Below are 72,089 nucleotides of genomic sequence, written 5' to 3'. Positions count from 1 at the left end.
CGCAGCAATAGCAAAGGCCTACTATAGCAGTTAAGGTTGAAATGAGGATGAACATTGCAATTAAAAACAAAACCAAAGCTAGGAAATACTTTGCAGTCCATAATGCCCAACCAGGCAGAAGAATTATGCAGGGCAAAAAAAAGGGGAAATTTACTCTTTGATTTCCCACTTAACACCCATTCAGAGATCCATCACTAGGTTCCAGAATGAAGGAAACAATCCTGCCTCATATCACTCAACCTCAGTGCTCTGTGTTGGCACTGTTGTTTCCCCCTCAACTATATTTAGCCAATGGGAAAGTGATGCAGGAGTCCCATCTGGTACATCAGAGGATGCCTCTCTGTTGGGATCACATCTGTTTTATGTTCACACTGAATCTTGGAAAGGAGACGTGGAGCCAGGGTATTTGCTTGGCTATTACAAATTTGTTACTTATTTCTAGCAATGCACCCTTGAAAACAAATATTCAGTGCAAAATAGCTGGGCTTTATCAACACTGAAAAGGAAATAAATATGCCTTTTTTTGAGAGAGAGACTATATGAATGTGTCTGTCATATGTGATGTAGTAGTTATCAAAAAGGTCTCCTCTTCAAGAGGAGACGCTGTGTAAGGTATTAGTGTCAGTCATTCTCTTCTAGATCTGCCTCTCCAGAGAAGGCTTTCACTGACCCTGCCAAACAACTTTCCAGTTTTCCGTCTGATACTAGAAACACTGGTTCTTGTGTTGGTCATACATGATCCTTTTATTTTTTTAAAGGCTTGACCTGTTAACAACTACAGCAATCTTTTTATTTTCAGGCTTCCTGCAATCTGCTGCAGAAGAGATTCCTCTTCATCATGGTTTCTTGCAGAGGCTTCGCTTTTGTTTGCTCTTGTTTTTTGGGAATGGAGAGATGGAGTCACTTCTTGTTTTTTCATTGCTAAAAATAGATTTTCAGGATAAAAGTAAATGGCAGTAGTTGTTCTTTATGCATGCAAAGGTGACAAGAGGAAACTTTTTCCCTAGAATGGAAATTGCGTTCAAACCATTGTCAACAACTACTTATGTTTTCTGAGGTCTATCCATTCATGGTACAAAAGACTTTTGAAACTAATCTCAAGTATGATGCTAGATCAGTCCTGTTCCCACCTTCATGTGTTCATTTCTGGCTTGACATTGCTGAATGCTTTATGTTTAAGGAAGGTACACAAACAACCTTGCTCCAGGATGACACACAACTCTTCTGGAGCTTAGAAACCAGTCCCTGCACTCCCCTGTATATGGAGTGGCACAGAGTCCCTGCATGAATGGACAGCTGGGACTTGCACCAGAGCAAGCAGCAGAAATAAGCCCCCAAGACTGGGAGGAACACATGTTCTTTACCTTGGTATAGCACTTGATTTTCTTTCTGGTTCTCTGCATCTGCCAGGTGGAGTTTAGAGCTGCAGAGAGAGATGGATGCACGTGTGTATGGATGCACAGGGAGTACAAGTGTTAGCAGCATTGCAGGCCACAGAGTCAGAGGGGCAAAGATGGTAGTAAAGCAGGACTTCTAAAGTCATTCCACTACTTCATCCCCAAGCAGATTTGTGGATGTCTGCCCTTTCCAGAGTGGGAGGAATGGAAAAAACAGTGACATTTCAAGGTCAAGATAGCCACAATCATTTTGCCATGCCATTCAGTGATGGCTCTGGCACCTTAGCTAAGACCACTAGAGTATGAGTCTTGTTCTTTTACTAGCAGTCAGTCCCTCATCCACCCCAGAAGATCTGAACACCAGCAGAATCGGTCATCCTTTCCCAGAACATGGAGTCAGCCTTGATTAGATGGACAAATGCCATCTGACCAAGAGCTGTTCACTGTCTCCACCTCCACAGGAGCCAATCTGCTGATCTCCCAACCAGATTCCAGTCATTGGCATAACTTTCATCCTTTCTCTTTCTATGTTAAAATTTTTTCTCTCTCATGTCCAGGAATAAACTGCCATTTTTTTAGTCCTTGAGTTTCATGCTAGTTTAATGACACCATGGGTGTCATAGAACAGTTGTCCACTTGCTGGAAGCATTGGTCACATAGGATCAGGTTTACCAGCCTAAGGAATGTATGCCTCCTTGAAGGTAAAGTAAGAGTAGAGGAGAAGATCTACTTCATGGAGATAGCTACGCTCTTGAATGAATTCTTGTTAATGTTGAATGGTTCATATAATGCTCCAGCATTTCTCTGAGCTTTGACCCTCTAGGGTCAGCAGTCAGGCACTGAGCGAGCTTGATTTTCTGGGGGATGGCTTGTGCAGTCTTTTCCAGGTTATGCAAAGGAGAAGGCAAACACTTTCTGAATAATTCCACTCTTCATGTTTAGACAATGACTTTTCAGGTTTTAAAAATACTTATGTATTTCTCTCTGTCTGTCTGTCTATCTATCTATCTATTTATCTATCTGTATTTGCTGGGAAACGTATAACCAAACATTTTGATGAGTGTTTTGCTGATTTTATCAGCTTTCCCTTCTTCTTTTCCAGTACAACATTAAAAAAGCATTTTTTAGAAAGTCCTCAGAAAAACTTCTTCCAGAAGACATTCAAAGACAGAAAAAGAAACTTTCTTTTCTCTTCAACCCCCTATCATTATTTATCTGAAAGTTGCTACCCTCCTCCCCACCACCCTTCCAGATGTCTCCACCAAATCAAAACTTTTACTCTTGAGTGGCTTCCCTGGGAAACGGAGTTCAATGTGATCATGTTGTTTATGTGTCAGCCCGTACAACTTCCAGCTAACAGCTTTGTAACCTGACAGGCAGGAGAGAATGCCTAAAAATACTGTGACTATCATATTTCATCAAAATAAGCAAGTGGAGAAAGGAGAGAGACTTTCTTACCCAGGGATCACACCTTTTATTGAACACTAGAGAATCCACGCAAGTGAGAGCCTTTGGAATGAGCTTTCATTTCTTCCTCTGCTTATGGAACCACTTTGTCTGTGGGTTGTCACTGCTCTCCCTAATTACAACCCTCTCCCCTGGGCTGTATCACTTTTTCAGCAAGTGTGAAATATTGCCTTGGAACCTATCGTGTCACGATTCACCTTGGGTCTGGCCTGGGGGATTGTGCAATTTCTGCGGTCTGCTCCAGTGCAAACAGGAAAAAGAATCTGAGCCTCAGTTTTTACAATGTGCAGCTTGCGTGCAGGAAACGGACTGACTCGGCAGCATCTCTGGGACATTTATTGCTCTGCACTCTCGCCAGCAAGGCCCGGGCCATTAGCTCTGCTGGCAGAGGGCTCAGAGCCGTCAGCATTCACAGGGCCTCCAGTGGCCCATCATCCTGCTGGAGGTCAGCTGGAAAAGGCCTGGAGAAGTTCTCAGGCACTGCTTGGGGAAGAGGGGAAGGTTTCTTTCTCTTCCAGAGAGGTGATGTGAACAAGTGCAATGCTCCCACTTCCCCAACCCCAAAAAGAATCGGTTCCAAGTTACGAGCCCAATCCATTCACTTGTTTTCAATAGCAATCCACAGTCAAGTGGTAATGGCACAGCCAGCTGCAGTATGGTTGAGACCATATATGAATCCATCTCTACCCAAGGGACCTGCTTTCTTCGCCCACCTGCTGCATTTTCCACCCAGCTCAGCTGCTCTATGCTACTTTGGTCTTGACACCTTCTGCGGATGAAGTTTCTCTCTCTAGAGACAGAGCCTTGGGGCACTGGCTTGAAATCTTCAGCCTTTTTGTTAATTCATCCTGCTTATACTCAAATGAGATGAAGCCCCATCCTGAGTGCAGTTGTGTTTCTACAGTCATTAGAATCATTGCACAAATCAATCCCACAGCTCACCAGTGAGCAGTTCATGGCAGGTAAAATATATAAGCTCTAAAAAAGTCTTTCTCCCACACTTTTCTTGCTGTCCCAATCCATCAAGGAATAATTTCTTTTTCTGAACAAGTTTTAATCTCCATTGACATGTTTTCGTCTCAGTTAACTTTACTCAAAGGAGGAAATAGCTTAGTCCTTGCTATATACTGAAGGCAAGGAATTTGCATTCTCTCCTCTAATCTTTCACACCATGAAGACAGATGTGAAGATGTGGCACAGATATTTTGAGATTCCCCCTTCTAGCTTTCCAGACTCCATGCCCTCTCACTAGGTTGCTGAACTGGGTCACTCCTTCTGGGTAAGTCACTTTCTCCCTCTCTAGACCTTGGTTTCTCTACCTTTTATAAACTGCATTGAGGTTCCTGGGTGAGAAGGAAGACCCAGAGAAGACAATGTTAGTAGCACCACAAAGGCTACTACCAGGTATACACTTAAATTCAGGAGATTCTTAACCTTGCCTTGGTTAAAGCAACCTTTGTGGTTTGCAGTTTACACCTATGTGTTCTTTTGACCCTTGGGCAATGCTGGGAGATCCACGTGTATTGGGACAGAAAACTGCCTTCTGCGTGTCTCAAGCATGTAATTCAGTCCTGGGGAGCAGAGTGGGCCACCACACATAGGATAATATTTGTGGAAAGTGAGTGGTCCTATGCACAGCAGCAGATGTGCTCCTGCCTGAGGGCAGGACCTGATGTCCAGGCATGACCGCCCCAGGGCTTTAGGCCACGCAGCAAAACTACATGTCAGCCAGAGAGGCAGTGAGCCCCCAGAGCGGGTTAGGAAGTGAGGAAGTTTGAGACATGCAGACACTTTCTTCAAATGGGCACTGGGGGACCTGCAGGAAAACATGCAATTGATGGAGGTTTCGAGCTATGGGGAGATCCTTGAAACTCAGGATTATGCAGGAATGAGAGCAATTTCTAGAAAAGAAACAAGTTCTGCTGAAGGCCAGTAAAGGGGCAAGGTTTAGTCCTTGGCTGCCTTGGCTGTGCAGTGCTTCATATCATTGAGCAAATGTCTTATCTAAATCTCAGTGTTGACTCAAGGAATGAACTCAACAGATCTTCCTTGCTTCCCCCCTCTCACCCCCGATTTATGTATTGGATGACCAGAAGCAGCTGAACAGTAGCTGTGCATTTACTAGCTCAAGGTATGAAATGCTGCAGTGAAAGCTTACCTGAGGTTTTCCACTGGGATACAAGAATATCAAACCTTTCTGTGGAAAAATGTTATTTTAGAGGTAGGGAGAAAATCAGACTGGGTTTCAGTTGCTTCAACTCCAGCCCAAATGTGTCCTTCTTTACGTGATCTCAAAGTGCTTTATTTCTAAATCTGTGCAACAAAATAGGAATTTCTTTATGGTATGTTTCTTTATGGTACTTTGCAGAAGATCAGGTGCCCATGTTCGCTCTTAGGAGTGCAGATTTCCTAGAAAACTACATATCCCACAAGGCAAGCAAATGTTGGAGCTTCTTTGGGCACATGATGCCACTCCTATTTGGGTAGTTTAATGGGAGCTGTAGTCAATCTGGTCACTAGCCCACAGAAGAAAACACAGGGTGGGACAACAACTCCCAGAAGGCAACGCACTGCTGAAGCATGAAACTAAGTTCTGAAATTACTTCAGAGGAAGGGATCCTCTGCAGGTTGTCTCAGGGATGAAGTGCGTTCATTATTTACATTTTAAATGTCAAAATAAGATGTTTTGACATTTACTACTAATAAAAAAACTTTTGACATTTTCTGCAGATTAGAAATTATGGATTTTTTTTCTCTTTTTCTTTGACCTCATGTTTTGGAACCTAAAGCAAATTTTAAAATGTCAGATTTTCCCATGGGATGAAGATTCAGAATTTTTTCTGAGCTATAGTTGTGATGCTTTGAATTACCTCTGATAGCCAAAGGACCTACAGTCCAAACAGTGAAACACTCTGCAGGCTCAGGCAGAGAAGGAGAATTTCCTCCCTTTGTCTGTATTTTGAAACAGTGGGTTTTTTTAATTCCATTCCTCCATTATCTGATACAGTTTTGGAAAGTAGGCAATTCCATCTAATAGCTTTCTTCTTTACTACAGAGCAATCCCCTTGTTACTTAACCCTACCTAAATCACGAGTGTAAATTCCTTAAGGAAGAAAAAAGAGCTTAGTGCCCCAGTTGGGACCAGTTGATGATATTTCTCCTTCTACAGTTCAGGCTGAGGTTGTGTCCACCCCGTGGCCATCCCCTGGTTAGCCAACAAAGATCTGAATTCTGAAGATTGACAACATTTTTCCTGGATATCTCACATCCCACCCCAATAAAAACCGGGGCTTGACCCCCAGCATCTGCCCTGTCAGCAGAAAGTGCATTACACCTGGGAAAAACTGAAAAGCAATGAAAATCTGCTGACTGTTGCACAGTAACCAAGACATGAGAGACACACATCTTTATCCAAAGAGTCTGCTAATATAGTCAGGTGTCAAGTCCCTGTTAAACAAGATTTGGATTTGCACTTCTCAAGAAGAGGAGGGTAGATGGGGGGAGCAGAGCATGCTGCTGCAACAGCTTAATAAAGAGGCTATGAATAAAAAGTGAGAAGTATGTTCCCTTGTGCTAGCAAGCCAAGGCACTAAGCTGATTGCCTTTGGACTTGGCAGTGTAAGGAAGCCATGTCTGAGCTTTGTGATCAAGACCTGTGAGGGACCGTTCAAGTTCATTCATGTGCCTTTGCAAATAGGCTGTTCCTCCAAGGTGACACATGAAGGGTTAGTGCACTTGATTATGTGTTAGCATTGAAACATGAAATAAGACAGGCCTCTCACACCCACAACAAACAGTTCTTGATCATGAGGACTGGTCTGTCTGATGATGCTGACCAGTGGCAGCTGCTCTAGGATAAGTGCAAGAAACCCCATGAGCAAAAGCCATAGGTTATGGGGAGACTTTTGATAGTCAGAATGGTTTGTATCCTACAGCTGTAGGATGTATTTCATTTTTGGTTTAGGATTCACTGTTGGAATCCCAGATGCTCAAGCTCTTACTGAACATGACAAAACTTTGGTTGACAATCATACCCCTGTGCCAGTGAGCTACACAGAGTCATGTTCTGCAGAATATATATCTTAAATATATACCCTAAATAAATCTGGCAAGGTATATATATCCTAAAGAAAAAGTGAGTAAAGGTAATGCAGGTCTGATGGCATGCCAAAGAGTGAGCAGGGAATCATCAGAAAGGGTGAGTAGAGGCACAAGAGTTGCCACCATCTTCCCTTAGAGAAGAATAGTGGCTGCAAACAAGAATCTGATGTGATCTTGCCAACTACTTGATAATTTACTAGTGTTGGCTCCAGAGCACATTCCTCGCAGGGTGTAAGCAGGAAAGGATGTTGTTGGACTTCAGTAGGCTGTCAGAAACTCACGGAACAGCTTTGCCTACACAGAGGCATGCAGCATCATTCATTTGAATTAACCAGTGGGGTGAATTTAAAGCTGATGTTTAAACTACATTGAACCCCTGGTTAGACGATCTCATTTGGATTTAATGTGGCTTCAGTCCGATTTACCTTAATTCACTTTCGGATTAAAGTTGATGACTTAAATCTTAAAAAAAGTGTCTGTAAGATGGTATTTTAATGACCTTAGGGACAAATGGACTTGTCCAAGTTATTTTGAGTTAAATAATCTGCTTGAAAAAAGCCAATTCAGATTGCTCTTTTTTTCTTTAATGTCTCTTTGCAAATAAATCTGTGCAGATAATGGTTTTCTCATCCTGTGAAGCTTTCTGAGACTTCAGATTTTTTTCATGTCCCACCACAGGACAAACGCAAACTCTTTTGTAGTGGTTTTGATTCGTTTAGTTGGGATTTTGGGGGGTTTTGCTCCCTCTTCCCTTCCTCACCCTGAACAAACAAACAAAAACTATCTCTCTCTGGAAAAGAGTCAGCTGACTAAAATAGCGAAGAGATCAGCTGGGGAGGGAGCCATTACCCCTGTGAAGTCAACACAGGCTTAAGACGTTCTTTCAACTTTTTATGATTATGAATGAGGTGGTAAGACCCCAAAACATCATCCTCCTAGTCTGAGACGTGGTCATACTTATTCCAAGACACATATCCTCTATATTAGCAGCTGTTCTGAGCTGAAAGTATCTACATTTGATCAGAAATTCCATCATCAAGCTGGGAAACCCACCTTTATTGAATGTTTGGGTTTGTTTTATTTTACAATGATGCTTTCTTGTAAAAAGATCCGTTGGGGGAAGGTTAGAACAGCAACATTTTCTAATGACAACACTTTTAGTCAACAATCCTGTCTGTCTGCAAGCTACTGTTTCCTGGTCTGTGACTTTTGTATGCTGCTACTGCCTGTCTCAAGGGCTGTGTTTACGTGTCTGCTTTTTTCATCCCCTCTTGTTGCACAGCCTAAACAATCCCACTCTCTGGGAGGTTTAGAAATTACCCTATCCAAGGGGTTCTACCCTCACACTCTTCAACTGACCTGGACCAAAGGAAGAATGTAAAAAAAGTCCAAGGAAACCCAAGGTAAGGAACTAAGTAATGTTGAATGAGTCTAGACAAAGGTCACCTGAATCCTTAGGCTTGTTTAAGATTGTTAGGCTTAGGACTTGAAGAATCTCATTCCTAAATTGCCACTGGTTTCTGCAGGACTGATGCACCCAAAAGCCTTTGGGGAATTTATTTCTAATAGCAAGGTTACGCCTGTCAAGGCCCATGTAGCCAAAATAACTTAATGCCAAGGTTTTAGCATGAGTTTTAGGCCATAAATGAAGTAATATGGAGTTCAGTAATCAAACTTATTTTGCTAACCACAGTGATGAAGGAAAGGAACTTGTCAGCATTTTAATTCAAAACTGGAATCTGAGAGTAACAGTAGCAAAAAGAACATATCCAATAAAATTCATGGCAACTTATGCCAATTTGCTGATGTAGCCTGGTGAATGAAGTTGTAGAAACTCAGCTTCTCTTCCCAGCATGTGTAAGGAAACAAAGATGTAAGCATGCATGTCTAAGAAGTGGCTTCTCAATGAAGATGACCAAGGACAGCACCTTGCCAAAGCCACCTGGCTTGCCAAAGCCAATAGCTTGAGGTCAGATGAGAACAGACAGCAGGACAGCTCCTTCGGTCTGTGATTTTGCGTTATTTGGATTGTTATCTTGAGAAAGGAGCGTTACTGCAACCTCACTGCTTTGAACTGGTGGGTCTTTGTCAATAGGATTGAGAAATAAATAATCACTGCTCTGAAACTAGTTTAGTGACAGAGCTACAAATGGTCCCAGTAAAGGAAATCAGTCAGAAATTTGATCAGCTAACACTTCTGTTTGTTTTGAGGAAGGTAACAATGCCTTATAACCAACAACATCCCAACAGTGTTGATCAGAGCTCTGACTTTTCATGGAGAGGAGGAGTTTGCAGAACAATATGAATTTAATGAGGCATCTTAATGCTGTTGCTCTGATCAAGTCCAGCCACAGCTTCCCCAGGGAGTAACACCTGTGTGGTGTATCTTTACATAGCACCCCTTGGTACTCTGGGATAAAGCCCCTTCTATATCCTGAGCTTCAGGAATATGGGTCCAAAAAAAGACCAAGACAACTGTGCAAGGGTGGCTTAACCAAAAACACCTACATCCATGGTGAGAGGTTCACCCAGCCAAGAACTCTTCAGGGATGCAAACACATTTACGTTATGTCACATTGCACCATGTCCCCACTCAGTCATCTTCTAAATTAGCCTATGACTGTATCCAGCTGTGCATTTTTCTATGATTTTTCACTGGAAGAGGAGTCTTTGGGTCACTGAGAATTCAACTAGCATAGTGCATGAGAGCGCCTGTACTCGGGGCAGGGGGGGGAACCCAAACTCTCCCAGCAAGGCTTGGGAAAGGGGGAGCTTGTTTGGATAGCTGGGGCAATTGCTTATTCAATGCATTCCTCTGTGTCCGTGTCCAGTGTGCAGTGTGCTCTAAGACCTTTAGTAAACTTGATGAGGAAACAGGAATAGAAACAAGACTGGAATTCCCAAGTAGGTCAGGAAGGGTAAAATTTCAATCTGACTACATTACTGGAGAACACATGAAGGGACAGGACAATACTCATGAGACAGAATTGGCAAATTAAGAGACAAATTAACAAGAGAAAGTCGTGTCCAGTGTGCAGTGTGCTCTAAGACCTTTAGTAAACTTGATGAGGAAACAGGAATAGAAACAAGACTGGAATTCCCAAGTAGGTCAGGAAGGGTAAAATTTCAATCTGACTACATTACTGGAGAACACATGAAGGGACAGGACAATACTCATGAGACAGAATTGGCAAATTAAGAGACAAATTAACAAGAGAAAGTTGGGGGGGGTGTCTTTTTTTTTTTTTTTTTTTTTTTAAAGGAAAATTTGGGGCCAATTCTAGGAAGGTAGGTCAGGAAGGGTAAAATTTCAATCTGACTACATTACTGGAGAACACATGAAGGGACAGGACAATACTCATGAGACAGAATTGGCAAATTAAGAGACAAATTAACAAGAAAAAGTTGGGGGGGGTGTTTTTTTTTTTTTTTTTTTTTTTAAAGGAACATTTGGAGCCAAACTTCTAGGAAGGACCTTAGAGAATTAGCCTTGCAATTCCTGCTAATAGGAGTCTGGAGACCCTTCCATATGTACTCTCATCTTCCCCCCTTGGTCTATGCTGAAAACCTACCCTCTGCGGGTTGTCTGAATGCTGCTAACAGGAAGGCAGCTAAACATTTGTCTTGCAGCAAAGACAGAAAGAAAAATGAACAAGGATTTTTCTTCTCCTCCCCATAAAACTTGAGCATTCATACTCGGAGTGAATGCAGACAGCCCTGGGACCTGTATAAAAGACTAGCAACTGGCTGTAAGCACCATAACTTAGAGCACATTCCACACTAAAATGAGGAGAACTTGGGAATAACAGGAATAGAGTAATAGAAAGTGCCTCATCGAGCAAATTCCCAGCACCCAGCTCAGGGAGAGGTGAAAAGTAAAGGCAATTAATTGTGGAGGATGGATTGAGATCTCTATGGCCAGATGAGGGAAGAGAAAACGTAAGGGGAGAATGGGAGTGTATAAAAGCAGTAGATGCCTTCCAGTAAATCTTGCAACGTTTGCTCATCAGGAGCAGTCCTGTTATGCACAGACTGCTGTTGTCTGTAACCTCGCTCTTTCTCTTGATGCTTCCTGCTAGGGATGCTTGCTGAATGAGCTCTTTTGTTTTCCATTGGCTTATGCTCAAGGAGGAAAGCAAACATATCTTCCTTATATTCAGTTGCTGTGGTGGGGAAGGAAAAAGAGAGGCGTATTTTGAGCTTTAAGGCAAAAGTAGCACATTTAGTATCCTATTTTCTAAGTGACCCAGATGAGATCTCTCCTGGGTGTAAAATATTTGCCCAGGTTTACTTACATCTCAGGTGTTTGCCCGTTCCATATCCAACTCTTTGTGTGCCTCTGCAAGCACAACTGAATGACCTTTGGAGTGTGATCATGAATCTTAACCCTCTGCAATTTGAGCTCAGGGAAATTGAAACCCATCATGTGAAAATCTGGTACTTTCAGATCAGCTGCGGCTTCTTGGGAGCCCATAGAGCACACAGCTTTAGGGCATCACATCCAAACTTCTCTGCAATTCTAGCAGGAAGGTTTGGATTCAAGGCTGTGGAAGAGTGACTGTACCTCATAAAGAGCATGTACTTAAAGATCTCAAAGGCATCAATGTCCTGTGGGTGATCATTCACTTTCCCATATGCCACTGAGTTTGGAGGAGAGATTATTCCCAGATTCTGTGGAAAATTTGCTATGACTGAGAAAAGATGCTCAGATTCTGTCTAATCACATAACAAATTTTCCAAAATTTTTCTCACAGTTTTTGTAACTGTTCACTAAAATCTGATTCTGTCTTTGGTTTTTCTTTCCTGTGAGTGTGTAATAACCTGAAGAGCTTAAATCCAATAGCCCCTGCTAGGGATTCCCTCTAATAATGACACAATCCTACGAAGGAGACTATGCATCCCTGCTGAAGGCATTCCCAACAATGTTTTCCCAGCATTGTTCTTAGGTCACTTTCTTTACCAGAAAAATCACTGCAACTTGTTTAACAAGAGAAGGAATGAGAGCTCCTTCTCGAACTCCCTTATTTGCTAAATATGAGCAATTAAAGATGTGTCTATATAGCCTGCTTGTGCCCTCTCCCTTCATAAATAAAAATACTTTAAGCCACGTTTCTATAGGAAAGTTGCAATACAGACTTTTGCACCCTCCAGTCAGAGACCATGCAAACAAATAAGATCTCTCAGGCTATCATCACCTCCAGCTAAAATTATAACGGCTGAATTATTTCCAAATTACTCAAAGGCAATGTTAGTTTGAAAGACGAAAAGAGTTTATTTTTGTCTTTTGCTTCTTTTATTTGAGCTTTTTCAAAAAATAAATCTTCATTTGGGGGGGTGGAAATTCCTTCTAGCACTTGGTTCAGAAGACACAAGGGAAAAAAACCACCTTGTCTATTTTTATTTTTAAATAATTAATGTGGTTTAATTGGTCACTTCACAGGAATGTTTCGGCCTGTTTGGTGCTGATGAAATTGTGGTGAGGTTAAAGAAAAGAGGAGGTTCAGCGCTTACACAAACTGTCCAGTTTCTAAGGCATCTGGTTCTAGTATGAATATTAAATATGGCTATCATGTATCACGCATGTTGTGACCCAGTTTTACTGTTGTGAATCCAGATGCTATAAACCAGCCATGTCCTGAAAGCTGATTAAGCACCACTTGGTGAGCCCAAATCCAATGGAGGAAACCATGACCTTATCAGAGCAGGAGCCAGGCATTTCTCCTTTTGTCATTTTTCAGCTCCTTTTGAGAAAGGACTGGTGTTGGGGATTTCATTGGGCAGAAAGAGGACACACCATTGCATAAACATGTGAAATGCATCTTTTTGTGTCATTTATAGCTTGAGATTAGCATCATAAGGCAGAGCCAAGAAGTCATTGAAGAGTGAGGGAAAACACAGGAAAGGTGTATCTAGCACAGCCAGGTTGCAAGGTGGTGGGTCTGACAGACTGGTGTCCAGATGTGAGATGTGAGCCGCCTTCTCATGGGGGTGTGATGCAGCTGTGCACCATTAGGCTTGCCTGTGAATGCGTGCCCAAAGCCAGGAATGCTTATACCCCAGAAGCAGAGTCTGGTGGTTGAACACCTCCAGATGGATCATTTAAGGAAATTTCTTCCAGTTGAGACTTGACCTGGGCCAGGTTTTAAGCACTTTCTTGCGTAAGCACAGTTTGCAAGCACAAATGTGTGTTTTGGGCATACTGTGTTGGATGCACATGCTCTCTGCTTGAACACATGGGACTTTTCAGGGCAAGACCTTTTAATTGCTGTATTTCCTTCTAATGGGTCTGTTGCTTCCCAAGTAGCATTTGCATCTGTCCTACAAACTCTCAGTCAGAGTCTTGTTCTGAAACAATGTGCTTGTTGCTGGGCTAGAGTCTCTTCTCAGACAATGAGCCAACAAGTCCTGAGTGCTTTTTAGACCATGCACCATTGTGTACCAAAAGGTGACTGATGCCTTCACAGTCCATGATGTGATTTAGTGTGCTGGAAGGCAGAAATAGGTGCAATCTGAAGCTTGTCTGTAAGAAAGCCAAGTGGGTGAAAGGGAGGACATTGTCCTCCTGGTTGCTCTCTGGACTCCTGCACAAGAGCAGTGCAGATATAGCCAAAGCAGGATGGGGGACAATGTGAAACTGAAAGCTGCCCACGGCCCAGTGTGGAATGAGAAGCTATCTAAGATACCAAGATGGGGTATCTGCAGCCCCAGCAGCACCAAGAGAAGCTGAACCAGACCTCAACCCATCATCTGTCTGTCCTAATGGAAACCTGAGGGAATTAGCACTTAACATGCTCTTCAGAGTCATTTCAGGCTGTTACTTCTGATCTCAGCATCTTTTTCTTTAGTTCATCTTTTCCTTTACAATATCATCAATAAGAATCTAGTCATGGCAGTATCCTTTTGTCCAGCTAGGATATCCTGAAAGGCTCCTGCAGTTTAAGTAGATGGTAAACTGCTGTGATACTCAAAGGCAATTTTTCAACAGTAATGTCTTTTTTTATTCATCTTTATGTCTCGCTTTTTTACCATCAGTATTGCCCAGCCTTGCTGTAATCATATGAGACCCATTTATATTCTTTGTTGTTGGGTAGATATGGTGTATTTACCTTGAAAAATTTCCTATTTTTCAGACAAGTCCAAGAGTGTCCATCAAATTTCACAAAGGTGCTTTTGGGTTCTTGGGTAAAATCTGTTCTTCCACAGCTTTCTAATTCCACAGTTTGTTTGTATTTTAGTGCAGAAGGGCCAAGAAAACAAAGAACCAAGCCAACAAACGAAAATATACACACACGCAAACAACCGTCCCAGTGATATTCCTGGAAATGAATAGCATCCAACCCTCTGGTCCTCTAGTCTCTGTCTAAAACAGCAGTAGGCTCAAACACAGTTGTCAGCTTTACTCTGCTGCAGTGACAGCTCAGGGATTTCATGTGGCATCATATTTCTGGTAGCTGGTTCCTGCAGAGTGGACCTGAGCTCCTGAGAGAAATTACTTGACTGTGTGCTTGCTGTGCTGCAGAGATGGCTGTCTGCATGGGAGTGACCTAGATGTCCGTCTGCACTCAGACTCCCTGCTCCATAGCCAGTTGTCTCCCCGGTTTCAGAATATGAAAGCTGGGTGCCTCCATGAAGACCACACTCTGTATACCTATAAACTAAGCGCCTTTTGCCTCATTTTACAGGCAGCTGTTACCGACTCTTCTGCGTGGCTTACACACACAGAGTCCCACGTGACTGGTACCGTGCTCAGCTGCCGCTGGCCAGCCATCCAACATGAGCCGTGTGGGATGTCCAGCACTGGCTTCACCCACAGGCAAGCCCAGCCAGCCACCTGCCTAGGGATAAGCCTCCCTTCTCGTAATTCTCAGGGCACCACAAAGGTGCTCAAAACCTAACTTGGTGTGTGTCCACCTCTCAAGGGCTAGGAAGGCAAATAACCACAGCTGACAAGGGGTAGCTCTGTTACATGAATACAGCAGCATTTTGCAGAAGTGTTGCAGAACAGGAGCTTTCATCCATGGGATCCTTTCAGGACTGTGTTGGAGTTAGGCTGGTTTTATGTGTATGCTGTGAACGGAACCCATCCCTGTTCCAAAAACTGCCTGCTTTTGTGCTGCCATAGTACAAAAGGATTGTTTTCTTCCTGCAGCCTGATTCAATTTTAAACCCAATTTTTATAGCTCCTATCTGCATAGGCTTCCAGTAAGACTATTCTCATCTGAGCAAAAATTGGTTTGAGGAAGTTTTACCACAAACCCTTAAATACTTTGATATAACAGTATCCATTGCACTGACAAAGTCAAGGTTAAAAATAGAGTTTACAGGCTTAAGTTTGGCATTCAAGTTGACTGCAACATTGCAAAACGATTTAAAGTCAGCAAAATAATGTTTAACATGTCCTGGATCCCAAATCTCCTTGAGGAGCAAGAAAAAAAAAAGAAGAAAAAGCTAAACAACCACAACATCAAGTCAGATGGTAATTTACTGCTGCCAAGCCTCCTCCATACAAAATCGTTGCAGATGCTTCCTGGTCAGTGACAGTCTAAACAAGCAGTGAAACATTTACAGCTGTAAGCCTGCATGCCTATTAGAAACAGCCTTCTGGAAGGGAAGGTGCATGGTTTCAGAGAGGACCGTGGTGAAGTTAGGATCCTGTGGCAGGATCAGGGCAAACCTGGAGTTAAGAGAAAGGTTTCAATGAGGAGGCACACAGGTCTTTTGTGTCTTCCTGCAAGGGAGGGTGAGAGTATTTTATTGACGCCTTGCTGATCCTATTTGCACTGTTGTTTACAGAAAGTTGTAGGGGACTCACATCAGCTAGACAGAGGGAAAAGGAGGATTTTATTTCCCATGATTCATAGTCCCAATTCTATCTCTTCTTACCCATTTTTTTCCTGGTGCTTTGGGGCTGAGCTGTAGGTAGAGACAGGTGTGGGGCAAGCATCTTGGTGCTGCTAGAGGTAGTGAGAGTTTCCCCTGGAACACAGCAGGTGTGAGGTACTCATGCCATCCAGATTAATCCCATTGCCAGATTTGGCTTTGGGAAGGGATTTCTTTTTTTTCCCATTGCTCAGATCTGGCATGGATTATTTTAGAGAGATTTTGCTTTTCTCTATGAAGTAGGGGGACAATCTGTTCTTCAGGACTCCCACCATAATAAACTTCTCCCTGAAAGTGAAAGAACCAGGAGCACACTCTGTGCCAGCTCTCACCCTGAGTGCATGATGATCCTCGTACCCTCTCAGCATTTTACAACAGCTCTTAAGCTTCAAAAGGGCACATGTGGATGGGAGACAAGCAACAATCCTGAGTATGCTTTTTGACTACAGGTTTCTACATGGTGGCTTGAGACTATCAAGATCGGGTTTTTTGCCACCCAGTGTGCTTTATTCTGTCCACAGTGTGTTGTAGTTTGGGATGACTGGCATCGTACCATCACTGAAAAGCCTCTGCAAAAATCAAGGTGATGATGTGCTCGAAACTCAGTGACTTTATTAGAGGCTGACTTGGGAGCACTGGCCACTTGCAAGGCTCCCCAGCGCCTCCTATTACAACACTTGCTGCTTTCAGTTGTTTATGATTTTGCCAAAGCTGAATGTTTGGGTTCAGGTTTTCCATGCTGGATGTATGCCTTGGGCTGAATTGCTTTTTGTTGTTCATTTTCCACCCTCCAAACACCTTTCTCATCTAAGTTGACCTGACAAATATCTAAAAGAAGAAAAGTCATACAGTCCCCGTTTTCCAGGTCTGGGTCTGAGCAATACTGAGGAGAGTCTGTCAATAAGCATTGCTCCACAGAAGGAATGAAAGCACTTGGAAAAGGTCAGGAAGGAAGTTCTTGAAGGAGCCAAGAATCGCAATCAGGTTTCTCAAGCCTACAAAATGTGTCTTAACACTCAGGCTATTTGTTCCTCTTCTCCCCTGCTATAGGATTCATGATTTAAAGGGTAGGATGGGACTGGTGTTCAGAGGAGTCAGAAGCTCTGGGTCAGTTGAGTTAAGGGATCTTTATTCCACAAAAAGTTTCCCTTGCAGGCCTTGTGTCGGAAATGTCTCGCACCACTGTATTTCTGTACACTAGCCCCATTCTTATTTGCTGCCCTACAGGCATCTGTGGTAACTACTCTCCCTGCTGAATTTCTCAGCGATGAGTCCAGAGCCTGCCCAAACAAGAAAAAATAATAAAAACCCTTTCACAGGAAAGAGTGACTTGGCAGCAGGTAGGGGACAAAAACAGAAGAAGGAGGGTGGAGTGAGGATAGCAGAGCAGAGCCCCCACGCAGTGCCTATCCTCTCCATGAAGAGGCCCAAGGTGTGTATCAGTACTGCTCAGTGGTGTTTAGTCTGGGTCAGGAAAATTGGTAAGATAGACCCCACGGTTACCCTGCTTTCTCCTCCTCCCTGCTCTGGGGATGGCCAGCTTGGACCTGGCCTTGAGGTTCTTGAAGGAAGGATCCCGTGACTCCCTGGGAATGGGGCAGAGGAAAAAAACACATCCAGAACCTCAGTGGAAGGTCTCAGGGAGCTTCATGGGACCTACAAAAACCCTTTTGTGGTATAACTGAGGCCTCAACCACCTGCACATCTAGATGGAGGGCTTTGGGCATGGCAAACCAGCTGCTGGAAAGAGGTCCCAAAGCCTTGGGGGTTTCAGAAGAGATTTCTCTAATGTGTGAGGAAAATGCTGCCAGTTGAAAGGTTTTTCACATGGGAAAGTTGAGCGAAGCCAGCTGCTTTCTCTCCCAAACACACAAGGTGTGGTTTGGTTTAGTTTAGAAATCTGTAAGGACTCACAATCCTTTGAAACCAAAGCAGAAGTTCCTCTAGAGGATGATTCAGAGCAGGAGCCTAATTTCTTGTGCTCTGGATCACCAATCTCACCATTGCATCTGACAGAGATGAAGGCAACTAGACAGATAAGTTACATGTCTGTAGCTGGATGCTGGGACGTGAATGCTCCACATAGGTTATGTAGGTGCTGTTCTAATACACTTCCCACCAGACTATGCTCTTCTTGAGGCTGTAGTGCCTTTCTCCTTTCTGCTCTCAAAAGTGATTGTAATTCACGCATAGGTGAAGGGTAGAGGCAGGCAGCCAGCTCAATTGTTTCAGACACATTATACAACCCTTTTCCCAGGGTCATCTCATTATTATTACAGTCAGCAAGCCTTGAGAACTCAAGGTCCATTGCACAAGGATACCTGAGTCTGTACACCACTGCACAAAGCAAGGAGGCTTTGGAGGGAACAAGGGATTGCCCTTAAGAAACCAGTGCAGATGACTATCTTATGTGAGTTGCAGTCTCTGGCTGTGTCTTTTGCCTGGTACACCAGGTCTGAGCGGGTGTTGGATACATCTCCCTGTGATCTAGTGCTGATGTAGCATCAGCAGCCATAGGGAAAGCATCAGCCTAGCTCCTAGTCAGAGTCACCCAGCGCAAACTCTGCTGCCAGTGAAGGAGACAGTCCTGCTCCAGCCACGTGATAATTAAGACTGGAAAGCTCAGCCAACTGAAACTGAACTGCTTTTATACTTCCAGTAGTTTTCAACCAGATCAGTTCCCTGACCCCATTTATCATGAGACCACAGGGATGCCACTGCTGCTATAGGAGCAGAGAAGGGAATGGGAGAAATGTGGGGTAGGTGGATTTACCCCTGCAGATTAATGCTGGCTTTGCTCACCCTGACTCAGGGTAGTAGTCACAGACAGACACATCTCTGTGATGTGCTCTGGCTCCAGAACAATATAGTTCTGTGAAATTTCCTTATTTTGAAAATACACCAATGAGTTCTAGTTCAAATTTAAAGTAATACATAAATCACAGCAGATTTTGGCTTAAAATACAATGCCTTACCAAAAAAAAAAGTATATGTATGTTCACTAATGCAGCCAAGAACTGTAATAAACTGTCAACATCAGTCTTGTTCACTTCGTTTTGGGGTCTTGCTAGTCCTTACAGAAAGGTTCTTCAGCTATGATCTCCAGGCTGGTGGTCTGTGGAGAGTTTTCTGTTCCTGTGATTCTGTTTTTTCTATCTGAATCTGATAAACCTCATTAAAAGAAGTCAGTACCCTGTGGGATGAAATGTCAGGCCTGTCTTCATGAAATATTGTGCTCTGAATTGACCCAATACAAGCCAGCTCCATGTGGGAAGTAATGCAGTCATTTTAGTGCATTGCTGAGCCCAGCTAATAAGAGCTTTTGAGAAGTAGGTTATATTAGTTGTCACTCAGCACCTTGTGATTGCATTTCCATGGCTGCTGGACCAGTTTGGAGTGTGGGCAAAACATGTCCTGCCTGCTTGCAAAAGACTGTGTGGATCTATGTGCATGTATATATAATCACATAAATGAATTCTCTAGGTGACATGAAAATCCTTGCACAAAGTACAGGAAGGATATAAGAAGCTATATCATCCTTGCTTTCCAGAAGTGCTGGGATCACTTTGAATAGAAATCTGAATATGGGAAATTTTCCTGAGGGAAGGCAGGGACAAGTCAGGGTATTTCAGAGCTACACAAGTAATATAAAACAGCAGGAAAGCCATAAAGATTTACAGACGGGGTGTCCTCTGTTCCCAGGTAAAGGAAAACAAGTACTTCCACAAGAAAAGGAGGCAGCAGGGGAAAAGTGTAATTCTTGCTGTAAATTTCATTTAAATTAGGAGTGCAATATAGAGGCAGCACATGTGGCAGCTCAGCTTGGTTTTCACAGTCCTATACCTTGTTTGTTTGGTTTTGGTGTTCTCTCCTGAGCCATCCATGCCATCCATGCCCTAATCACCCCTGTGTCATGGTGTTTGCTGTGTTAATCGGTAGTTGCCATGCCACATATTTGTGCCTGCTTCCTGCACCCTGCGCCAAGCCTGCCTTGGTTTTGCTGCTACATGGTTTCAGCCTTCACTCAGCTACACCAGCTTTTGCCAGTACAACTTGTCATCAGCTCTAAGGTCAGCTCCTCACCGACATCCCGTTCACACGTCATCAGGCAGCCATGGGCTCTGAGCTAAATCCAACCCTACAAAAGAAAGGGCTTAGCAGTGCTATAAAAATTAAAGAGGTGCCTTTGTTTGTGTTCATCACCTCCCAGGTGACACTCTATTGAGACCAGCAGTTCCTGGTCTGAGGCTTGTGCCTGTCATAAGCACTATGTGGCAGGCAGATCTAGTCCAGGAGGCAATCAGCATGTCCACACTGGCAGCTGCTGTTGCAAAAGACAACTTCTTGTTCAGGTTTTTTTCTTACAGCAGGCTGTGTCTGTCCAGTGATATTTCGTTTACCAGTTCTTAATTGTCTTGGGAATGTTTCAGACAGGTACAGCTGGCTGCCAAAGAAGACACCAAAGCCATTCTCCCCTTGCCAAGGTTTGACTCCATCCCAGCAGACTTGATGTGTTGCTCAAAGTGAATGGCATATTTTGTTTGCCGTTCCCAGTGAAAAGGGGTTGTGGCCACCCCAAGCTAATCTCTGAGTTGCAGGAGCAGGAGGGCATGCACCAAGAGGAGGCGGTGACAGTGAAAAGATAAAGCACAAGTTTTGGTCGCGGCCATCAGACTCAGACTCTCCAAGATGCAGTTTACTGGCTGAGGGAGCCTACGGTGATGTTTTCTTCCTGCTCGTTCCTACAGGAGAATGTCTTGGTGAGAAAAGCATTCAAATGACCACACAGCACCGAAGGGTTTCAAGTACTTTGAGACAGCAAATGGATTTTACCTCCAGAACACTCCTCCTCTTGGGGTGGAGGGAGACATTCATTTCACCACACAGAGGAGAAACCAAGGACTGCCTCATTGAGATTTTGGATACAGGTTAGAAGCTAAAGTAAGATCTCTCAAGGTGCTGGTCTTCCATTGCTCCAGGACCCACTATCCACATGTCTCCCCTGGTCAGCAGGGAGGTGTCCAACTCCTGCTACTATACGCACAGTTCTGGAGGGGTGCAAATTCCTAATACCATCACCTCGCAGGTCTGGCTGAAACAAGTACCAAGACCTGTGGAGAGCCAGTTGGAGCAACAGAGCAGCCATTCCTTTCTCCTCCTCTTTTGTTGAGCCCCAGGTAACAGAGCTCATGGCAGGGCCCCTCAGCTCAAGCCATGAAGGATTTCTGTCTCTTCTGCTGCTTATCTCTTATAGTGAGATCCACTACCAGCGGTGCGGATAGTTCCCTCTGACACGGAGAAGTGACTTTTACTCCTTACAGCTAAATCAAACCTCAGATGTGACATCAGCCCTAGAGGTGAGGCATCCATTCTTAGGGCTAAAGACTAGAGACTTTCGCTGTCTGCCCCTCTGGAGGCAGTCCCCACAGATGACCTCCTGCTGTCAGCCAGCTGGTGTGAGCTCACCAAGCTCTGCACTCAGATGCTGTGCATGCATTTGTCATGCAGGCCTGTGCATGCCTGCCCTGTGCAGCCGTTTCCAGCTGAGTTTGCAGGGTGGACAAGCAGGTCTGACCTTCTGAGTGACCCAGTGGTCACATTTGGCAATGTGTTGTGCCACTTGCTTACATGCCATTGACCAAGTCATCTGGAGTTTCCAAGTTTGCTTGGGAATGATATATAGCTGGAAAACTGTGACTTGAAAACTGCAGCAATCTGAACAAAATACAAGGCCCCAGAACCTGAAGTAGATGGACTCTCGTGAATCAGTCTCCTTTGTTCTCCACAGAAGGGGGTGGCCTTTTACTGCTGGCCTACAAGCACCAGTCCTCCATGATGCAAGGGGGTTGTTGCTTCTGTGTGTAGTTGTCTGTCACTGCTGAGCTCTCTGTGGGAGCATGGCTGTAAACGTGCTGAAAAGCCAGCTTGTACTCAGGAAGCACAGGAATGCCTGCAGAATAAATAACAATGTAAATTAGACAGGACTGGAGCTCACCAGCCTCAGCAGGAGTTATCCCCTTGTCCAAACATCCAGCCAGCAGCTGATGAGCTTCCTTGTGTGCTCAGCAGTGCTCCTGCCAAGCTGAAAATATTAAGAAGGAAAACTTGCCCCAGCTGAACAAATAGCTCAAAGGTCTGCCTGAGGCTCAATAGATGATTGGGGCAGCATGGTTAGGCATTAGTTTCTGTAGCCTGAGAGACAGATGCAACTAGCATCACATCCAGCAGCAGCTGCCACACTAGCCTGCAGGACCTGCAACACACCTGAAATTGTGGCCCCTGGAAAAGGTCTTCACTCAGCAGGTGAGAGTGAGGTTGAATTCCAAAGACACAAATACAGATACCATCCACTCTTAGTCGTGCTGTCCTTTTAACCACAAAAACGGATACCTGGGAAACCAAATGCCTCCTGCCTTCCTTGTCCCTGCCTAAGCACAGGAACACAACTAATCTGCCAAAGAGACATCATGTCTTCCAGAAATGTTGACAGTCCTCCATGTTTCACCACTGCTGCTGAGCCCAGGAGTCAAGTTCTTCTTGGCTTATCTCTCCTAGGATGGTTGATGGCTCAGCAGGGACTGCAAATCTATGGCTTCCAGCTCGTGAAGCACCACTCAAAAACATCTTCTAATTTACAGCCAAGCATTTATGCAAACACCATAAATCCAGGGATGATCCGCAGGGACTAGCGTAATCATACATTAAGAATAACAGAGCATTATGAAACACTCATGACAGGTTCAACCCCACCTGCCTTAAATCACCTTTAATGGTCTTGGCCTCATCTTAGTCCCCAACTGAAATTAAACCTGCTGTCACACTACTTTTTCTGAGTGCCTGCTGCACCTGAACTTATCACCAGAGACTGACAGCAGGGAAGAGAGGGGGCTGGAGAACCCAATGAATGTTATTATCACAGAGGGAACTTTTAATGGGTTTTCCATCATAGCCATAAACTGAATGATCCAGGGACTTTTATGATGATCTCCCTATGGTGTCCCAAAGGATAGAAAATAAAACACATTTTTATTAAGCCTCTTGAAAGATATAACCACTCATTTTTCTCTGATGGAACCCTACAGATGGGAGACTTAACAACTATTTTGCTTTCTGAATGAAAGAAAGTCTGTTGGGTGGTCAAACTGAATGTTACTGTCACATCTTAACACCAGGACACCCCAAAACAATGTAGACACAGTTTGGCACCCTCTAGACCCTCCAAGGTCAGTTTTGGGGTATCCTGGAGTTAAGCCATGACTTTAAGAAAAATTGGAGTGGTGATTCCTGTTCTCCCTGACAAAGGAACTAGAAACGTGTAGGTCTTTGCTTGCTGACATTTGACATAAGCAAATGTGACTTTGCCCTGCTTTCCTCTGCAACTCTAGGTTCACCAGAAATTGCTCACAACACTATGCTCCTTGTGTTGCTGTCTGCCTGCACTCGCTCACTAGAGATTAAAATTAGACCTAGTAATGATTCTTTTGAAACCACTGACTCTGGAGGGACAGGTAGGTTTTCTGCTGACCAAGTAGAAACCACAGATTTTTGTTCATGGGAATGGTATGTGACAGGAACCCAGTGGAAAGTAGTGTTGGGTCTCCGGGAAGCCTTTTTGCACTGTCCTCAAAGGAAGCAGAGAAATCCGAAGTCTAAAGAGAAATATCTTCACATGAGACAAAGAACCGACACAGCTGATCATTTCAAGTGAGGTTATGGGAACAAGGAACAAACAGCTGTAAAGCATTTCATGAACCTGGATTCAGCCTGTCATCTCTGAGATGTTTAAAATCGAGGTACCCACATTATGACTGTTATCCAATGGCGATCCCTACCTGGACCATGGAGTGACATTAACATTTCAAAATTTGGTCTGTTTTAGATCTGTATCCCTTAGGAAGCACCCCTCTTTTGCTCTCAAATATATGCACAGAGTGTCTACAGTGACTCTGCTCCTAACATAGAATCATAGAATCATAGAATAGTTTGGGTTGGAAGGGACCTCTAAAGGTCATCTAGTCCAACACCCTGCCGTGGGCAAGAGCACCCAGAGTTAGAGGGTCAATCTGGACACAGATGTGTTTTCCTATCCCCAGTCTTGAGGAGTTTCCATCAGAGCGTCTACAACCCATCTTAACAGTCTTGCTGATATCAGTGCTCCTATGTGAGAAACAGTAAAAAACGTTATCCATGGACACCAAGAGATTTACAGTTGCAGAATGCAGAAAGCAGGACAGTGGTTATGCAGCTGAATATATAGCACCCAAGGATAGGAGGTGATTTAAAGGGACCTATAAATATCCAGGCACTTGTCACTGAGGATGGTTTAAATGTATCGCCTCTGATGCTCTCAACAAATCACATGAATAGGGAGGTTACACAAGCAAAAGTAAATGGAAGAGTGTTTTACTAATCAGATACTGTGAAAAGGCCTCCAACACGGCAGAAAGTTAAGATTACAAAGTTTGAAAATATTAACTTGGCAAAAAAAGAAAAAAATGGTACTTTTCTCCCACTGTGCAGTTCTTTTTCTTTGTCCTGGCATCAAGCCACAAGCTACATAAATCTTTGGAGGCATCTCCTAGTACATGCATGGCTTCTGGACTAAGAATGGTGTAAGTGCATCTTAAATAACAGAGTGCCCATTGCTCCACTGTAAAGGGTACAATAGAGAAGTGTCAGCAATGGGAACGGACTTCAGGAAGCAATGACTGTAGCAGTAATTTGGGGTCACTGTGAGCCGCTCCCCATGCAAAAGTTGTTGAAGTGCACATGCCTTGCCTGTATCACTGCTCACAAATATCTGTCTAATTTGTCCTTATAAGCCTTCAGCTATGGAGACACCCCAGCTTGCCAGGCAGGCAGTTCGGAGCTTCACTGCCATTGCTATTTTCCCAGTGCAAAGCTGACATTTCCCTTGCCTGTTTAAGCCTGCAGTTTCTCTTCTTGCTCACCACAGAATCCAAGAGCTGTTCATCATCTTCCTCTATATCCATTCCTTTTTAAAACATGAAGACAGACAGCGTGTTGAACACTATGAAGTTTTCGGTCTTTCCTTTAGAGTTTTCTAGACCTTCAGTCAGCCTCTTTTTTTCCTCTGGATCTCACCAGTTGCTTTGTCCCTTTTTTGAAGTGTGATGCCCATAAAAGGGCACTGTACTTCAGCTAAGACTTTATTGATGCTGAATTGGAGATTATTGTTTTGGACAACTTGCAAGGCAACGTTCCCCTTTATGCATCCATTTTTCATAGCAGCGTGAAATCCTGTCTTCCATTTTGTCTGGATCAACCCCCCCCCAAACTCATACTGCGGAATGCAGAACCGCTGCCTTGCCATTTATTACCCATCTTGTGTATTCCCCATTTGAGCCACTGAATATGCCTTCATAAGCAGAAAATTTTATGCCTGTCTTTGTGGAAGAAAATCACATTTATTTCAGTCTGCTGCTCCAACTGGGAAAGACTTCTGCAAATTCCTATCCCTGTCTCTCTCTCATCATCGACAGTTGTGTTAGAGATTTCAAATCCTCAAGGTTCAAGATAAACTCACTTTTAACCTTTTGACCATTGGAAAAGATGCTTGAATGTCATGCTCTGTTCTCCAGCTGTCTTCCCATAGACTTAAAAAACGTGGCACATTCCCATCCTTAAGCATGTCCTTGACTTCCATGGGGTTCAAATCAGTCCCTTCTCTTTAAGAAAATAATAATTTAAAGGAACCTCTGTGTCTGTTATTGAACGACACTGGACAACTTCTCTTCCTTTCTGAAAAGTAAATGAATATTTAAAGAGTATTCTGTTACTTCTGGTATCTTGTGTGCAGTTATTATGGTCTATAGATCAAAATTAATGATTCCTGATAAATACCTTAAGTTCCCTGCCTGCTTACATGGCAGTAATAAAATTGCCAGGCAAAGGTATCTGGCAAGAATCTGCATACAGCTGCCTCTTACCCCCATCAAATGCAAACCCTAGAGGCCTGAGAGACAATTGTACACACTTGAATGTGCCAAATTCCTCGTAGAATAGCCCCCACCATGCACCACATCAGAGTGTTTTACCCGTGCTTTGAAGGAATCACTTCCTTAAAATGCCTCTGGTTTAAAGCAACAGATGAGTTCACCCCTGTGGCCCAGTCTTGCCCCTCGTTCTCTGCGGAGGCTGACATTTTATATACAAGACGATGTCTTCCAAAGGCTGCAAGGGTTGCAAGAACTTCTCTGATATGATATACCCACATAACTTCATGATACACCCACACTTCATGTACACTGTGCCCCCTTCAATGTACACGCATGGTCACTCGCCCACGGAGCTGGGTTCTGTCTGACTCCTTCTTCTTCAGGTACTTCTAGACTAAACAATTTGTGGCTCACTGACCTCCTGAGCCAAGATGTTATTTTTTGTTAAAGCCCTTTGATGGATTTTACTCCTGTGAATTTCTCTAGATATTTTTGAGCCCAAATAAACTTTCCACAACCACGGAAACCTGCAGTAAGAAGTTCCACAGCTAAATTGCAAAATGTGCGAAAAAGCATCTTCTCTTCCTTTCTTTGTCCTGCCACTTAGTTTCTTCTGATGTCCCCTAGTTCTTGAATGGGAAGAGACAGTGGGAAATCATTCCCTATCCATCCTTTCAAAGACATTCATAACTCTACAGATTTCTACCATACCTTTCCTTGATTACCTTTTTTTCTGGAGATTTCATTAGCTTCATACAGATGGGCAAATTGCTCCTTTTCTACTTTAACTTTCATCACAACAATTTCTGTGATGAACATGTATCCTCCAGAAATGGAATGAGAACCATCAGCCTTATTGTATGTCATCAAATGGTCATTTCAGTCACTACCAACGTGTGCTGGATTTGAACTATCTCCTTAGATCAGTAAATGGTTAAACACCTGTAGAAGAATGTGGCAGAACTGCTAAGCACCAGTTGTTTCCCATTCCCAGCAGCATGAAAGGGCTCAAACTCCTCATCAAGTGACCAGGGTTGAGTTATCATGTCTGTCCTCAGTTGGGGCAGCTGCCTACATCTCTTCTCTTTGCCTGTGGCAAACACACAGTGATTCATTTTAGCTTAGTCTGAAGTGTTAAATTACATTATTCTGCACTTGCCCAGGGATAAATTGACTCAGCATTTAGGCTAAGCATTTACTGTGAGGTTTGCATCCAGACAATTACCTCAGCTTAGCTGATGCTTGGTAACTTGTTAAGCCACAGTATCTTAATTACAAGTCTGAGACCTAAGGCTCTCATAAGACAGACTGGGATTTTAAGATAACTTCGGCTTCTATTTTGGAAAGTTGGAATAAATTCCAGGGCAAAACTATTCTAAAACAAAGCTCTGCGTTACAGTCTCCCATCGTGTAGTCAGAAGAGTTTTGTATATAAAACAAGAGTTGCAGCCGTTTCTTTTCTAATCCAAACTGTCCACCAAATACAGAAATAAGATGAAAAACTACCCTTGGCATAGCTAATTGCAATTAGAGACTTTTGAAAATTCAAGCACTCATTCCCCACTTCAAACACAATTCAGCAAAGTGTTTAAGCTCTGACTTGAATGGGATGACTTAAGTGATTAGAATTAACCATGTGCTGAAACATTTTGCTGAACCAAGACCTAAGGGGGAGAATAATGTCTTAAAACTACGGCAATTCTTCAGCTGAAAGAACAGAGAAGACCCTTGCTCTGGGTACCAAAATTATGTTTCTTACACATTTTTGATCTCCAGAAACAAAAGACTGCTTTAACATGGCCTGTGCTGCATCTTTTGGACACGGATGAGTCTAGTCCTTTGCAAGCTGCAAAATAACTTCTTAAGCAAAATGTCTTCCCTTAGCAGTTAAGAGATAGTATATTACCTTTGATGACTCTACAATACTGACAGAAACAATTTAACCCAGATATTTTGCAATTTGGTTTAACACGTTCCCAAACACGTGCACAACAAGAAATCCTGAAATTAGTTTTTGCACTTTGCTTATTAGGATCAATTCTGACAGCAGCATAATCTGAGTAACTTCATCACTTGCTCGAGACCGACACGATATAATTTAGAGTATTTTTTGGCATAGTATGGCTCTTAATACATAGACACTAAAGTCACTCACGTTATGTACCAAGATGCATTCCCATATGTTGCTACTGAATTTGCTAATATTCTGTACTTAAACAAAGCACAGATACATGGAATAGGCCTTTAATTAGTTTGAATCAGTCCCTGAGGCTGGGCTGTGACGTTTTGGTGGGGTAACATCAGAGAATGTGCTTGCTCCTCCCCAACCATTCACCACGCATAACATGTACATCCATGATTTTTATGACCTTACAAATTCTTCTCTCACTCATTTACCATGGTAAATGGCAGTCATTTACCATGGTAAATGCAACTGCAATACCAAGGAAAGAAACTGGGAAGACTGTAGTACAAATTCAATTCTTGTAAATATTCCAGGCATTCATGTTAGGCATCAGCTGTGGTTGAAATATGGGGATTTGGGGTTTTTTTTGTTTTGCTAGATGATTGTCTGTTTGGGATAATTACTGAAGCATGACCTTGAAAGAAATGCCTTTACTCTGGATCTGGGAGAACACCCTTGCCAGTTACAGTCCATCAGTTTAAGGGTGACATGAAGAGTCCTGCTTTTGAGAGAGAAAGTGGTGAGGGGAGCATTTTCTTCCCAGCCGACTTTCCTGTGCTTTTTGTGCTCTGTAGTAAAGGCAAATTGGCTTCCACAGTCCATTTACTCTAGTGTCTTTCTGCTACAATCTCTTCATGGTCCCATTATCATCAATGAATTAATTTGGGCCAATAATCCTCTCGAAGATCAATATTAAACCCTAACAGTGCATAAGACCTCACGTATCCTGTGTCAAGCTTGTGTTGAGCTACCATGTAACAGCATGCTATCTAATCTTGACTTAGGCATCAGGCGAAAGAGAACCCAGGCCATTCCTAGACAAACTGTTCCACTGTTAAAAAATGTGCAATTTATTTCTGCCCTCAATTTGTCACTCATCTAACAGTGTCTGGATTATGTAAGGTCTTCATTCAGTAGATCAGAGTCTTGTACGCACTCTAGCAAACAGAGCTGGAAGAAGCTCCAAGAGATCCTCTAGCCCATCTCCCTGCCCTAAGGTAAGACTCGCTCTGCCTGTGCCCTTCCTAAGACCTCCTGCAGTGATGACTGTGCCATGTCCCAAGGCCTGCAAGCAAGATCTCTCTTTACTATGTCAGTCATAATCCTTCAGGGAGTTTTATGTATTTCAACTATTTTGATGGTGTGGTGGCTCTTCATGTAGGAAGCCCTACCTCAGACGGTAGATGCCCCAGCAGTGCTGTGCTGTGCTGGGCATCTTGTCTTGGGTGTCCACAGCAGTGAGGTACCTGCTTGTTGGTCTTCGGGGCTTGCTTGTCTACCTTCTCAGAGAGACACCTCCTCAAGAACCATTCTCCTAAATGGCACTGACTGACACCTACATACAAAATGTTTGGAAACCTTCAGCTCGTAACACACTCTGCCAGCAGGTGGGCTTCTGGCTCCTGTGGGGAGTCCAGTGGCTTTGCCCCGGGTATTGAACTCCATAAACTGCTTCGTCTTTAGAGGAGCTGAAAACACCTGGCACATCCAGCCCTTGTGCATGAGGTCTGGCAAATGCCGCAGATTATGAGGTTTCTCACTCTAAGGAAAACACTGCAATTAACACTATATTAATTAACAGAAGAAAAAGCAAGTTATTTTTGGAAGTAGGTGCCTGCCCACTCAGAAGCATCCAGGAGACCCATTGTACCCTTCTGCTAACAAAGTCACGTTAGCATCCCGGACTAACCAGTCCAGAGATGGGGAAAGATGGTTTAAACTAGGGCTACACACTGTGCACATCCAGATTTTAAGAATCCATTCTCTGGCACCCTGACCCAAAATTCTGCTGGCGTGGAAAAGGAAACCCTGGGATGCCAGTAGAAGCAGAAGCTAAAAAGTAGCAGGGACTGCCCTGCTTTTTATAATTCTGCTGTCATGGGATAGAAGAACCAAGGCTTCAGCACGTGCTTGGCTGAGAGATCTAAGTCTGCTTTTAGAAATCCATACTCGGCTCTTTTTGGACAGATAACGTCTCTTTGAAGCAGAAAAAAACTGTTTACAGAACCTGGCTTGTCTAATTTACCATTAAGAAGAGGCAGGGCTCTGCCTGATGTCACTTTTCACATCCAGATAAGAGGATCATGCCAGGGCAGCTTTCTAGCTGTCTGTGGTCAGTGGCATGGTGGTCTCATAAGGAGGTTTCCTTGGGGAAAGAGATATATAATATATAAAGGTAAACTACAGGATAATCGATTATAATGGGGGGAGAATGAAGCTATATACTAAAAAAACCCAGAAATGTTAACTGCTTGAGTTTAGTCAGACCTGTTTATGAAGCTGGTTCAGGTGGTGTTTTAATGATTTGATGACCTCTGTGTAAGCTCATCAGAAGTGCAAGTCAGGAGTAACAGCAGTGTTTGTTACACTCACGTACCGGTAGCACAAAGCCAGATTGCTGCCGTTCACGAGTCTCAGTGTGGCTGTCCTCTTACCGGCCACGTTCTGGGTATTGCTGACTCTGTGAGCAGCTCTGGGGACTCGGGGAAGGAATAAATTAATGCTCATCATTGAGAACTGGGGAGGAATTTTCCAATGGAAGTGTTTGTTGTCGGAAAATGTGGGTTCATCGACAGCTGCACACGTGGCAAGGGTGGACTGACTTCAGTGACACTTTTTTCTTTTTTTTTTTTTGACAAGAACAGTTTTCAGGTCCAGCACAGAATTTTTATTCAAAAACAGAGCAGAAAACAGCAGCTCCAGAGTGCTCATTTCTCCAGTGATTAGTGTGTGAACTCAGAGATGGAAAGCATGCGTTTAAGTTCTTGTTGCATCTGATTTGACTTTCGTGTCCCTGCATCTCTAGCAGGTCCCTTCACTCTGGAGGTGGTTATCTGGGGAGAAGAGCATGATCCCTTTTGCTGGGGAGGGCTGTCTCCGTCTTTGTTTTGCTTTGTTTGTTTGTTAAGAATACAGCATTATTTCATGCAGTAAGGGAAAAAGAAAAACAAAGTTCTTGAAATCTCAAGTGATGCCAGGACATATTTTCTACCCAGCTACTTGCCATAAATAAAACTGACATTTTATTAAACCTGATTTTTTATATCTTGGCCATTCCAGCAAAAGTCCTGCCATGATTTTTTTTTTTCTTCTCCTTCTTAATAAAATAGAAGTCATGTTAACACACCAGAAAATTTGGGCTTATTTCTGTTGGTGCAAAACAGAGATACTGAAATATCAATTTAGAAAGATACACAAGGGCCTTTTTTTTTTCCTGCCAAGCTTAATTTTCATTTGGGTGAATTGTCTGAAGACAGGCACCATTTTTTTTTCTCTCTTTTTGTTCCAGGAACCACATTGCAAATAAATTTGAAAAGGTAGCCATTTAGAGAAGACCTGTTTCAGGAGATCTCAGTTTTAATTCCGCAAAGGTGACTAGCACAGCTTTTTTACCATACAGTTCTTTTAATTTTTCTAAGTCGTCAACTGGACATTAAGTGACTCACCAGCTTTTAGAACATTTTATTTCAGCTGAAACATTTCTCACTGTGCCCTTTGGCAATGGATTTTTATGCTGCAATTTTGTCAAAAAGTTTGCATGAGGAACTGCAAAATTAAGAAAAAAAAAGCTTACATCTCCATCTATAACTGCCTAGCTCTCCACATCTGGAGAGTACCTGGGGATGGGATCTTTCCCTTTCCTGGCACGGATCTGAGTTTGATCCTATGCTTCCATTGCATTACACATTTTAATGCATTTCTCTGCATTCTCAGACAGTGATTTTTATGAGTAAATAACATCAACAATGAATAGCTCAGAATGTCAAGCTCTTGAACTCAGAATTGGATTGCACAGTGAACAGTGGAGTTCACTGTCTCAGGATGAAAATAACAGGCTTGTATCTGACAGAACCAAGTTAAATTCCTGCCATGGACTTTTTCAGTCTTTGTGATGCCTCTGGAGCTAAGATTGGGCTTTGCACATATATACAAACACACTCAATGGTATATTGCTTTTAGTAAGACCCTTTTATTTCCTCTGAGTCCTGGACTCTGTTCATGCAATGACTCATGAGCAAACAGCTTTGCAGAACATATCCTTTGATTTGTAACGCTCCCTGCTGTGCCTCTGCAAAGTCTTTTATTTCTTTGCAAAGTTTGCACAGAATACTTTCATAACTATAATCTCGCAAAAGCTGAAATCAATGGGAGCTGTATCCATTACACTAGAGATGCATTTGTCTTGCCATTTTGGACTTTGAAAATTGGAAGCTTTAAAGCATTCGTCACTGAAGGCAGGAACACATACTATCACTTAGGATCCCAAATCCCGCTAGCTTTCAGTGGAGATCAGGTACTAACGGCAGATTCTTAAACAATGTTTTTTAGATATCTAGCAGCAGTCTAAGGTGTGTAAGTCTCCTTTTTAAACCCAAGCTCTCTAGCTATGTTTGTGCTGGCTCCAGTAGAAGTACTTGAGTTCAGAGCAAGCCAAATGCCTTGAGATGGTGGCACCTGCACTTAAGGTGGGACCCCAAGGCCCAGCCAGGTTTCGCCACCTCAGAAATGCATTTACCTGACTGAAAACTCTGATTTCAGCTCAGAAGCCAGACCTGGCCTAGCTTTCTAGCTCGAACTTCTGGCAAGCGAAGGGAGGCTGACAAACCCCATTTTAGCCTCTCCAGACATAGGCATGGCAAAGGGGAACGGCTTAGCTAACATGTCAGGTAGCCTTAGGTGTCTTCCATAATAATCATCCATCTTTTCTCCCCAGCTCCCTTTTCAGTGGCATTTGCACATCTAACTCCCCCAGCTGCCCTAGGCAAACCTGGTAGTTGCAAACAGCACTGGCAGCAACATATTTTCTCCCATCCTACCCAATGGCATCTGAACACTTCATAAATGCTGAGGGATCTGGGCTTTGCAATACCTCTGCAGAGAGCAGGCTTGTACTACCTGTTTTTATTGACAGATGGAGAGCTGAATGATGCGATTATTTAGCAGAGGTTGTCACAAAAATCTCCAGCTAAGTGGGGATTGATATAAACTATTTTGTATGTCCTTGGAAGCCTCCTTCTTCTTGCCTCAGAATTGAGGGACAACTAAAACGTTAACTGGACAGTGAGAGCTAGATGGGAAATTTTGTCCCAGTCATCTTTTGTTGTCTCTTCTTACAGGACACTTTATCATGTTGGGGGACTTCAAAGGACTGCACCAGATAAGCAGAGGAGAAACACAGATTAGCCGAGACATCAACAAGCGTTGGATGAGGTCAATTAAAAGCCAAATTAAACAAATGGAGCTTTCAACTGCGATCCAGACAGGAAAAAGCAGTCGAGTTGCAAGGGTTGGAGATGAAAAGAATTCCAAAGGGCTGATGCAGAACAGGAGCATGGGGGTGGGAAGCGCAGGGGCAGCCTGGGGGGAGAAGTACCTTACACCTATTGTCTTCAGATAGGACCAAAACTCATCTGGATCCATCCTACCTGGAAGAGTTGGAAGGGAAAAGCCCTGGCCAAGCTAAGAACCACTTTGGTGCCTACAGAAAGGAAGGTGAAGCAGAGTCCCGGAGTAAGGGTCGGGGTGAGCAAGGGCTAGGACGAGCTGTGCTGCAGCAAGCAGAGCAGTAGCCTAGCAGTGAGAAGAGGCAGGTTTTGTGCCAAGTGGATTCTGGGTCACGTAACCAGAGCCGAGCTGCTGAGTCACTCTGCAGAGCCTTCCAAAAGCCACTTTGTCCACCTCCTGCTGCCACAGTCAAACCCGTCTTGAAACAGGAGTCAGGACAGCCAGGAACTGTGCTGTGAAAACAAGGTGCTGGCTGAATATGCCAGAGGTGACCATGTAAAGGGCTTGGTGCTGAGCCCACAACAAGGCGCTCTGAGTCAACAGCTGAGTACCCCTGAAATGCTGGGATAAAAAGACTGGTTTTGTTTCATAGTGGAGTTTTTTCAAAAAGTCTTGGCATTTTGCTTTGCCCATCCAATCCACTAACTTGTATGAGAGATCAGACTCAAGCTGTGTAGAAATATTGACATGACAGGACCTCTGAGGAGGTAATATACAGTGCATGGAGCAATAAATACTCTCCTTTTGGGGGGTTGTTGGCAACTCTGCCTCTAGGTCATACATGTAGGATGTGGGAAAGTCTCTCCTATCAGAAGCAAATTCAGCTGGGTTGAAGGACAGGCAACTCTTTCCCCTGTATGCTCCAGCATCCGTCAATTTTTGGTCTAAGTTTGTCTTGTAGCTTCTAGGTCTTGTTCTGCTCTGGTTCTACTATATCAGAGAACTATTTGGTCTCTGGAATACAGTCCTCATAGAGGTATTTGAAAGTTGTGTTTGCTGTTTTATGGATCACCTAATCAGACAGCATCCATCTGCTCTCTCACTTAGAGCAGGCTTCTCAGATTTTGAGTCAATCAGTGGCTGTTTTCTGAATTCTCCTTTCTGTTCTTCAAGGCCCTTTTTGAAGTGTGGACAACTGAAGCAAAAGCTGTCCTTGTAGCAGCGGTAGATGAGAGTTATTTGTAAGCAGGTCATACCCTTCCCCTAGGCTGCCTTGATGATATTTTTTGCTAACACCTCCTGGGTTTAGTCCCCTAGCCATAAAAAAAAAAAGGTACTTCTATTCAAATGGGTGTTCCAAACCACTTTCCAGAGTCATTGCTTTCCTTGCTTTGGTCTTCCAGCTCCCAAGTTTGCCATATACTTGTATCCCTGCTTTCTAAACAGAAATAATATTAATGATCTCAAAATTACTGTCTTCCAGCCTATGCTTCCATGTGGGCCATCTGACTCCATCGAAAAACTTCAACCAGTGGAGTATAATCTCAAAGACATTATGTTCCCCAATAAACAGTGGCAGATTAGAAGAACTAGAGGCCAACTAACGCTCTCTTGCCAAAGGAAAAGCTACAGTGTGATCCCAGTGATTATCTATTGTGCTTGGCCAGAAGGTCCAGAGTTTGGAACCAGCTATGGGTATGTCACCATATAACAAGATCTAGGGACAAGAGAGGAGATGACGAAGGGGCTACGGGATGTAGGAACATGGCAAGCGGTCATACAGGAGAGAGAGGGTTATTGCATGGTAGGGAATGACAGGGGAGATACTGGGCACAAATCCATAGGGAAACAGTTTTCATTACTTTCTGTATCCAGGGGACATTTCACTTGCCTGGATCAGAACACGGTTTACTTGAACAAACCTTTCCTTGCAAAGCAATCTAGTTCCAGTAAGACACACAACGTTCCTTTTTCTGCCTATTTACTGCCATTGCAAAGACCAGAACTTGGAGGCCCCTCCAACCATTTCCCTTCAGTATCTCATTTTATCTCCCTTTTCTTCTTAAGAATCACAGGACAAGCCTGATGTCAGACTCTTCCCTTCAGGCTGAGTTCCATTACTCCCAGAATTATGTTCAAACACACATATAGCCCAGTAATTAACACAAACTATCATGAGCTGACATGCACCTCTGTCTGTGTATCAGTATCCTCCACGCCTCCAGAAGATGGATGGATTTAAATAGCATCTTTGAAGACAGCTGAAGCAAGTTAATTAGGGATTGACTAACACAGTAAAGCTATTTTTAGCAGTCAATTTATATCTGGTTACCTTGTTACGGGAAGCTTATGCAATGCTAGTAAATTCTTAACTAAGGAGATAGATTGGACACCAAAATTATTTCACTGTTAACTCTTTGAGTCCTTCTTCAGAATAACTATAGGACTTCAAAAAGTCATACGTTTGACAGAGAGAGATTTATTTTCCTTCTGGTGTTGGAGTTGCAAGGGGTTTATATTTTCCCTCAAGGTTTCCTCTGAAGCTATGCAGGCTATCAATAAAAAAATGGAAATTCATGATGAAACACCTGCCTCCAGGAGCAATTTATTGAAATAAACTTCCAAATCTCACAATTCTCACCAGTGCTTTATGTGACCTAGTAGTACCAGCATTTTGGGGCATGCATTTTTAGAAGACAGGTGTTTCAGCATACATGCGCAAAATAAACTTTTCTGGACAGCAGGGAAGCATTGGTGTGGCCACGCGGATCTGAACAGTCCTGGGCTGACAGTCCCAGAAAGTGAGTAGCTTTTCACAGACAGAAAACACAGGGCAAAGCAAGCTCCCATTAATCTTCTGCCTCTGCAGGGAGGGAAGGAGGATGGAAGAGGAGGCCTAATTCTAACTTTGTTTTTACCTTTGCAACTCTGCTAAGATTGTCCCTGGATCCAAGTAAGGGCAGAGTTTGGCCCACTGACTACTGAGCGGGAGCAGGGGCTGATGCAATTGAACCCATATGCAGAGGCAGCTGGCCAGTAAGACAAACTGTCTTGGGAGCCAGGGCACAATGCTGTGAAATGCTTGATCCAGCACAGCAAGATGTTTTCCTTCTTTGCAAGCCCTAATAAGAGAACAAGACACACCAAGTATATATAGCTCTGGGGATCTGGATGGAGATCTTTTCTGTCCTCAAAAAAAAAAAAAAAAAAAATTGGCTGAGAAGGGGGACAGCCAGCGTTGCCCAGCTTGGAAGGAATCTCTTTTTTTGGAAGGCTCAAGGGAGGGCAAATGGCACCAAGCCACTTCTAAAAATTGATTCGGAGGGCAAAGCATGTGCAGGTTTCCAAGCAATGAGTAAGCACCATGACATCAAGGAAAGGTTTTGTCAGTGGGATGAAGAATTCCCACCAGTGACGTGTCTTGGGGATGCAGAGCCAGGTAAATGGTAGAAGCTCCCTGGGGAGGGACTCTTGAACCATGATATCACATAACCCTAGAAGATGCAGTTCAGACTTCTCTAGAGAGGTAGGGCAGATTATTTCATAGGATCACAGATAAGAGCAGAACCAAGGTCTATCTAACGCCATGTCCTAGTTCAAACAGTCAGCAGTGCCAGCAGAGCCCCATAAAGGAGTAAAACTATTAGAATCACCCTCATGGGATGAAACAACCCCAGATCCTAAATTAGGTCTTTGTCTGATCTTTAATAACCAAAATTAGCCTGTACTAGGTAGCAATGGGTCTAACATCCATTTCAAAATCACAATAAAAAAAAAAAAAAAAAAAAAAATTTGCTGGACAAAGGGGGACAGCGTTGCCCAGCTTGGAAGGAATCTCTTTTTTTGGAAGGCTCAAGGGAGGGCAAATGGCACCAAGCCACTTCTAAAAATTGATTCGGAGGGCAAAGCATGTGCAGGTTTCCAAGCAATGAGTAAGCACCATGACATCAAGGAAAGGTTTTGTCAGTGGGATGAAGAATTCCCACCAGTGACGTGTCTTGGGGATGCAGAGCCAGGTAAATGGTAGAAGCTCCCTGGGGAGGGACTCTTGAACCATGATATCACATAACCCTAGAAGATGCAGTTCAGACTTCTCTAGAGAGGTAGGGCAGATTATTTCATAGGATCACAGATAAGAGCAGAACCAAGGTCTATCTAACGCCATGTCCTAGTTCAAACAGTCAGCAGTGCCAGCAGAGCCCCATAAAGGAGTAAAACTATTAGAATCACCCTCATGGGATGAAACAACCCCAGATCCTAAATTAGGTCTTTGTCTGATCTTTAATAACCAAAATTAGCCTGTACTAGGTAGCAATGGGTCTAACATCCATTTCAAAATCACAATAATTCATTCCAGTAGCTGTGAAAAAGCTTGTATTTGGCAGAGTTCTGCAGTTCACCTACATGCTGTGTTAAAAAATAAACACACACACCTATTCACTCTGTCCCAGTTCTGAGTTTGTGTTGCTACTTAGTGTCACTGAAAGGAGGAATCTACTGCTGTTCCTAGGCTCTTAGCTCCTTTGATCTATGCAGGCATGGAGGCAGGATCAGTCCCGTACCCCTCGATGGCAGCAATTGCCCTGCTGGAATAGCCTCACCTCCCAGTTTCTGGCCTCCAGCTGCAGTGATCAGCTCTGTTTTCCAAGGAAAGCAGCCCTGCCTGCAGCACCTCACTAATTGTGCACCAGTGTGGGTGTGTGGAAGTAACTTGACTCATGCTGCCAGTCAACGCCACCAGCACAGGAGGCACAAGGCTCGACTGCCCTTGTAACTATTATCTTATCTGCTGGAGCTGATGGATGCTGTTCTTACAAGTGAAGTACCTAATCCTCTTTTATCTCTCCTAAGCACTGGCTCTCCCTGTTAGCCCCAGGCAAGCCCAATCCCTGTATTAATTATTGGTTGCATTTTCTTAAAGCCCCTCTTCTTTTCTTTCCCTTTTTTCAGATTCAGTCACTCCTAAGTGAAATCCTGTCACTCACCCTTCCCTCATAACAGGCTCACATCTGTCTCTGTAGTCTCTCGGTATCACAGCAAGCTCTGATTTTGCAACAGTAGGCAGATTAGGGGGTCTGAGGGCATTTTCGGGAGTGGGGGTTGGCAGATTAAAGATGCAGAACTTGTGATTAACAAACTGAATAAACCTTCATGACGGCATCAGACTACAAGCCAAACTCTCAGGGGGCAAACCTCAGCTCCACACCTCCAATCTTACTTCTTACCTGCTTATACTGGTTCCACTCCACAGTGCTACTGTATTTACATGTGCGTCCTGGGGCTTTACATAGCAAAATGAACAAGAAGGAAAAACCAGGTATGTATCTGACCCAGAAAACACCTCCCAACTCCCCTTTGCTGTCCTACTCCCAGCAGCTTCAAAAATGAGAGATGGTGAGCGCTGGTAGAGGGTTCCCAAGCCTATTAAAGGAGTACCATACTACTTTCTATGTAGCACAGCACAGGTGCAAGTAAGAAAACCTCAGGCATGTGCATTTCTTATTTTCCAAAAGTAAATCATATCTTTGTAATAACCCCAGGCCTCAGCCTATAGCAGCTCCTGAGAATGAATGTCTTTTGTCATGCTTGCCTCTCTGTCTGCACCATCAGCATACAGGATCCCTCAGCTTTACACCTGCTCCTGTGTGCTTTCTATCACTTTCCAGCCACCCTTGGCATAACCTCAGAGAGGTCACATCTCAGTGCTCACTACAGTAGGGCCATTTGTTCTAGATTTGAGATGGATTCTTGCCCAATTTCCCCCGACCTGCAGAGCAGGCACCCGGGGCCACCTTGGTTGTTCCCAGCTGGAGCTGGATTTCCAAGGGTAACCCTCACATGAAGGCTTTGAGCAAAGCACCTGGGTCACCCCCTTTCCTCTGCTTCCAAGGTGAAGTTGAAAAGCTTTGACGCTCTTGAAAATGCCCTCGACTTCTGGAGAAGCAACCCCACCTCTCCTCACCTCCCATGTGCCTGACATGGACCAGAGCGGTGGAAGCCCTCCTGGGTAGAGGTGGCAGGTCTGATTTACCCCCATCATTTACCCCTGCAAAAAGACTCACTGGGTTTGGACTATCTGCTGCTTCTACTGTTGAAACAGCCTCAACTTCACCTCCCTCCGCTGGCTGCTCTCGCACTGAGTCATGGCTCTGCACATCCCGGCCCCTTACATATCTGCAGGGAGGTTACCTGAGGCAAAGGAGAGTATGGCTTGCTCTGCTACTCTGCCTGCAGGGGATGCTCCGGCAGCTCTCTGCTGTAGGGTGAGGAACTGGCTGCTAAAAGGAACAGTATCCATGTTACAGCCTGCTCTCCCTCTGACTCAGTCCAATGCAAACCAGTTAGGGCAATGTCAGGCAGTTTCCCACCTTAAGGACTCTCCCAGCTGCCTTCTGTAACCTTCCACCAGCTGCAGCTGTAGGTATGTATCTATATAGATGTATACACATGTACACAGACACACACAAACACACATACGTATATAAACTAAAATCACCACTGATGTTGAAGGGAAAAGTCTGCACACCCAAGCGATTGCTCTAACTCTGATAAGTCGAAGGGCTGGTTTGGTGTCATTTTTCCTGTCCACAAATCCTCCACCGGAAAAATAATAATTAAACAAGAAAGCCATGTGCAGTCCTGCAAATGGGCTTTGCGTCTCTGCTTTCCTCCATTCCTCCCATATGGGGTTGGTTGTTCAGGGTTTACAGATAAGAACATACAAGACCTGCCAAGGTACTCCATCCTACCTCTTGGGTCACTCTGAGCAAGCAAAGGATAAGCCCTACCTGTGTTCTGTGTGTCAGGCTTATTGAGGAGCTGACTTCAGTACAGCAGAGCTGGCTGTGTCTGGGTTGGGAACCTTTTGCACCCAGAAGGTGCATCGCCAGGGGTGGGAGGTGACCCTGCATCTAAGGCAGGCTGTACACCACAGACTAATAAGGACTTAGGCTTTTAAAATGTATATATTCAGGTCTATATGACTTCAAGTTATGAAAAATGCTGTCTTTATCAGTTTAGGTGTGCTACTGAGTTAAGCATATCTCATGTGTTATTCCAAATACTTTGATCTTGTCTCTGTGCTTGATTTTGGTGTGTGGATGTATAACACAAGTCTGTCTATCCTCCATCTCCAGAGAACTTCTCAGTGCCATGGTGGAGAGAAACAAGGAGTGGAAGTGTCCAAATCTTTACGACTTTTTACAGAACAACATCAAGAATATGTTCTTAGTCAACCCCCAAGACAGGCTGTAAGGGAGCACAACCCTTATTAGACGTCAGAAAATCTACGTGAGACAGGACTTCAGGAAAGTCCCAAACACAGATCAGACCGACACAGGTGTACACTTCCTTAAACAAAACAGAATTCAAGTGGTCTCCCTTACAAAGCCTTCATGTCCTTGAGTTTGCTAATTCCACTGCTCAAAACCTCTTTTATTTCATTTCCTCCAAAGCTTTGCTTCATGGTTCGGTTCCACTGGGGTTGCTCTTGTTCTTGAGATGTCAGACCTCAGTATCAGCCCATGTGGACATGTGCCTCAGGTTTTGGAGAGCAGTGCTGACAAATGTTCTCAGAATACCCTGGCATTGTACTGAAAAAATGCCAAAAAACAAAAAAAAATCATCCTCATTTTTGCAGCAGAGATGTTGGGTCCCATGCTGTCTATTCTTAATCTGTAGCACCATCTTTTGAAGGGATGCTGTACTCCTAAGCAAATACATTGAGCTCTCCCCAGAGGATCCCCATGGGACCTTGCTGGCCACAATCAAAGCTGGCTGAAAAAAATTGTGACAGAAGATGTTTTCCATTGGAAAGGGACGTTTTGAGGCAAAATATTTCTTGGGAACGTGTGACGCGGAGTAAATTTGTGACTGAAAAATGTCAGGCTGCTACAACAGCAAGGAAGACTTACTTTGTTCCAAGTTTCTCAACTCTTTCAGTCCCAACTTGTTTTTGTCGAGCTCACATTTATATTTGGGCAGAGGGTGCCATGTGTATTGATACTTTCTATACAATATTATATTGCTATATTTAATGTTTTAGTATAATATTTTGGCATTGGTAAACTGTCATTTTGGTGTTTTCAAATGGAAATTTTTATTCTGGGGGGAAAAATAGAGAAATGTTGGCCTTCTTGGACTGATTCAGGGTGGAACACGAATGTTTAAACGTGAGAGTTTTCTGCAGGGCAGAACTTCTCCACTCCAATCAGCTTTTCTCCTCAAACACAGAAGATATTTCTCATCCGTTCTCCCTCCCCGTTGTTAATAGCATCACCATCCATACAGAGACAGCTTCACTGTCCTGAACCTGTTACAGTTAATAGCAAAAAATTGCTTTACGTCATGCTTAAGCTCTGAAGGACTTTGCAGGGAAGCGAGTGAATGTCTGTGTGCAGCGTGTGCCTCCCTTCACTTCATCCTGGATTTCAACCAAGGCTGAGGGAAGGGAAGACACAGCAATATTTATGATGATGTGTTAGTAACCTGCAATGATGAGAGCGCTGTGCACTTAGTGACTCTTCTATCCATACAGTGCTCTGGGGTGAAATATTCATACCCAACAGATAATGGGGAAACGGAAGCATGGGGAAAGGGAGGTGATTCTTCTATAGTTACTCTCCAATATCTTCACTTTTTCCTTTCAAAACTTCATGAAATACCATGGAATAAAAAAGGTCTGTTTCAGGGGAGTAATTTCTCATTCCCATTTAGGTAGGCACTGGGTATCAGCTCAGGGGTGCTGCTTTGAACCACCTGCAAAGTGCTACGCAGGCATGTGAAATGGGTGGTCACCTACTGGGCTCTAAAAGACAGGCAAGGTCACTGAAGCCATAAACCAGAGCTTGGCATGGTGGAAACTCATGGATCCTGTGGTGCAGATAGTAATGGAAGCATCTTCCAAATACTAGCCATGTCTGGAGAGTAATATAAGCAAGGAAAATGTTTCCATTTTCCCTTTATTTTTATTTCAACCCCTTTTATCTGTCTTGTTTTGTAGCTTTACATTGGAAGGAAGCCTATTTCCTGGTACGTACAGCAGCTTGACTGAGCATAGCTTGGCAACAGTGCCTGTTGCTTTAGGGAAGAACAGAGCATATTCTCATTGTGCATGTTTTCCCTTGGAAACATTTAATCCTGCCTATATAATTCTATATATGGCTCCCAGCCATGCCACTACAAGCTGCAAAAACACCAGCTCTTATATACTAACGATGTCAGGCCTATTTAATGACTGGATCCAGGGCCATCAAGAAATTACCTATGATTCAATAGATTGTCTTCCTCAGGCAGATTTGGGGGTTTTTGCCCAGCATAGAGAAGGGAGCTATTTTGCCTTTTTGGAGGAGACCCTCAAAATCCTCTTTTCTCCCATGGTCGTCACATACCTCCTTTGCCGCTTTTCACAATGGTAGGAAAATTAATTTTGGTGTCCCAGCTAAATTCCAGTATTGGTAATTCTTGCGGTTCTCCCTACTCTAAAGAGTTTCTTGCATCCATCTCAAACAGGTCATGCAGAATGCCTGGGTCCCTCTCCCACAATGCAAGCTACATGCTTCTCTTGGGTTGAACTGGGTATGCCTGCACTGAAGGACCTGATTCAGTCCTGTTCTTCTACTAACAAGCTAAATGGAAATAAAAGGGAAGGAATATCCCCCAGGAGCTGGCCAAGAGAAGAGATTCTTTGGAGTCCTGTCTCAGTAAAACGAAAAAATAAAATGTTACTTGTTCAGTTCAGGCCTTGTTTCATGTCTGCTCTAAATTCATGTCAATTTTTCTGTTAATAACCATGTCAATGTTAAAACAGGAAATAGAAAGTTTGCAAACTTTCTTGGTGTTGAAGTCATAGCAACGCTCTCATCCATGTGAGCATGGATTTCATTTCTTGTTCAAAACAGCTGCACTACTCCAAGAAGTGCTATTTCTCTGAATACTTTTTGGCCCACATCACCTAAAGTCACTCATGGAGCTGAGACCTTTTATTTGTATTCTTTACTGCATCACACTGAGTGCCCTCCGCTCCCAAGGTTAGTAATGGGAAGTCCACGCTACTCCAGAGGTGATCTGCATAGGAGCTGTCAGCATAAGGAATGATGGCTGTGAACGCAAGGGGGATGTTTCCTCCAGAAACGGGCAGCTTCAGCTCCACCTCTGCCCTTGACACTGCAACCCTTGCCTGACTCATGCTATCCTCAGGCATAGCCTCAAGCACCTGAGACCTCCTCTCTCTGGCTTCTTCTCTGCTGAGTGGAACAGTGTTTCGGTTCTGAGGTTAGTCTAATTTTTTGATGTTTTTCAGCTCCTCAACTGATCTGTCTCCCCAAACAGCATGTGCAGCAGAAGCAAGAGTAAGGGACCCCTCAAACTTTTCCTTGATGTGCTCACTGCTGTCTCTTTGGCATCTCTGCGGATGCCATGCTCATCTCTAGGACGTGGTGTTTGGCTGGAGAACACCCTGGCAAGAAGGGATGTTGTAAAATAACAGGAGCAGCAACAGTAGCAACAGATGGGGCTAGCAACCTTTCCCTGGGTGAGTATCAGATCTGTTACTCTTCTCAGCTGTTTGGCGGGTTATTGCTGGGTTACGTATGCAGTGATGTTTGCACTGTGCTCTGAACCAGCAACATATATGCCAGATTCCTCTGGTTCTCCTCATTGCTTTGCTTTAGAGCGACAGCAGTGTGCTCAAATGCTCAGCAGAGGTTTTGCAGACTCTGAGCTGGAGCAGCCAAAAAATGTAATATCCTAAAGTTTGAAACAACTTGTTCATTTCACAGACATGTATGCATATATACTGCATAATTTCTCATCATTCAGCTTTGGCTGCTGCTGTCTGTAGCCATCAGAAGCCTCTACTTGAAATCCTGTTTTCTCCTGGGCATCATTGGTTGTTATCTCAGGGGTGACTCATTATCTGCCTTCATTGGTTACCAGAGGGATTTTTTTGGTGTGAAATCTTTCTATAGTGGAGTCACGGACTACAAAGCCAAGAAGGACCATTTTGGATCACCTAAAATAACCTCTGAGCTGTTCATGTATTGAGCTGCGAGTGTTGGCTGGTGACTGTAAGGGTTTTGCGTACAGAAATGGATGCTTGCATTTTCAGTGCAAGTTTACACTTGTCTGCCTTCCCTCAGTAACACTTTCCATGTTTTCATAATAAGATGAATCCTAACAGTCTTTCTGTGGCCCAACAATTATGGAGTGGAAGTCCTTTTCCCAAATCGTCATCAAAGACAGCGGACAATAAACATTAAAACTGTCATGGACTTTGTATGGCTTTGGTTCTTGAGAAGAACAGCTTAAGATGATGTTTACATTGTACAAACAAGTGAAGGACAGGGGTACTTTGACTAGGGCCCCCAGATGTGACATCCACATAGCATAAGGCACCACAGAAATGTTGCCTTTTCATAAACTGCCTTATTAGCACAGAGTCACTCCCAAAATTGTAAGTCCAGTTTTTCAGTAAAGGTCCATCTAAGATTTTGCATCTATTTCTGAATCCAGGTTCCTTTATTTTTGTTATTTATCACCAGGTGCCATTGATCAGTGTAGAAATGCCCCAAAGAACCTTGCTTGTCCTTGCAGCCTTCTCTGGGATAAAGACGTTCCTTCCCTACCGTTACATGAAACTTTGATACCCGTGTGATTAATCTTCCTATTTAAGGCAGAAGTCCTTGGGGAACGAGACCATATAACAAGAGTGCCAGATGGCAACTCATGCTTAGGCTGAGGACTGTGTAGTGGGACAGAAGAGGAGATCTACCCATAAGAATATCACATGGACATATTAGGTCAGAGTAATGGTCTGTTTGGATATGTTGTCTCTGATAATATTCAAAAGCAGATGCTTAGGGAAGGATATTAGAACAGGAGAAGCATCATCCTTTCCCCTTTACCCTTCTAGTCTCCAGCCACTGGAGATCACATGGGATCCCATGGGAGTTAAGGATGCCATGGCCCAAAAGTGAACTGAACACTGACCCGTACGGGTAAATCAAATTCAAAGAGGACACCTGCTGGTCTTAGGTCACCCAGTGATCCTTACTCACCTGCAAATAGAGCAACAAAACCAGTAGACCTAACCCAAAGGTGAACGAAAGTGGTAGCATGCAGTGGCAGGACAGGGAAATTTTTCATCCAATATTTCACTAGGGATCAAGTCAAGCATGGTATGACACTGGAAGGAACAGAAGACACAACCCACTCTCCCAGCCATGCTGCCACCTCCCCCATCCATGGGACAAGCTCTTTTCAATGTTTCCAATGGGAGATTTTTCCTGTGGGTAATGTCCCCAGCTGTCCAATTATGTTGCCCCATTGGTGACTTAGCCCTTAGAGATAAAATGGTCTGTGTTACAAAGAGAAGAGACAGTTCTGGAGTATGGCCGCTGCCAGGTGGGACAGACCTAATTGTTTCCTTAGCAATTGCAATTTCTACTCGTCACACTAGGGAAATAAAATTGCCTTATTCTGAAGAGCTTATTGGCAAGCAGAACAAAATGGGCACAGTATAGAAGACCTCCCTCAGTTTTACAAGAGAGAAATAGAGGCAGCAGTGCCAAGAGGACACATCCAAATTCATCTAGGGACATCTGAGACATGAAGCCATGTTACAACTCTTGCTGTCCTTGGCGTGTGTCAGGCCTCAGGGGCAAGGTGTTTTTCCTCTGCCCAAGAAGACCTGCCTGAACACCTGAGCTCACCACATCAGGCCTGCTTCCGTGAACAGCACAGTCTTTCCATGGCTCGCTGCTCCCTATCAAACCTAGCCCTTACAGAGCATAAATGCCTATTCGAAGACTGAATGTACCCTGAACTAAAAGTGTAGTCAATCCCCACACATCTGGATGCCATACTGCATGGCCGAAAATGCTTCTTTTGATCATGGTTCATCCCTCTTTGTTTTTTCACCCTATCACCCTCTGTGACTGACTCAAATCTGACACCCATGAAAGGCCTTTATTTCTTTATAATTCCTAATTAATTGCTGTGTTTGTTCTTTAATACCTGACTAATTAGCATGAGTAAATAACATGGGTAGAACAAGATGGCATGCAGGGCTAAATAAAACTTCTGCAGTGTTTTTAATTGCCAGCTTAAAACCCTGTGAAGTCTTTAGCACAAAAGAAGGAGAACAAGAAGGAAATAGACTGAGTGGCTAAATGATGAGCTGCCTCTGTGGGCTACACTTCAGCAGATATGAAATCAGGAGGGCTGATGAGCACACAAAAGTTGAAGACCAGTCTCTAAGCAAGACCCATAGCTGGGTCCAGATCCTCAGTACTGGGATCACTATACTTCCAGGCAGATTGCTATGTCTGCTGTTCATTTATTTTACTGGCTCACTATATAAAATTACAGGGTGGAAAGAGCAGGAATGTCTAGGGAAACCGTAGATGTCACTGTAACAGCCCTGCTACATTTCTAGAGCTGTATATATGCATTAACACAGTATTGCTTTCAAGCTAAACCATATCCTGCTTCCTAGCTTGGCTTCTTATCCCAAACTCTGGTTCAGCAATGCAGGTACATGGTTTCTGGAATAGAACTGCCATGTGCCCGAACTGCCATGTGCCCAAACTGCTTGGACTAGGAGTAAAGCTGTTCAGATGTCTCTGTGTAGAAATGCCCTAAGTGATGGAAAAGGTAATAAAAACCCAGAAGCTACTTGGAGACATTAGAAAAGAGAGGGTGGGATTTTTGATGTGTTCAGTGAGAGCCAGGAAAATGGAGGGGCACAGGTTTGGGTTAATCATTAAATAAAAGGCAGGCCAAACATGAGGATGACATTTCCCACAGCAAGAGCTATGAAGCCACAGAGCCGGCTTGAGGGAAGCACCATCACCAACTCATTTCAAACTAGCCTGAACAAATTAATAGAGAGAGCAGAGAAGCAGGCAAGCCTGGCAACAAGATTGGAGCTGACGATACTGCTTGATCCAAGAAACTGTTGGTCCTTCTCATCTTGAGTTTTCTTTGATTCTGCAGAAGCTTTTAATAATTTTATGGATTTTTGCATAAAACAGCTACAGTGTTGCATAAGGTCTCTATTAGCAGCTCCAGCTCTGAAGACGTGTCAGCAGTTCTAGTGTTGCTGTACTCTAAAGGGTTGGGGCTGCAAGCATTGCGTATACCATGGAGATATCCCCCATCACCACCCTTTTTTGAGGATGGGCTAAAAATGAGATTTATGAATTTGCTCTTCTTTTAATGTGGGTCGCCTTTCTCTACAGACTATCAAAAAGCAGGCATAAGCGTTAGGGACTCTGATTCCTTCACGGTTCTCTTCGACTCAGACTTTGCAGCTGCTACAATGCCTAGCTTAGGTGTTGAGATATAGTTCTCTTGGCCACAATTTTAAAGGCCTTGAGAGTTAAGCATCTCAAAGTCTTTAATGGCTCTGCAGCTTACTCTGTAAGCTAAATCTACCGTTTAGCATGGAAATTCCCAAGTGTGAATCTGTGGTGCTTTCCCTAAGCTGGGGATTTCTGGAACTTGCAGAGTGCCTTTGGGATGTGTCACTGTGCATTTGCCATGATCTTGTACTCTTCCCTCAGCATGTTCTAGTTACCTGCCTACATGGATACTTGCCTGAATCTGCAAGGTTATTCTTATGTTCCCCGGGAGACCTGGCAACTACCAGAGCTGGCTACTAAAGCAATGCGCAGCAGGCTTTATATGCTTGTGGGGAGCATCTTACAGGCACACGGTCTCCATGCTTATGTGTATAGACCTCGTGAAAGCTTAACATCAGGTTTGACCCCTTAGTTATAGGACACAAGAAATGCTGTTGGAAGCAGCAGGGCAGTTACAAGGAACATTTGGTATGAATTTTCCCCTGTTTTGCAGTTAATGAATCATTCCTGAGCCTGCCCTTCCACTGTTCTCATTATTCCAGTTCAGACTGTTGGGAAAAGAGCTCTTTAGAAGATGGAGCAGAGTCCGTTTTTATGTATTTAATTTGGTTGGCCAGAGACCGGGGGAAGATGGACTGTCTGCCATCTATTAACTGACTACCTTCTTGTCCAGTACAAGTTTAAGCTTGCTTTCAAGGTAGTCCGCAGTTTATCTCTAAATTCATAGGCTACTGTGAAGATATAATGCTGCAGGGGTCCCATAAGGTCTTTTCCTTTGCTGTGACTAGGCACCCCATGTTTGAATGTACCCTGGAAGGAGTTGCAAGTATGGCTATTCCAACAGGGTACAGTGCACAAAGGCCTTCTCTTTACCTTGTCCTGGGAATTGCTTGCTTCAGCTCTGGCCCACAAATGCAATGAAACTGATTCAAATAAAGCCACATAGTAAAATGTCTATCTATCTTCTTACTAGTCATTTAAAAAAAAAAAAAAAGACAAGCTAATGCAGCAGAAAAATAAATTAAACACTTTGGTGGTGAGGCAAGGTACCTGGATTTTTCCTAGGTCTTCTGGGAGCATGGTACACGAGGCCCTCTGTGCTGCTATCTACATCTTGGGTTACTGTGATGGGGATCCAGAGAAGGAAGACAACTCTGTGGTCATTGTTGTAACTTTTGTGTTCTGTAGGGTTAACGCATCTTGGTTTTAAACATCCCACGTGCAGAACATCAACAGGGCAGGTAAAAGTGCCTTTCTGTTAATTGCATTTTTTTTCCAAAGGAAAAATAAAACCACTGGCTTTTTGTTCAAAAACATCAGCAGAACTTAACTGACATAAATACGTGTATGTTTGAAAGCCAATTGAGGACACAACCCAACAATCCAGGAAAGGGTTAACTTTAGAGAACTATCGAGCTAGGCAGGACCATTTATGCTGGCCTTCTTCTAGGAAATTCCCTGCAAGAGAAAATTAGAGGCAGAGGACAGTGTGTAGCCATAATCAAACCTTGTTTAGTTTGGCACTTTCTCTATCTATCCCATCTTTACCAATCTGACTTGCTCTGCTGTTTTTCTTGGCTGGATCACTAGAGTAGTTATTCCATAACTATATGTAATATTTTAACATATACAGCTAGCGCAGTTGCTGCTTTGTCCATCCTTTGTGAAGCAAACTTCAGGGAATGATTTTGAGTGTGATGAATTTCCAGGTTTTGCTGGAATTATGCTCCAGGGCTGGGCGGATACCCAGAGCAGAAGTTCTTCTAGACTTAGCATGAGAGAGGAAGGGAGAGCTTTTTCCTTCATGTGTCTCAGGCATTTGAGCTCTCAGATACTTGATGGGCACCCCTGCGATATGTCTGAGATTTCAATAGAGGAGAATCTGAAAATACTTTCATACTTCATGATCCATAGTTGGCCCATCATAGGGAGCCTATTCTAAACCAAAATTCTGCTTTATCTATGTATGCATCATCATCCTAATAAGACTGAATTGCGCCCAGACGAGGTAGTGAAGAACATCTTTAATGTGTGAAAAGATGACCCATAGGCAGGAATCTCACCAAAATCAGCTGTGAAGAGAATCTAGGGCATGACAGTGTTTTTCTCCTGTTAATGGGCAATCTTTATATTTTAATAGCTTTTTTTTTTATTTTCCAGAAGTGATTGCCAAACCCCATAAATAAACATAGTATTCTATACACTAAGGAACTGGATTGACGTTCAATGGTATTTCATAGCATGTACACTTTAATTAAGACATGATGACCTGGATTCAGTGGGTTGACATGAGGGAGCATTAACTCTCCATTCTAACAGTTCTGCTGCCAAGGACAAATTCTCTGTTGCATCGGTGTGACTCAGTTCAAACAACAAACAGTCTTGCAATTTAAAATCCCTACAGGCCCTGGTCAAGTTTCCCCAGTTCTTGGATAACTTCCTCTTTTCTCCTTGATGTTTTTCTTAAAGTGAGATATTCTGTTGCTTTGTCCTGATTTTCCAAGTAACGGGTGGGTCTTTATACTCCTGACAATAAAGTTGCCTTCCAAATATTTATCACATCAAATAACGTACTTTCCTATGTTATTAATCCTGGAGAATGTCCATCTTTCCATTTGGTGAACTATGTTGTCTAACATGGACAGATATTTCCAGAATTAATGTTTCTGGGATTTCACATTTGCAACATACATTGCAAAGTGTATGAGGAAAAGAAATAGGGTTAAATTCTGCTTTGTTTACTTTTGGTTGTTAACATTCATGTGGTTCTGCTCGAGTCAGTGGGTGTAACTCAGAGCAGAACTGGGACATAGTTGTATGAAACTGAGTGGTTTAAACTGGAGATGGATGAACCTCCGGAGGAGCCATACACAGTCTCCTGAGAGATAGAAGTGAAGTTCTGGATTCTGGCTTGGTAGAAGGACTATCCATTGAGCTCCATCATACAGACTCACATAGGCTTGTACCATCATTGTGTTTCAGGTGCCTCCAGCACAGTACGGAATTCACTGAGTTAAAACAAACCAAAAATAAACTTAGTCAGAGCTGAGCAAGTTTCTCTACTGCAACTCCATGCTACTGAGGACTGAGCACACCTCCACAAATCTCCCAGTTTATCCTGAAATCTGCCCTTGCCTTCCTCTGAGAGCACCACTAAAGGACTCTGCAGTCCTTTACTGAAAATAAGGTAAAGTAAAGTAGGGTGAAGTTGAGTGAAGGACTTTGAGAGCAGTGATGAACTTTTGCAGTTGTCCCAGGTCCTGATGTTGCAACAATCCAGGAAACCAGAATCTTTTCCCCAGCTCTTCAGGCTTCATCATACAAGACTCCCCTTGGTCCAAAAAGCATAAACACATGGAGAGAAGGTGAAAACTGAATCAGAAGGACAGCAGAGTCCTTGTAATGTGTCCAACTCTCAGCGTTAGGCAGAAGGTCCCAAGGAAATGTGAGCAATTTGTTGACTTGGCTTACAATGCATGCCTACCCACTTTGGTGAGAGCAAGCATTACATGAGGTGGTTTGCTGCAGAAGTTACTGGGGACAAGCTGCTGCCTGTAATGGGAGCCTGGCTTCACTGACCTGGAGAGTTTATAGGTTTTGACGCTCTTCTGGAAGGCTTTGAATCCACCTGTGTGGCAATACCACCATTAATAGTGTAAGGATAGCATCCACCCATTGCAGCTGGCTCCATGTTTCCTAACCGCTGTTAGTAGCAGGGTTTGGATAATTCTACATGCAAAGGGCTTTGAAACCAGGCCCGTTCATAGCGTCTGCAGTGGGCCAAGAGGTGGGGCTGCCATCTGCACTGGGATGAGTGAGGGCAGTACTCCTCCACGGCATTACCGCAGGTGAATTCCTTGCTCCCAGCCTTTCCTCATCTGCACAGATCAGAACCTTCGGAGATACTTTATTTTGTTCTTGTGTTTTAAAGACATGAACTTTGCAGAGCCCTTTTTTTCTTGGCAGGTTCCTTAAAAAGGCGTACTCCTGAAGCTTGTGTAACCCTTACCATACCTCTCCAGGCACAGAGACAGAGAGCTCATGTACACACACAGCTTCCCCTCTGCCGGGGATTTTTTTTATACAGCTCCGAATACCACAGGAGCTGGCTGCTTCTGAAGACAAAGGCTGGCTTGCAGTCCTTCCCGACGGATACAGCTTGTGTGCAATACAATGGCTCCTGCGAGGAGTACCGGTAGCTCTGCACAGCCAGTCTTCTGTTATCCTGCCTTGGCCAGGTCTGAGGGGTTCGTGACAGCTGATACCAGGGAGTCTGTGGAGCTCCGGAAGATGCGGAGAGAATAAATTCCGTGGAATGCACTTGTCTCGCTTCTCCATCGATAGCTTCAGACCACACACCGGTCGTCCGTGTGGGACAGCTGTAAACACCGCCTGTGATAGAGCTCTGGCAAAGAGGCCAGTGGTCCTCCAGTGAATCCAGATGGGTCTCAGAGGAGAACAGCTGTGTGTGAACAGGAAGGGAGAGCTTCCTCCTGCCTCTTCCAAAACCTACCACTCAACCGCTAAATAAATCAACATCAGCAGTGACTCTTCACAAGGCAGAGTGAGCCAAGCCCAGACTGGGAGTTTACCTCAGTACATAGCGAAGGGAGAGGAGCTGTCTGCAGCAAACCGGGGCTTTCCCAATGCAAAGCTTTAGGGCATCACCAACCATTTTAGTTGTGTTTTCATATAGCTTCTTTCCTAATGCTGTTTGTGCTGCCTGAAGTTACAGCAACGACATGGTGTGTATCACCGGATGGAGACAAGGCATCCAGTGTGTAGAACAGGTGAAGCAAAAAGGACTTCCAGCTATACAATAGTAAAAATATCAAGCAGATGCTCGGAAAGATTTGGTTTGGGTAACGCAGGAGTTCTGACCACTCCTGTCACTGTCAAGAGTTGTGGAAGAAAACCTTTCCTGTCTTCGGACAGAAGATGAGCTTTAAATGGCTTAATGTCTTTAAACTAAAGGGGGGTAGATTTAGACTAGATATAAGGAAGAAATTTTTTACACTGAGGGTGGTGAAGCACTGGCACAGGTTGCCCAGAGAGGTGGTGGATGCCCCATCCCTAAACATTGAACTTTAGGGCATCACCAACCATTTTAGTTGTGTTTTCATATAGCTTCTTTCCTAATGCTGTTTGTGCTGCCTGAAGTTACAGCAACGACATGGTGTGTATCACCGGATGGAGACAAGGCATCCAGTGTGTAGAACAGGTGAAGCAAAAAGGACTTCCAGCTATACAATAGTAAAAATATCAAGCAGATGCTCGGAAAGATTTGGTTTGGGTAACGCAGGAGTTCTGACCACTCCTGTCACTGTCAAGAGTTGTGGAAGAAAACCTTTCCTGTCTTCGGACAGAAGATGAGCTTTAAATGGCTTAATGTCTTTAAACTAAAGGGGGGTAGATTTAGACTAGATATAAGGAAGAAATTTTTTACACTGAGGGTGGTGAAGCACTGGCACAGGTTGCCCAGAGAGGTGGTGGATGCCCCATCCCTGGAAACATTGAAAGTCAGGCTGGACGGGGCTCTGAGCAACCTGATCTAGTTGAAGATGACCCTGCCCACGGCAGGGGGGGTGGACTAGATGACCTTTAGAGGTCCCTTCCAACCCAAACTATTCTCTGATTCTATGATTTTATGATTCTACGAGACATTTATAGGTTGCAAACAGATTTTATTTCTGCAAGGACATGTTCTTGAAAGAAAAAAAAAAGCAAGACCCAAGAAGCTAGACAGTTTGGATCTGCTATTCCCACAGCAGACAAACAGAAATGTCAAGTTTGGCATTAGACAACATCTGAAGTGACAAAAGAAACTGCAGTTCCTCTGGTATCTTCACAGAGCACCGTACTGATCATTCATCATTTTAAAACAGCGCTTGAGGTCCTTTTAACATGAGTGTCTTGTAATCAGCCCCTTAAGCCTCATATCTGATAATCTCAACTTCATCTTAGGGTGTATAATTACAGGTGCTTTGTTCTCATCATCATGAATATAGTTAAATTACAGTAGGACAAAGGGAGTTTCATGGGTTTACTATGTGTTGTGTATGGTATGTTGTGCTTAGAATGACAGTCATTTAGATTGGAAAGGACCTGGTGCATCTTTTGGTCCAGCTCCTATAGCTTAGGACACTCATACAATGTACAAAGGAAGAATTGTGCAATGTACAAAGCAAAGATTAAACTGCGTGACAACAGATTCGCTAAGCTGTCTGGAGGCACCCATATGAATGGCTGGGTAGGACAGCCTGGCCTTCCTAATGCTGTATGAAATGGTCACTCTTGTTTGTCTGAAGAAGAGATCAGGACACATTTTTTCCAAGAAGATATTTTCCTGTTGAAAAACTTCATTTAAAAGAAATACATTTTCCTAGAAATGTGTAGGTTTGGACAGATGTTTGTTTAGAAAGAAGAGTGTGAAATGCGGAACTTTAAAGCCAAATATTCTCAAAAGATGTCATTTCAGTGTGTTTGGTTTTGGGTTTTTTTAAATCTTGAAACAACATTTTACCCCTCTCTTTCTAGGCTGATTATTAGACATGACGGAGAGCTGGAAATAAAACAAACAAACAAAAATAACCCGAAGAAATTTTTTACTTCATGAAAGGGAACTAGTTTGCTTTGTCCAGAAGAAAACATTTGTGCAGAAGCTTTCAAATGTGCTTGTGTTTGCCCCCACTCAGAATGCATCCTGGTGTGGATTCACAAGCTTTCATCCTTGCTGGGAAACTGAGCTCCAGCAGCTCAAGAGACAAGGTTCCCTAGCTGGGTACCTCCCAGTCTTTGTATTGAGTTCAAATAAGGAGATTGCAACTTCCAGCCAGGAGAGGGGTTTATGCTGATGCTTCTTAATCCTGCCTAAGATCTATCCCAAGCTAAGGTGGTCCATCAGGGCCACAGGGAAATGCTACAGCTGGTATTACACCTGGTTTTGGTTTCCCAGTCAGAAAGTCAGGTTCCCACTCATGGTTGGGTGAACTTGAGCAAGATCAAAGCAAGGCTTGAGCACAGGCATCTGGCTTCAAAGGAGCACATGCCATACAGCTCTCTGGTACCCTTTCTCTAGCAGCTGAATTTCACCCCTGCAGAACATATTCAGGATTTCAGGTACCTACAAATTTAAAATATTTCTAGGGTGTTTTTGATTTTGAAACCTCACCAAAACTCACCATCCCTGACTCCTCATAGGACAACTCAGCAAATGAAATTTTAGCCCTTACTCATTTGTTTAGATAAAGGGGCAAGAAAGAGGCAGGAAGAGGCTTGGACTTTTTTGTTTAAGGGAAAACACATTTTTCCAGCAAGGCTGAAGCTGTTCTTCCTCATGCATCCCAATAAAATTCACATTCAGGCATGGACTACATTTTAAAAACTTCAGCCGAAAATGTAAATGCTCTGAAACAGAAAAAAAAAGTTACAATAATGAATAAAAGAGAGGTTTAGCATAGAAACTGCTCTGCAGCCTTCACTATAAAGCACTGCCAGATGCCTCCTCTAAAAGAACTCATACAAGGTATTGCTCACATGGCAGTTCCATTGGCCCCTTTGAGTCTACGAACATAAATTAGGGTTACTCATGTGAGTAAAGCATTGTGGGCTCAGACTGCTCTTTTGCCCAACTGTGAGCATCTGTAAAAAACCCTTTTGGGATAAAAGACACAGAAGAACTATAAGACCCTTATGGTTGTCAAGTACAATTTCCTTTACTTGCATTTTTTTCTTCCATTTGGGTTCCAACCTCCATCTGTTTATGGAAATATTTAGATCCCTCTGGTGTATTTTTAGCAGATCGTTTTGCTTTTGCTGCTGCAATATCATTGCATCATCATTCTCCTGTTGCTCAGCTCCAATTCCTTTGCATTTTTTTCTTTTTTTTTTTAGTCTTAAGCTTCAATCATTCCAGCAGACACACACAGAAAAAGTAAATGCTACGCTGTGTTTACACTCTGACTGCTCACACAAACATGCTGGCAAAGTGCACACAGAGACACACACAGCATGGCTTGTCGTGAGTGTTAGTGTTGGGCTTTTTTCAATGATATTTCCATTTGTGAATCATCCTGCCTGAGACATTACAGGATGGTTGCCCTGGGAGCTGAGATGTCAGGCTCTTAGAGGTACCTCCTGTAAACAGCTGAAGTCTGAAGGTGGGCAAGACTGCCACTGTCCTTTGAAACGTTTGGTGTCACATTGTTCAGTCAGCCGTAAATATACCCGGTCCTGGCACATTTCCTTTACCAGTGCTCAGACCTGCACACACATGTTTATATGGATCACCTTCTCCACTGTCTGAACACTTTTTCTTACGCAGATATGGACCTTCCTTTGACAGTGCACAGTACTCCTTCCCCACCATCCCTGTCTATTCTGTCTGCAGACATGTCACAGCTTCAAATGTTTTCAAAATCAGGAGTCATTTGGGCCTAGTTACTTACAAAGGCAGGGAGAGCACCAACCTATTGGCAGACATTAAGTAGAGCACCTGCAGTCTGGAAACTCAGCTGAGACCCAACAACTCATTAAATATTCCCCTTTGTCTGTCTCCATCAGATAACACTCAGTGGGTTTTACAACGTCATTACCTACAGCCTGAGATGACCAGGAACAACCCAAACCCTGGAAGAAGTTTTTAGGTGGACCCTGATGAAGGTCTAGATGAGATCCATGGGGATACAATTAGACCTGATTTCTGCATGGATGTTTGGGAGTCACCAAGAATTATGTCTTCTGGGTGAAAAGCTACCCTTATTTGTGATAACCTTAGGGAAGCAAATATATGACTTGTCCCATGGATTTGATTTCATAACCCTGTATTAAGTAACAAGGTAGAAAAGACGAATATTATGTCACTGGGAGGCTATGTCATTCTTTGGCCTAGCTGTGTTAGTTTTAGGAGAGACAATGATTTGTGACTCATATATAAATAGACCTGCACTCAGGAGAGGTCAGACTCCTTTTGCACACCTGAAGAGCCTCTGACTAGGCACTAATGAGCAAACCCATGAAAAGCCAAGCCATGCTCAGCATCTGCTCACAGAAGTCTATTTATCCTTCTTAGCCTGGACAAAGACTGTGTGATGCTTGCTCCGGACAAATCAAACCATTGCGACTCTCAAAATGCTTTCATCATCATCATTATTTATTATTATTTATCATCCCTGCCATGTGTTATGTTTTTTCCATGCACAAAGAACAGGCAGATGTTTTCCATCTGCATGATTTCTTAATTTTAGATCTCAGAAAAAAAAAGAAAGAAAAAAGAAACCGTCAAGAATAAAGAAATACACAGTGTGTCTGGGAGTGGTACTGACCCTCACGTACAGGTATGTACATGCATATGTCTCTGGAACCAGAGCCAACGGCTTCACCTTTCCTTAGGCTCTTGGCTGCCTTGGAGAAAAGGCTCCTGGGACTGCAATGGGTGACTTCACCACAGCACGGGTCCTAGGGGACCTGTATACCATAGGAACAAAAGACCTGTTTAGGAGGTTACTCTGAACCAAAATGTTGGGATGAACCTGTGCAGACCCAGGCCAGTGTGCAGGTCTGCTTCCCTCCATGCAAACTCTTTTTCATCCCGTTGGCCTCTTGCCTCCCTTCAATTTCTCCTCTGCCCATAAGCTCTATTGAGTCTCCAATGCCTTCTCAGCTTCTTTCCCTATACACGGGCTATGCTCTTTCTTATTACCTGATGGCTCAGATGAGCAAAGCTTTCGACTTTCTTCTCCCCACCATGTGAGACCCGTGGATCAAGTCAGGTGGCCCAGGACAATCCCCTGACAGGAGGAGGTGGTATTGCCCAGCAGTGTCTCTCAGTTTTGGCACAGCTGTAGTCAACACTGGCTTTGCTGGGAAACCAGAGTTTTGATTAAGTGTACATTTTCTTGAAAAGTGTCTTCTTTCCACAGGAATTTTGACTTTTTGATTAAGACCAAAAAATTTTTGGCCTAAAAATTTGGGGGGGGTGAGTCTTTTTTTTTGGAGGATATTGGAAGGCAAGACATTCAAAAATTGCCACAACCAAATTCCAGGGGGAATGGATTTATTTTGGTTTCCTTCAGAGTTTTCCCAGAATCTCTCTCTTTTTTCTGAGAAACTTTAGTGTTTGATGTGAACACATAGCTATGCCATGCAATCTACCAGCAAGGGAGCAGGCAGGATACCAAACTGGGCTGATAGAAAGGTGAAAGGACTTGTACAATATATCAGTCCCCAGAGCAATCTGGTTGCCCGAAAGGAAATAATGCATAAATAATAACAAAACAATGATGGGAACAGGAGCTGTATTAATAATAATGCACCATAAATGCACATGGCTTTTTACAACCATATTACTAACAGACCATATCAAAGACCTTGCAAGAACAGCTCAGTGCCTCTAGGGCATTTGGAACACAGACCAAGATTTTGTCCATAGAAACTGATGTGATACGTGAGGTGACAGTTTAAATTCAGACATCTGGTGGGTTGTGGGGAATGGGGCGCTGTGACTCTGGTATTAATAGCATGTTCCCTCCATTCACTAGTTCAAACAAGTTGCCGTGTTGTTGTTAACTTCAGAAAGCAACCAGGCTTGTGAAAAATTAAGCTGTTTTCTTTCTGCTTGACATATTGTCAAAGAACTGAACAGATGCAGTAACAAGTTCAGGCACTCTGAAGTGTTTTGGTTAGTGATTATTGCTATAAAGTCCTCTGTTTCTTCACCCCCACCACCCTTCTTGCCAAGATGAGAATTTGATGACAAGGTAACTTGACTCTGCCTCGCCCTCAAAAAGATAGGAAGATTCAAAAATAGCTGTATGCTTCAGGCTACACGGAAAGCTTGCAAAGAAAATTTACTTGAACGAGTAAAATGAAAATTTGCTGTATGGAAGCTCCCAAATACATGGTTGATGTGAAAAGGGGGGGGAGTGAGGGGGAGGGGAGGGCTGGATGCTGCCGGCTGTTGGTGGCTTTTTGGTGGATTAGAATTCCACCACCTTGGGGACTTCTTTTTATTATTTTCCTCGCCAGTAAATTTAATGAGTTCTTTTTATTATTTTCCTCGCCAGTAAAAATTTAATGAGTATATTTCCAGCCTCAAGAAGTGAGGAAAGAAGAAAATCAGATTAAACAACTTTATAAAAGTGTAGTAAAAAGGGGGTAGGGGGAACATCTCAGTCAAGCTGCAAGTGACAGCAGGAGAAGCCAAAAAAGGTGAGGGAGGAAAAAACAAAAGCTGCTTTCAAGAACAATTCGTTTCATGGGAATTGAAATGAGCCATCAAGTATTATGTTGATTTGCAGGTGTTTGGATTATTTTTCTCCCAAGGAACTTCTGGAGGGAGAGACTGCTCTGAGGTGCTAATAAGCCTGACCAGAAGAGACGTCTCTGACTTTAGGTCTGTTTTGCCAGGTTTCTGTGACAAGATGAGCCCACAGTCCTCTCCTGTAACGTTTGCCTAATCTCTTACTCTGCCTCCCAGCCAGAGCCTGCTGGTACCATCATGCCCAATGCACCAGGAATAGCACTGGGTGCTCTGGCAGCATTGCCCGTGTGCAGAGCCCAAGTACAACTGAATCACAGCATCTCATGTCCAGCACCTCTTCACTGAACTGAGTTTGGGGCTCGATTCTGTTTTCTCTCTGCCCCACCTTCCCCGACAAGTAGAGACATATCTGTCAGGTGATCTGATGAAGAAAACCTGTTTGTCAGCTGCTGCACGAACACCACAAACAGGCAAGAGAGCCTCCGATGGGCACCCTGAAGACCTTGGTCTCTGGGTGTTCCCATTCCCTTGTCCAGCTGCCTGAAGGCAAGGTTGCTACGAAAAAGAAAGGAGAAGGGTTTATACACTGAACTTGATTTGGATACTTGAGCTTGATTAGTTTGCTCTGAGATACAGTGAGACCATCATTTTACAACAGAAGACAATGGAAATAAAAACAGTATTTGGAAATAAATATACAAATTCACAGTGTCTACCACTCTGTTCTTCTGTGTGGAACAGCCTCCCCCCTCATCCATTTCATTATCCTCCCATGCAGCTCCCTTTTAAGCTTCATTCTGCACAGTACTGAGCAGGACCTTCTTGGTAAGATGAGGCAGCTGGTGAATTGTGGCCCCTGTGGATCCAGCAGGTTTGAAACCTTTCAAAACCAAACTCATCTGCCCTACCATGTTTCAAACCTTGAAGTCTGCCCTGAGAAGATGCCTCAGCCCAAAAGCCAGAGCTTTCTAAAGGGTCCAAGTGAGGTTAGGCATAGTGGGGGGGGGACGCCAATGACAGAGGAAGAGAGCAAGACCCTGGTCATGAGTTGAGCATGTTGAAGGCCAGATCTCCACCTAGTAGCATTGGCCTTGGCAGATGCACAGGGTCACTCGGCACAGCAAGTCTGGGATAGAGCAGGGAACTGACCCTGGAAAGTGGAAAGTTAATGTTTCAATGGGTGGGTGATCCTGTCCCACTAGAAAGAAACTCTTTGCATTCGATATCTGTGAAGCTGTGTTCAGAAGAGGATGACAAATATCATCTGTCTGCACTCATTTCTTTGATAATCCCAACCAGTATTTAGAACTTTTCTTCTTTTTCCCTCCCATCCTTGATCCAGCCCTGTCTCTTTCTTGATTTTTATTTCCTTTGGGGCTGCTGCTTCTGATTCCTTGTGAATGGGCTGTGTGGAGACGATCAAGGGAACTTCTTCATGGCCACAGAAAAGGAAAAAAATCGCCTTGTTTGATATACGTTGCCTATTTTTCTTTCCTTCCTTCAAATTGGGAGTATCAGTCCCCACTCCCAGCCTTTTGACATGATGGCTTAACACTGTCCATGAAGTAGAAATTTGTTTATTAGCCCTGTGGAATTTCCCACTTCAGTTTACCTTAGAAAATGTGGGAGGCTAAGAAGGTACAATTCCATCTATTAAGTCTTTCCAAGTGGTGCCATGATGCTGTTTAACCTTTCCCCACAGATGTATAACACCAGAGCTGTCAACCTGGATACAGCGAGTCTCTGCATGTGTTTAACGCATAGACAGAGACCAGATCTTTACAAGAAAATGTCTGCATAAGCAACTTTGCATTTGCCTACTGGTGGCTCATTTAACTCTTTCTCTCCTGAGTTGCATTTTCTCCTCTTTCTACAGCAGTATATATGTGTGTGTGTATAACATTTATATAACGTCATGTTCCCATTACACTGGTTGGGTCACCTAAGGATAACAAGTATTGCAGGTCATTCCTTAATTCTAATGATGGAGCCCAGGCTTTGATGTTAAAGGTCACAGGTTCATCCCTTTGATAAGATGTTGGTAATATGCAGTGGCATGTGAAAAACTTCTCATCTCCTAATGTAGCAAGTACAGTGAAGCTATAGAGCTTAAATTACTTTTTGGGTTTGGTTTTTTGATAGAGCAAAGACTCATTTTTGAGAACACAGTTCTATTGACCAATTTTTCAATTTGATAAATATAACTCACATGAACATGATTGATTTTGGGGAGAGGGGTGAGCTGGATTTGTCTTCCCCCACATCCCCTGACAACAAACCAAAATATCCCCTAATGGCACAGTTCTGGGTTGAGTTTCAGAAGTCCTGAAATCCAATCCTGATCTTGCTACTATTTCTGGTGTGAACATGGGTATGCCATTTCACTTCTCTGTGCATCTTCTTTTCCTGCTGACCTCTGTTTCATCTAGTCTTAGCTTGTCTCCTGTTTTGTACAGCAGCTATCAAGAGCAGAGTCCTGATATCATCACCACTCAGCAGATAATGATATAGAGCTTCCCAATAGATATTGGAGTCTCAGCTGGGATGAATGACAGTGGAGGCTGGAGACCAGTTTGAGGGAGTCTATTTGCTTTGCTTGAACCATTTGTGCCTTTAAGGGAAAATTCAAGGCATGTAAAAACTCTAAATATAGAGCAGCTTAGATATATATATCTCTCTCTAAGGCAACTAGATGTTCTTGAGTCATTATCTGACCAGAAGTCTTTGTTAGGCCAGCAGATTACTTGGGAATAAACTAAAACCAACCAGAACTACAAAGAAGAGGAATTTCATTCCCAGGGAAATCTCAGAATCTCTTTTTCTTTGCAAAATGGAATAAAAAATTTTTTTTAAATGGCATTACTGAGTTTCTCTAGAATGAGGATTCCTGAAGGCATTTGGTTCAGAAACATAGGAATAGGAGATTTGGTTCTGAAAACATAAAATATTTCATATGGAATGTTTCCCAACCAAGCTAATTTAAACAGAGAATTTCTGTGCATAAAAAAATGCCACTCAGTGCTGATGAAACGCCATGTATGCTAAGAGCACCTATGTGAATAACTGTTTTGTTGTTATCCACTGCTACACAGTCAAAGACGAGAAACCCTTCTCTTCTGGTACATCATCTTCCTTCCCATTCAATGCAGAGATAGTATGGAACCCCTATTACTTACAGGTTCACTGAAGGAGGTGGGTAGGTAGGAGCTGGAGAGTGGCAGAGTAGAAGGAAAAAACGATCTTTCTAGAGGAAATCCCAAAGAAATACAATGCTTCTGGACCACAGGCATGGTATGCATTACTTTCCACATCTCAAACAGTTATGATCTTTTTTTACCAAAAGGAGGAGATAGAATAAGGCAAGGAGCAAAACTAGGATTTTTCAGAAAGGGATAAAAGACAGAAGTTCTTGACACAAGGAGAAGTTAGTTGGGCACATCATTGACCTGAAGGCAGGCAACCTAAGCCAAGGAATGAAAAAGAGAGAAAGAAGAAAAGCCGTGCGAAAGCCAGCACACCACCAGGATGCAGCTGGGGATTGGCTGGCAGTGATGTCACTGCCCTCCCTCCGACGACCAACTGTGGGTGATGTCATCTCTTTTCCCATAACATGTTCTAACAAACAACATGGTGCAGAGGGAGGTTGTCCCTTTTTCTTATTGTTATTATTGTTTTAATTTCAAAATTAATTTTGTAATAACAGCAATTAGACCCTCCTGCCAGCCTGTCCCTGGGGGGGTGATTCTAGTTCTTGTGCAGCAAAAGTTAGCTCCTAAAGAACATCATAGCAGGCACGCAATAATCACCCAGAAATGCACAGCCTGTCGTGTCTTATTGCTTAATTATCCATCTTACCTTCTTTCAATCCTCTTCTTACTGTACCTCGTGTGATGCCTGTTTATTTTATTTAATTTTCCCCAACTGCCCTCCCTCCCTGCCTTAAGATTATGAGAGCTGAAAACATTTTTCCCTTTCATTCTGCTGCCCTGAGGTTCCTCCTGCCTGGTCACCGCTGATGGTTCCCATGAGGGATTACGAGCTCAACAATCTCCGAGAGCTTTTCCCACTTTTAAGTTCTGGGGACTGATTCTACCAGCTGTAACATCACTGCATTGGTATTTCACCAGATGTGAATGTGGCCTTTTGGTTTTATGCCCTCAGAATACAATTGACTATGAGCCGGTTCCTGAGAGGAACCTCTCCTGAAAGAAAGGGAGATGAACCCAAAGAAACCTAACATGCAGCAGGCAAAAAAGCTGTATGAAACAGTGGCTAGGAGTTCCTCACCTGGATGTCCTGGGTTGGCTCGGTAAGGCATGCGCAAAACTGTACAAAAAACTACTTAATGCTTATTTGGGTGTGCCTTGAGATCTCTTGCACTAAAAGCTGCTCTGGTTTAAGATAGTTGCTAACCTTTGCCAGATGTTGAAATCACAGCCAAATGTCTGAGCGGTATCAGAGCGGAACAGCCCCTGCCCCTTCCACCCGACCACACTGAGCCAAAAAAATCCATTCAGTTTGCATCATTTTGCTCTCCCTGTCCGGAGAGATGCTCTTTATGGAGCAAAATCTGGGCCTCCATATCACATCTAAGCAAGATTCTCAAGACAGTCTCTGAGTAGTTTAGAAACCTCAGTCTGAAGTTGAAGAGAGGAAAAAGCTGAATATCTCAATGGAACGCAGTATATAGGAATTAGTCTGTGAGGTTGCTGGGGTAAGACTAAGAAAACTGATCAATTTTGTATCCATGTTCCAAAGTCTCTTTGGTTCCTTGATACTCTCATTTCTTGTGCTTTGTCTTTCAAACTGAACTAGGATCAGGAACGGCTGTGTGCAGCTCTTGAGACGTTCAGCTGAGACACCCGTGCCCAGGCGACAGGAGGGGGCTGGTCCCGGGCTGAGAGAGCAAACATGCCAAAGGGAGCTGGGGAAAGCCACATCGCTCAGAGATCCCACTGGAAGCCTCATAGACAGGCTTCACAATAGGTGAGGAGATTTAGATTGTATTTGATTTTCCCCTGTTTGCTTTCTTGGCTTTTTTTTAGATTGATAAAACAAAAAAAAACAAGGAGGGGGAGAGAGTTCCTTTTCTGTTTAAATGCATTTTTAAGGAGATTTTTACTAAATGGGAATGAAAATAAACAGGCATTTTTATACTGACATTTTAAATTCAGTGTTAGCCATCTTTAAACACATGTAAAAATACAGAAAGGTAAATTAACGAATTTATTTTTAAATGAAGACCTATTTCCAAGGCAAATAATGGAAAACATTTATTTTCCAACCTATTGGAATGAAACGATTGGATGGGAAGGGGCTTTGGTATTATTATTGGGTGCTTTTTCCCTGCCTAAATGAACTGCTCAGGGGAAAAGGCATGAATTCATAAAACATTTTGGTACTACTAAATCAGGCAGGGATTTTTTTTTTTCTCCTGGTATAAAAAGCATTAGATGAAAAATATCACCTAGCTCAGTTTTGGCACTGTGGCTGTCTAGTATTTGCTGGGGTTTGTATCTCGAGCATTACCCACCATGTTTACCCATGTTGAGAGCCGGGAGGGGAAGTCCATAACTCTCCTTGGCAAGTCCCTGCCCAGCCCCCCTGAAGACCAGGTTTGCTGTCGCCGGTGCAGACCATGGGGCTGCACAGATGGCCGCCCGCACATGGCCTCCTGCCTGCCAGGGCGCCGGCAGTGGTGCGGCAGAGCCGGCGCGTGTCCAGGCACATGGTAGCTGGGTGGTCAGCTCTGGGTGGGACAGGGAGTTCCCCGTGCTCACATCTGCGCCCAAGGCAGTGCTTTATGAGCAGTGTGGACACAAGCCCAGCCAAGGAACATCACTGGTAATTCCTCTCTCCAACCTACCAACTTTATTTTTTTCCCTAAGATATGCAAGATACGTCAAGGCTCGGCTTAGGAAGGGCTTTTAAGAGATCTTTACTGTTCAAGGCAGGCTGTGGTTTCATTATTTTTATTATTTTGGTAGAATGAGTAACAGGAATAATAGTAGCTGAGGGTTGTTTCTCTTCATTGACTCTGTTAGGTTTGGAAGCCATTCGACCAGGACAGTCAAAACACAGACAGGAAATAATCTGTGATAATGTCCAACTGGGGTATCAGTTACGGCTTTAGAGTTTCATGTTAAAGGGATATTGTCAGATCAAATTTAAACCAAAAGTTGTGGGTTGCATTTTTCAAATACATATATATACACAGATAGATATGTATACATATGAGAGAGAGAGAGAGAGAAATGGAGACTACTAGAAGCATTTCCAATTCTCTTTTTTTTTTAAGTTAAAAAAAAAAAAATCTAAAGCAAACAGTCTCCTCCCTGCCGTGTGTAAGACTTGACTGCTGTCCTCGGCCTAGCCTGACCTTATGAGCTCGCTGGGGTTTTTTTAACATCCTCTCTTAAAAGACTCTGGTGGGTGAAGCGACTCTTTCCCCAGAGCCTAGAGGAGACACAGGGTTAATCTATCATGGTAGCCCCGTGGCGATCTCCAGAGCAGGAGTGGGCCCGTGCCCGCGCAGATGCTTGGCAAGTGCATCTCTGACCAGGGTATGGTGCGTCCAAGCACAGACATCAGTGGAGCCTTTCCCCAAATCACGGGGGCTAAAAGAGGTGTCCCACGATGAAAGCCACGGCAGGGGAACTGGGAGGGTGACACTTCAACCCAGCCTTGCTCAGCATGGTCATGTCATGTGAATATGGGAGGGAGGGGCTGCTGTAGCAACCTTTCTTTTGGACAGGGTGGGAGAAATAGGTGGGACTGATGCTGATTCTGTTCAAAAACAGCTTCTTTCTGGACATCTGCTGTCAAGTCTCATAAAGATAAGATGGTAACCACCGCTTGCTGTTACACCAAGAGTTACTGTGTGGTCCCCAGGAAACCATGAAAGATTCCTCCATGTTAGGATCATATAGTTAAAAGAAACAACATTATATGCTATCACTTTCCTTCTCCCTCTCCCTTTTGTCACCCAGCACTGGCAGAAATAAATAGAAGGGAGATGTATTTACAAATGAGTTTGTGAAACCAACCTCTGGCAAACACATGAGAATAAAATCCTGTGTCCAGTCCTGGAGCTGGCACTTTAAAAAGAAAACTTGGAGAAAGCTCAAAGAAGAGCTGCCAGAAGGATTTATAGCCTGGCAAACGTGCTTACCAGAGAGAGAGAAAAGGAGAGATGGCTTATGGGCTAACAGGTTAATAAGTTATTAGGGGACTTATGGAGTGAAAAACTCTGATATAAAATGGATCTTTGATCTAGCAGCCAGAGGCATGAGAGACTCCACAGGCTGCAATTTGGAAATCAGCAAAGCCCGCAGAGGAAACATGCGGCACGTTTCTGCACAGAAGAGTAATGCAGTGCAGGGAGAGCTGCACCCCAAGGGACAGGGTGGTTTTACCGTCATTTGGAGCCATAGGATCCAGCCCAAATGAATATGAAATATTACATCCCGTGTTAAGCACAAGGCCAGACAAACTGGTGAGAGAGATGTCTTCCAGATCATCAGCCTGAAAGATCTTCTGGGAAGTAACTGTCACTGCCCTGGTGTCCTCATGTCCTGGCTATGTGACCTCTCCAATGCTGGAGCAAAGTTGTTTTCTACGTGTATGGACAGAAAGGGGTTTTTGCATATGTGAACAGAGGGAAGGGACCAAGAGTCCCTGGGTAATGCCTCCATCCCTAACAGGTCACAGCTGGATCTCGCCTGCACACCAGCATGGCTGATCAGGCCTGAGGAAGCTTCACAGACATTTGTCAGGCACAGAGGCCAAATGGGAGGCTGTAGAGAGAGAAACTACATGTAAAGCCTTCCTGGTAGCTGCTAAATATGGCTAAGTGTGAGCTCCTTGGCTCACAGAGAAGGGACCTGAGGCATTGTTCAAGTGAGGTCCTGTGCTGGCGTGCTAGAAGTCTTTGGCCTCATGTAGTGATTTGCATGGGTTTGGGACCCTGCTAAAGGAAATGAGAGTCACCTTTCAGCTCCAGGGGACTGATGTAGAGAAAGAAGTTATTATCAGGCTCAAGCTAGAACAAGGGAGGTTTTAAGCATACAGCCACATGTAGAAGGCAGTGATTTTCAAGTAGGAAAAAGCATAAAAATAAGCTTTTTCTGCTTTTTCTGTTCTCTGAGAGAACATGTGGAGTATCATGTCTAAGTGGACATGATAATGTTTTCATTAGATCTCATTCTTTGTAAAGATCTTGCTACAAAGGACCAGTAGCTACCCCAGACTCATTTGTCACATGTGTCCATCGAGTTCTGGAGAGGGCCTTCCATCCTTAGGAAGCCTTTAGTCCAGCATGGTTGCAAAGCTTGCTCAGCCTTTAAGAGGAATGTGTGAAATTCCAGGGGCATTCCAGAAAAGCTGACTCATATGGAGCCAGGTTTTGACCCCAGGATTTGATTATGCATGAGGATAAGATAAGGGAAAGAATTCTTTATATTGTGGAAATATGGAGGAAAACAAATTTCCAGACTCCAACAAAGTCTGGACTTTGTTCTGAGATCTGTATGTTCTTCCCTGTCCCCTCTTCTCACAGGTAATGTTAAAAAGTGTGTTGGTCTCTGCAGATGAATCACCCAGCAGTGGCGAAGTGGGGGGTTTTACATAGATGACGACTGAAACCCAGAACTGCATTCCAGGATCTCAGTGTAGGTGACTGGACCAAGATGTAGAGACTGGACCCAGCTGGAGTATAAGGGCAGGTGTCATCTGTCCCATATTCTTCTCAGTCTAAGGGAACAACCTCCCAAAGCCACTAACTGATAGATGCATTTGAAACCCTGACCTCGAGGTGAAAGGTCCCTGTTTCGTTGCCTTGCTGTGGAGCTTTCCTGTCCCCAGTGAGCAAGCTTTTGTCTAAGCTCCCCTCCTTTCTCTTATGCTCCCTCTCTCCTCAAGCTCTCTTAGACAGTTCATGTTCCATGTGACTAGAAACTGGAATGATTAAAAAGGGAGCCCCTGATTATAATAAAACAAAAAAGCCAGAGTTTGTTTTGTTTTCCCTGAAAGAAGATCCGGTGGTTGGCCATTCTTTAGAGAATTACAATTTGGACAATTTGTCAGTGTGTTCAGGGCAGAGGAAAGCATGTGACAATGGATTCAGGGACCATGACCATAGCTTGGGACAGTGAGAGGATACACAGTTGACTGATCCCGACAGCCTATTCTGCCTTTCTCCAGACATGACAAACAGCCCTCAGTGATAATTAAGCAACAAGTATCAAAGACACATTTTAAACTATTTTACCATTTTTTTTTCCTTACTTTTGGCTCAGGTAAAGCTTTATGACAGATCCCTATGTACAGGTGCTCGCGTTGTTTCACACAACCTTAAGGATCATCCCAAACAACCCACCTGCTGAAGTGGGACATATCCCAGAACTGGCCAACAGAAGGTCCTGTATTTAACCCCTTCCCCAGAACCAGAGTGCCTATAGGATAGGTTTCTTCTCCCCCAGTTTAGCAACTAAAAATCAGGCTTCTCGCCTAGGCTGAGCACCTCTGGAAGCAATTCATCCTACCTGGAGTTATCTAAAGAAAATGAAACACCACTTTCCATTGACTTGCTAAAAAAGGTGGCATCCGACTTTAGGTGGCTGAAGTGTAAATAACCCCACATTATTGGGATGTATGCATCTTCATACATACATGTATGCATTATTGGGTGCATACATCTACTGTAGGTACCAGGACAGAGGAACTAAAGTTGTCTGAAATGTAAGTTTGATGATATATATAATTACATTACATTTAGGAGATCTTCTGGACAGTAGAGTTGTGGCCTAAATTTCCAAGATAAGGTACTTAACCTGGGGCTCCTATTTCCATGTCTAGATGTCAGGTTCAAAATTGCTGACAACACCTGGGTCTCACAGAGGTCACGCAAAAAGAAAGTGAAGAGAATAGGGTTGCTTATCACAAAGAGAAGGTGAATTAAAGTAATACTTTTTAAAAGTAGGGACAAATCTAAAAGAGACAATCTGCATCCCTTTCTGACGATAAGGGAAGGCTCAGCCAGGGAAACAGAAAAGTGACAAATTCCATCTTGATGAAAAAAAATTGTTTTGTTTTCATGGGACAGTGGGACTCATCGCCACAGGAAGACTGGGATGCCGAGAGCTGAAGGTTTAAGCCATTGCCTAGTTATGAGCAGTTGGGTATTTTCCCAGTACAGAGGGAGGAAAGTGCCATACAACAGCTCTCTGCTTTGGATTGCATGACCTCTCTTCTGAAACACTGGTGTCAATCATCACTGGATACAACCTCATGTTCAAATGGACCAGGAGTGTCCTATGTCACCCTGATTTCAGCAGGAGGCACGTACAAATGACCTGTCAGACAGACACAGGGAGAAGAGCTCTGAAAGAGACTTTCACATGCCCCTGTTTTGCCCACCCCATACTCACCACTTTTTTATTGTCAGACACCAGATCCTAAAGCTGGGATCATGTTCCCAGAGTACGAAGGCAAGTAAAAAAGGGCAATATCTCCTACAGGAAGGCATAAGGGTGGGAGACAAACCTGGCATCAGTAGAAAACTTGGCATGGATTTTCAAGGAGCTCCAGAAATAGCAGACATGCTGTCATTGAAATGTAAGAGGAGGGCGGCAGAGCAAAAATATATAGGTTTTATGGGGGATTTGGAAGATTAGAAGAACAAATAAGTAACACAATGGCTGGATATTGACTCAAAGAATACTTGAACTAGATTTGACTGGCAAACAGTCCCAGTCTCTATTTGCCAACTGCTTGGAATTGTTTGAGCAATGACCTTGAAAAACATACAGCAGATTCAGAGACTGGGAAGCCAGAAGGCCGCGCTGCACTGGTCTGATCCGATCCTCTGCACAGCAGCGTCCCTCCAATGTCACCTAGTCTCAACTCTTCTAACTTTTTAAGCCAGCAAAAGTGGCTCAGCCACTTTAAGATATTAAACTGGTTTAAAGAATTAAGTCCTCTTAAATCTTGAAAGCAGTTTAGCAGATCATGCCGCTTTTAAGACACTAAATTCTTAAACCACCTTAACTCTGATGGAGGAGCTGAGAGCTTAGTACACCAGTCATGCCAGCTTAAGAGTTTAAACTCTTAAGACACTTTTCATGTTATAAGCCAAATTCAGGATCAAGTGTAGTGCCTACATTCTTGCCTGGTGTCAGTTCAGATGTTCAGCATCCAACTGCATCACCCCACACCAGGTCGAGAGACTCAGGGCTGAATGTCTGCTTTGACTCATTGCCTGCTTTGCCAAATCACTTCACTTGTCTTCCAAGAGCTTTTGTTCATATCAGTCATCTTAATCTATAAAGTTTACCTCTCTCTGCAGATGGTTTTGATGTGGTATAAGAGTGCATTGGGTAAGGTTTTTTAAGTTCAACTCATGTCGAAATTTTCTGATGATAAATACAAATATAAGATCAGCTGTAAAACCCTAAGAAAGAGGCCTGAACCCGACATTTTAAGAGAAGGCTCTTGCTATGCTTTTGCAACCGGAGCAGCACGTATACAATTAGGTTTTAAGAATGGAAGGAGAGGATGGGGTCGTTAGGAAATCAATCTGATGCTTTAGCAAACACCAGTCCAGCAAACTCACCTTTCAGCAGAAAGTTTTATGACTGGTCATAAACTACCTTTCCCCTAGATATACAGGGTCCATATTTACAGTATCAGAGCTGATCTTTCTTGTGCAGGGGTAGGGACATGCAAAAGAACATAGAATCCTATTTTTCCCATAGAAATGGGCTCACCTGGGATAAGAAAACCTCCTGTGGTTTAGTGGGATGTGATGACTCCTAAAACAGTAGCTAACTGTGGTAAAGAAAAAAATGTAGTTTACTGGATGGGTATAAGATGATGTATAAGAACACTGAATGCACAAAAAGACTTGTATTACATTTTGGAGGTCTCCATGTTGTCCAGAGTGAATGATTTGAGGGGGAGAGAGAGGGACTCTTTGAAAGGGTGGTTCAGAGCAGAAGTGTACTCAGGCTATATTTAAATTGGGGCATGCAAAAGCATGCCCGGACAAATCTGGACCATGTGGTTTGAAGACAAATTTGTGTGTGCATCAGTCCTCGCTGCAACTCCAGTGCCATCATTTCCACGGGAAGAAAACCAGGCATGTGGGCCAGAAGGGAGCCACAGTGTTCTCAGGATGGACCATCAAGGAACAAGGACCCCTGTGTGTACTCCTCACACAGAGTGCCCCAGAGTATCACACGCATACACTGTGTATGGTGTCAAGACCACCCTCTGGAAATGCTTCACTGTTAAAGGGTCTTTTGGCTTAAGATCAAATGAAGGCTGGTCTTCTCCAGGCTGGTAGTGAGTCCCTCATATGATACATGTTGTCGTCATCTACAGACTGGCTCAGCCCTAGACCATATTTTCAGCTTGTTCCTGCCGCACTGGGGTCAGTGGTATAGAGCTGATGATCTGGCTGTCCATTTCTTTGACTCGTATACTTTGCAGAGTTGTTTAAGAGGAAAGTTAAAGTAAGCCACAGTTAAAAGCAGCTTTGTTTTCTTGAGGTAACAGGTTTGCTCTGTACAAACAGTATCTCTTATCTAATAGCCCTAGAAAGGCATGTAGCGTCAAGCTGATACTGTCTTCATGCTTGGCTTATTTTTGCATTTCAGCCCTGAGATATGCAGGCAACCTGCCATCAGCTGTAAAACCACAAACCCTGATCTGTGATGGGGACTGATAAGAGAAAATATATGAAAACAGACTCCTTAGAGCTTGACTCCTTTCCAGGAGGCTCTGGACTGAGATCTGGCATTTGAAAGTGATTGTTCATGCATAAGAAGCAGCATTTTTTATGTTTCCTTTTTAAGGCTGCAGAAAGGCTAAAAGAAAAGTGAGTGAGTCGGGGGGAAACCAACATGATGTTATTAAGCTCCCATCATGACATTAGCAAGTGCAACATCCAGTAGAACACTGGCTTTGACCTGCGCAGCCCCTTGTGCTCCCAGGAGCCTTCTCCCCAGTTCAAAATGAGAGGAAACATCATGTCAGTGCGTTGACGTGATTCACAGGGACAGAAAACAGAACACAAAGCTGTCAGCTTCCACTCTGATGGGCTGTTTATCAGTCCATCTTTCCCTTGCTTGCTTAGTCTAAACAGCAACTTACTGATCCTAAACTTTGGAGTCTTCAAGTTTTCTCAGACTTCCTGCTCCCAAATAATACTTTGCTTGTTGAATACAGGAATTAGATAGCATTCCTTAAATG

This window comes from Aptenodytes forsteri, unplaced genomic scaffold (assembly GCF_000699145.1).
Source record: "Aptenodytes forsteri isolate BGI_AS27 unplaced genomic scaffold, ASM69914v1 Scaffold255, whole genome shotgun sequence".
Taxonomy (NCBI): domain Eukaryota; kingdom Metazoa; phylum Chordata; class Aves; order Sphenisciformes; family Spheniscidae; genus Aptenodytes; species Aptenodytes forsteri.
This window is presented reverse-complemented; position numbering follows the sequence as displayed.